We start from the raw sequence: 72,089 nt of genomic DNA, 5'->3' as shown, positions 1-72,089 counted from the left end.
ACTCTCCATTTCCTGAACTTCACCATATTCTATAGCATTTATTTGTATAATTGTTGATTTTCAACCATGTCTCGATTTTAATGAACATAACAGATAATATTTAACATGTGTTCCCCATTGTATGTAAGTTGTAGTTGCTAATATCTTGGTCACGCCTTAGTACATGTTGTCCATAACAATTCAGTATTTCAATACTGTTTGATCATCATTCCCTTTATCTGTGTAGAGCCCAAATATATATTTCATAAATCTCTTGGTCATTGTGCTTACTTGTTTTCATTTCCAACAAATGTGACCATAGTTTTTGGCCTTAGTTATACTATTCTATCCAGTTGTACTGCTCTTGTTCTCTTCTTTTTTAGATGGGCTTGAATTTTCAATAGTCAACATGTATCACATCAGTAGTGACTGCTAGAGTTCTGTGTTAGGAAGGATTCTGAAGTTATCTCTGGCCTCAGCAGGAAAGACTACTACAATGGATCAGCAATTTTTCCTCTGGTGTTGAGGTGGGAAGTGGCACCATAATTATCATCTTTATACTAGGCTGTGGCCTTCAGTGTTCTATTGCCCCTAACATATGGCACTGTCTAGAGGGCAGTGAGATAAAGTACAGAGGGCTTTGGACTTGCAATCATAGAACCTGGCTTGGTTAGAGTATTGGCTCTACCACTGCCATTGTGTGACAACTTGTTCGAAGTGAGGGGGAGTATTTTGAGGGGTATTAATGGCAATGTGCCTTTTATTGTAATTTTTTAAATTTATTTAAACATTCACCATATTGTTTGATCACCATATTGTTTGAACTATATATATATATAGTTTTTCCTCAGGGATCTGGCTGATGAACATTTTCTAGAATACCCCTGAGTCAGAGTGTTATGTGTCAATTTCAGGAACAACCTTCCTGGCCAATGTGCTTCCTTCTCCCTGCTAACATGAGCATGGAACTGAGTGTTGACGTAGAGCTTCCATCATCCTGGATCTCCGAATCACTCTGATGAGTAGAGCCTCTAACTTCCAACCCCAGTCCACAGACCCACACTGAATTTGTGCATGAAAAATAAATAATTTATTTTGCTTTTTTTTTGTTACTATAGCCTATCTCAACTGATAAAAATAACGATAGTAAAGTATTTCCAAATTTTTGCAGAAAACTGGTACCATTATAATAGTAAAACTTACTGTTATACCTACAATTGGCCTGTGCTCCATACTACTCAGCTTCACTGTTGCTCACAATTGTCATGTACAGGAAGAAAATATTTAATTAAATAGCAACTTTTTCTAAAACATCTGTTTCTTTAAGTGAAGCTCACTGGGTTGTTTTTTCCAGTGGTCTCTTTATTTATCTGACTGAAAACAACTTATTTCTTAAATCTAACAAGTAGAGTTTGGAGTACTTATTTTCTTTTTAGTTACAGTTACATAGAAATCTATCTGCTCCTTATAAGCTACTGATTAAGTAGCTTATAACACGATCGCCGTGAAAAAAATTTTCAGAATTCCATCATGATATACATAGTGTTTAGTTAAAATATTCAGAAATATTTAGAAACCCACAACCCTGGGCTATGTTTGTTTTTTCTGCCCCTGATTCATCAGTAAAATATTCTTCAAACTATTCTCTATTTTTCAAAATTTGGTGAAATTCTGTTATCCATTAATGTCTTCTTTCTTTCCTCAAAGTATTATGGATTTACATTTTTGTATTCTTTGCAGTAATTTTAGATAGATTTTCCTTAGAAAAAATAGATAAACAAATGTTCTCAATATACCATTTCTAACTAGAGTCTCTTTTCAAAAATGTTAATGTCAAAAAGGGTTCCTCATGCTTGGAAACATTAGGAATCATTGGTGAAGAAGAAGAGCACTAAGGGAAAATCAGGAGACTTAGATTCTACCATGGCCTCTGTTAGATCCAGCAAGATAATTGTGAACCAGCTATCTCAACTTCCTGTGCCCCAATGTGTGAAACAAACACTAGTGCTACAAGTCACTAGGTCTCCTATTTGGTAGTTCTGTGCTCCATTTCACAAATAGAATAAAGATAGACAGGCCTTCTACCTACATAAGATGCAGTAAAATTGGGGAACAGGAGGAGAGAAAAGACTGGGTGTTAGCGAACCAATGCCTAAGTTAAATGGAGAGACAGAAAACTAGGTGCTAGTAGAAGAAATGAGCCTTGAAGGTGACAGAGTCCGAAGTTGGTGGATAAATACTATAGCAGCTGTGTCAAGATCCAAGGAATATATCTACACGGTCCCTAGCATGAAGGGAAAATTGACGTGGCAGGAATGAACTAAACAGAAAATATGGGAAACAAAGGCCAAGAAGTAGGTAGTTGTGGTAATTAGAACAGGAACTAACTGAAGCCTGGATATGTACCCTGACAAGGGGAGGAAGAGGAGGAGAAATTATCATTAAGTGATTATCACTTAAAGTTCCGTTAACTAGTTTTCTCTAAAATAAACTGGCATTTTTCTGCATAAAGAGAAATCCCATTGTTTCTAATAAGAGAAATTCTAAAACAGTTGTCAAAGATGAGGCTAGAGAATTGCAAAATATGAGTTCTGAATGAATGCAGAGAATCTATAAAAACAAAACCAAAAATAAAAGAAAACTCTGAAAAGGCCAAGCAACATAAACAAAGATTTCAAACTGGCTGGCTTTCTTCCTTGGGTTTGTGAGTCTAGATAAGAAGCTTTGTGGTGGTGGGAAGGCAATGAAGCTTTAATTGCCTATTAACTGGTTCCTTCTGTTTATATTCTTCCTCTACTCTGTTGTTGCCTATCCCCTGAACTGGGCCACTGCCGCCTATGCTAAATGGGTTCTGATCAGCTAAAAATCACACAGTAATTTAAGCTGGAAATTTTAGTTAAATCCAGTCAATTCCCCAACATCTTTTCAAAAGGATGAAGGTTTTAATCACTACAATACAAGCCATGGGGAATATGGGAGAGATCAGGTCAGAATGTGGGTCAGAAAAACTATAGAGGAAGTGCTAATAGGATAAGGACGCCTGAGCTTTTTATCTTATTAGTGCTTCCCATGTCAAATTAGCAAAATGGTTCAGGCACTAAAGTGTTGAGATAAAATGTGCATATGGTATGTGTTTCCCAGAAGGATTCTCTGTGAGCCTCTTCTAAGTAGATTCAACTTTTCTTCTCTTTTCTTCTTTATCTTCGGAGGTAAGCCTATTTATGTAAGCCAGACACATCTACTTTTTATCCCAGTGACCTCTGTAGAAATATAGCTTAATCAGCAAGGCCACTGCATTGCAAAATTCCAGGGGACACCACTGAGAAAGAATATGATGTGAATGGTGCCCCCTAGATTTGTGCAATGCAGTGGCCTTTTATCAGGACAAATGTCCTTGTGACTGTGAAATAAAAAGTATGCAATCCAGAGGCTGCTCCTTGAAAACAGACTCATTACTTAGATCAGCGGTAGGTATTTAAATAGCAGGGGTGCATATCAGTGTATTCTGAGTATCTTTTTCTTTTTTAATGAAGGTATTTCATTGAAGTTATATTGACATATAACATTGTATTAGTTTCAGGTGCATAATGTAATGAGCTGATGTTTGTATATGTTACAAAATGATGACCACAGTAAGTCTAGTTAACAACCTGAGTGTCTTTTTTAATATTCACATGCCAATCTTGTATTTCCAATCTTGTATTTTGCATCACACGGATAAGTAATTAGACTTTTATAGGATGTAAACAGTTATTTTTAAAATTCATTTATTCAATAAATACAGAATTTTCATGTGCCAATCACATTGGTCTACTTCATGTAATAGAAGTAAAACACTTAGAACAGTGTTAGCTGTGAATATTACTATTATTGTTTCTCAAACAAACCAAGCTCTTTCTAGCCCCAAGATCTTTTTTTTCTTTTTGTCTACTATTTCCCTATTTTAGAATATTACTGCCCCTGTCCAAATTCTTAGCCCCATAGCTAAATTTCTATTACCCGTTAGGTCTCAGCTTAAAAATCACTCACTATTTTATGTAAAGTAATTGCTTTTGCCTCTCTCTATTTTTATTTATCTCAGCCCCACATTGGTTTCCCATGTAACACTTATCATCATTTGTCAGGCTTTTATTGATTTATTTGGTTATTTATTGTCTGGCTCACATGATGATGGGTAATCTCCAGGTGGAAAACGGTGAGTGCACATTGTAGGACCTCAAGCAATCTGTGTTAAAAAGAGTAAGTGAATAACGGATAGACCACAGCACCTTAATTTTCCCAAGAAAAATTCAGTGTTCAGTTCACCTGGAAGTCTACTCATTCCTTTTTTCTGTGTTTTTCGAGTCAAATTTTGAAAGTGGTTTTGATGGGATATGGTCAGTAATATGTTTACTGATTTCAAATTTGGGAGAGATTTGAATTTAAAAGACACACATTGGTATGTAAGTGGCTATTTCCTGATACTTCGTGGGAGTAGTAGATTCATAAGACTCTAATGTGCAAGATCACCATGGTATCCAGCAAACACCCTGGAACATTCAATGATGGTACGTGAACATGTTCCTGATTCAATCACACAAGTACAGTTTGTGTAAACTACAATATAAATGCACATGTGTTCTAATTCTTTAGGAAGAGATGGTTTGGGGGTGTTTCACCTACCAATTTTATTAAACTAGGCACTATCAAGTGCAATAAAGACTGTCGTGTCCTGTGAAATATATAGAATATACGCAGAATTGCTTTTTTGCCACAAAGATCAATGACACTTAAACTGGTTTGAAATTTTAATACTGATTGATGTTTAGACCAACTGGACCATCAAGCAGTCAGCTAATTATAACTAAGCAATGCACTGATAATGTCTAGGACATGCTACAGTTGTTTTTTTGCTTGTTGTTTTGTTTTTTCATATTAGTTACCAGAATTCTAAACTATGTCACGTCAAAGGTTGATATTGCTCTCCACAAGTAATATATTTCCAATGAAAAGGTAAATTAACCATTTTTAGGAATGACACGATAAGATTATACAGTTTAATCAAGGCTCTTTAGTGGCAGGGAAAGGAAACTGCCTCAAGTTAGCTCAAAGAAACAATTTACTGGAAAGGCATAGTATCCTCAGAAAAACAAGCTATAACCAAGCTTTTTAAGAACTGGAGCCATCAGGAGCTGAGGCATCTCCTTTCTCCATTTTCCTCATCTCTTCAGTGGCCTATGTGGTCTGTGTTCTCTGGAGCACCTACTCCATTATTTCTACTTCTCTCTAGAGAATGACATTGGTGCACCATTGCTGATAATAGCTGCCCCATGTCTCGCTTTACATGACCTTCATTTTATGTTCTTCCCCACCTCCATTATTTTCTGAGTATATGATTTACTGAAAGCAACTAATTAGTTGATGGCACATGAGTGTATTGGTTCCCCTGGGTCAGATGTTCAACACTAACAATCTGTAGTGGCCATGATGGCAAGTCACATGGTAGACATATGGTTCTCTAATCTAGCCCCCTAGAGGAGGGAACTGGGGAGAGGAACTGATTCCAAGAGAGGGTTGTGTGGGCAGTCATAGACCTCAAAATCAATCTACATTTACCCACACACGCAAAAATGGCTGTGGAAATGAAAATAAGAGCAGAAAATTTGAAGTAGCTTTTACAAAAATATAAAATAATGATATGGGGGAAAATGCATCTTCATGTATATTTTTATCTAAATTCACACTATCTCACTATATATGACTATTTTCATTATGTAACATGACATTCTTTGAATTTATGAGGAGCAATGGTTTTATTCTGAATAATCTCCCTCGTTTTAATTTTTCCACCCACGTATATACATGGGAATGCATTTCTGAGGTAATATAAGGAACATTGTTTTGATTCTGCTCTCTCTTTTCCAGCTTTTACAAGGTCTAAGTCTTCTCAGGCATGATTTCCCTCACTTAAGTTTCACTGGATAACTAAGAGCCATTCTCTCTTTGATACTCGTTGGTCCACAGTCAATATTTTTCTTTTTCTCTCTCTCTTTTTTTTTTCTCTTCCACCTTTTCCTTTTATCTTCTAAAAACCCATTATTATTTTTCTCTAAACAACAATTTTCAGTTTCTTTTGTTGTTATACAACTGTTGTGAATATTAATGGTATCCTTCAAGGGGTATTATTTATAGCAGGAAATATGAGTCTTTGATCAGTGTTTTCTCTTAAATAAAAACCTCATGCATTGTGGGTAGACTATTTCTCTTATCTTATGTTGGGCATTTCGTTGCTTATTTCCATCTTTTCTTATATTGCAGAGTTAGAGGCCATTGGAGACTTTTAAGTTGTTCTTTTTAAAAACCTTTTTTCCCCTTTATTATGTGATCTCTCTAATGCTGTCCCTGTGTATGGTGATGTCTGCCCTGGTTGGAAATCCTTTCGCTACACTCCCTAAAGGCAGCAAGTGATTCAGGGGGGAGTGTGTAATTTGTTTTGTACTGTGGAATTCCTGCCATGCCTATATGTATTTAGACCACAGGCAAACCAATAAAGTTGTCATAGAAACAAACCATTTCATGAATAAATCAATCCATAACAAACTTGTGAACTTCAAGCAACCCACTGTGCCTTAACAACACATCCGTTACATACACAAAATAATCATGTTTGTAATGAGCAACGCACAATATTATTCTTCCCCATACATTTTCCTGTCTGCCATCTTATAAATATTCCTTAATATATTTTTATGCAGCGTGTGGATTCCTACGGAGCTTGAATGAAATAAGTAACTCCAGCTGACATGATAATACTTGAAAAGCAGACTTTTAAAAATGTAGCTCATGGTGAGCCCCAGTTCAAATGGTATGCTTAGAATACCTACTTGGATGGCCAGAGGGATTGAAACCATGGGCTAAGCAAAGTTTCCTCATTTTGAGCAATATATGTATATATACATATACATATATATTCACTTTTCAGTTTTCTATTTAGCTCTTAGTACTCTGTTCTGCATACAATGTTCAGGGAATGTGGTTGACTTGTGGGGATGAATGGGGGGTAATACTAGAAAAGTGGCACTGAGTATTTTTAGAAAGATCAAATGGTTCTGCTACAAACTATCATGACTGAATTGGAGAAAGAGAGTCCTTTTAAGAGAAAAAGAGACTATGATTGTGTAAAACTTAAATTCTTTTGCAAATGGTAAAAAGACAAGGAGAAGACAGACATAGAGAAATAGGTCAGTGTAATACAAGTCCTCTGGGGCTTGCTTTGGCTTCCTGAACACTAGTACTTTTCTTATTTTCATTCTGAGTGAAATTCTCTGTGGCTACACTCAGCTCCCTCCTCACAGAGATGGTAGACACTTTTTCGAGGTATCTTCCTCTATTGCTGTTAGCCCAGTTAAGTTAGGCTTTTGACTGTGCCTTTATTGTGATATCTCAGCCTATCACTCAGATATCACTTCTCTCAAATGCCCATAATCAGAGGAGCCCTCTATCCATATTTCAAGGTATAGATGTGAATATTATTTTCCAGTAACTGACTTTCACTTTACTATGTTAAATCTCACTTTCTGTCCCCCTTAGGATGTCTGGGAAGAGTCCGTAACTTTTAAGCCACTGTCAGTTATTAAAATTTAGTCCAGACTGGTTTACAATCGTAATACCATATTTAATTCAAAACTCTCCCCTCCACTGTTTAAGTGAAGAGAGTGGCTTTAGTCAACTCTCTTTCTTTTCCTCTCCTATTCCAAGGTTTATGTAGATCCTTGGGACATCTTTCCCTAAGGTCTACTGGGTCTGGACAGGAGTATGAACAGGGAAGGCTGCAATTTTCTTAAACTACAGGGCTGACTTTTGCTTATTCTGGTCTGTGGTTTTGGTGACCTCTTTCAAGTGATAGTCTGGCACGGGTGGTGTTTATGTTTCCATGGGTCTTCAGGGCCCATTTATGATGACACCCTCAAAAATTAGATGCAGGAGCTATACTGGGTGGAATAGTGCCCCCCACACACACACTTTATATCCCCGAGAACCTGTGACTGTGACCTTATTAGGAAATAGGGTGTTCTCAAATGTAACCAAGTAAAGATGAAATCAAAATGGATTAGTGTGGATCCTAGTCCAATGACTGGTAACTTTGTAAGAAGAGGTAAATTTGGACACAAAGACATAGGAGAGGAGAAGGGCATGTGAAAATTGAGGCAGAGATTGGAAGTGATGCATCTACAAGCCTAGGAACACCCAAGATTTCTGGCAACCACCAGAAGCTCCGAAAAGGCAGGGAGGATTCTCCCCTAGAGCCTTCAGAGGGGAGCATGTCCTGTCAACACACTGATTGTAGACTTCTAGCCTCAGAGACTATAAAAAGAGGATATTTCTGTTGTTTTAAACCACCCAGTTTGTTGTACTTTGTTACAGCAGGCCTGGGAAACGAATAATGGGGTCCACACCCCAAACTGCCTTTTTAGATGGAAAAATAAAAACAAGTGTCACTTAATATTCTCACAAGCTTCCAGCTCAGTGTGTTCCCAACTGAATTCATTCTCTTGCCCTAAATCCATCTTCCATGTGGGTCCCTAGCGTAGGGCCTGGTGTCTCCACCCTCTATGACTCCAGCCTCACCCTTGAAAATCATTCCACTCCTCCCTTTCTCTTACATCGTCTCCCTGCCCACATTGTTAAGTCTTCATTTCCTTCTGAGTGAAATCAGGCTCTTGAGGTTTATCACATCTTGCTGGCTTTCCCTCTGGCTCCCTTACTAGCTTTATTTGCAGCAACTGCATCCGCAGGAGATACTCCCTGTAGTTTTTCACCCACCCCAGCTAAGGGAATGATCTCTCTGCTCCCTATCCGGGCCCCAGCAGCACCCTGTGGAAGGCAGTCACTGAGTTTCTGCTCTGCCTCTGTCATGTGGGGTCTCCTGTGGGGTCTCCTGCTCCCGCTCCCTACATAAAAACGCAGGACATGGTAAGGCCAAAAAGGAACACCCACGGAGCCATAGATGGGGGAGTCATGCCACTATATTCTCTCTGGCAGCTGGGTTGGAGACACAGGAAGCAGGGGCCACCAACCTGCTGTCCACTTCTCTGCAATCCACAACCCGCACTCCGCCATGCTAACTGCAATCCACTCTTGCTAGCTCAGCCACCATCTTCTTGCTAGCCCCCATTTTGTTGCTAGCGTAGCCACAGCAGTTATATTAGTGGCCAATGGCTCACTGGTTACAGCTGACGGCCAACTAACCACAGCTGATGGCCATCCGATCACAGTTGATGGCCATTTTCTACCCGAGCCAGCACCTTTCCACGTGAGGCCGGGAGCCTGGAAACTGCACTCCTGGCTCTCTCCCCACAGCCTCACTGAACACTGAGGCCATCGGGACAGGCATTTCACCTTTTCTATCTCTGTTTCCCTAATGCTGAGCAGAAAGCCTGCTCTATTTGGAGAAATGAAAGGAGAAATGCACAATCTGAATGGAAGTAGAGACAAGGGGGTAAAACTCAAAAAAAAAAAGGAGATAAACTCAAGAAAGACAGTAGCCTATCATAATGGGTTACTTCAGCCCTCCTGTAATTTCAACTTGTCCACAAATAGTAAAGGGATTTATGGGAGGTATGTAATAAATACATGATAAATGACGGAACAAACGACATCATACACAGATGGCTTACTATGTGTCAGACCTCTGCTAAGCACTTAACCTGCGTCTCTCATTTTATCTACACAACAGCCTCATGAGAAATATGTTTCTCTTTTATTAATGAAGCAAATGGAGCTCTGAGACATTAACTTTCCAAGGTCATATTATTAGTAAATGGTAGAAATGGGATTTGATCCCAGGTGTGTCTGAATCTGAAGATCATGATTTTTAACAACTCAAATTTGTCCTGTTATGTTGCCCCGGTTCTGATCATTATGGAATGTTCTCCTATAGCTGAGAAAGAGCACTTGCAGTTTTTCCCTTATTGGCACAACATCAATCTAAAATCAGTGAGGAATATTTTCATTAAGAAATATTCTGCCCCAGTTTCATACTTCAGTAATTTATTTAATCTTTGCATCATGGAGAAGTGTGGTAAACATTTTTAGGATATTGAAGAGAAGCTTTTAAGCATTTATGATATGTATTTCCTTAAGTATAAAAGAGAGCTATTATTGAGGGCAGCTGTAAGGATTACATGAAATAATGAAAAACATTAATTTTCTTGTTTTTTACCATCTTTCTCTTAAAAAAAAGTTTGAAGAGTTTTAACTATGGCTTGCGTACATTGCCTTATAATTTATTAAAATGCCTTCATATATACTTAATTTCATGTGAGATATAAAAAATTCACGTTGTGATCTAGTATGTATAATTTATGTTATTGGTGGTAATTCATCTGACCAACATATGTGGAAGGCTGGAAAGACATGGCTTCTGAGGAGTCTTCACCATTCGGCTAGGCCGCATATCTCAGGCCAGTGGGTTCTGAGTCACCGGTTCTGTGCAGCCGCGGTGCTGGTGCACCCAAGCCAGCCAGTGATCACTCAGCAGCTGACTGTGGGCCACTGAGCATGTCAGAGCCTCCCCTAATCCTCAGGGATTCCTCATGTGCTGAGGATAGTATAAAAAGACTTGCTCTGGCTTATAGCTGTCCTGGATTTAGGTTTCAAAGAGTCTAAATTAGACTTTAAACTCTGAAAATTCCTTGAGTCAAAAGCAAAATCCATATAGGATTCTTAACCTATGCACTTTTTTTTTTTCTCTGTAGAATATCCATAGAATTCAACAGATTTTCAGAGTGGTTTAACCAATAAGGTTAGGAATTTTTTACTATAGGATCATTCTGGGGATTCTTATCAATTTTTGGGTCCCAAACAGTCTGGCTCAATACACTATGAAAATTAATTCTAAAAACTTTTCAAAGCATTTTTAGGCTTTGTGCAATTGTCTTTATTGTAGTTTTACTACTCTAGATTTATTTTGGTATGATCATTGTGGTTTTGACTCCCGAATGAGGCCACAGGTTTTGAGCAATGCAAAGCAGGCATTTAATAATATGGAAAAATCAGGCTGCTTTGAGGGGCTGTTCACTGAGGCTCTTCCTTCTTGCAATTGCCATGTAGCCATCTTTCCCACTTGAATTTCTATAACACTAAGTTAGAAACAAAATTTACCTGTTGAAGAAGCGGAGTAAATCTTTATTCACTTATTAGTCATCTGGTTTTTGGTTTTGTTTTGTTTCTTTTGGGGGGAGGGTTCATTTTACATATGTAAGACATAATCTTAGTTTGGTCTTTGTAGCCTGAGAGACCGAAGTTCACATTTTGAGTCCCCTATAGACTAGCTGTTTGAATTGGGAGATAAGGATAATGGAGATAATAATATCTACTTCTCAGAATTTCAGTGATGATTAAATAACTCTTTGGAAATATTTAGTGCATAATTTTTGGTTCTAAGCATTGTACTAAGAATTTGCATTAATAACTTAAACTAATCCTCCAAATAACCCATGCTAAAAGTGAGGAAATTAAGTCTCAGGTAAAATAATGGCTTAGGGCCCCAAACATGGTAAGTGATAGAGCTGAAATAATCAATGCCTAATTTGTTACCTTGGAGGCAGCGCATTCTTAACAAACATTAGCCCTTATTCTCTCATCCATTTTCAGGAGAAATAGAAGCCCTGTGGTACAGAGTTTGACTTCTCATTTCTTCTGGCTCCTCCCGACCAGCAGCTAAGCTGTTCCTTGGGGCCTCACCCCATCACTTCCCCTCTTTCCAGCTCTCTATCAGAAAGGCAGATAGCTTACTGAAAGGCAAATGTGGACATTGTCTGGTAATTAGGCTCATTAATTTTATAGGAAATTCTTTAATTTTCCATGGGGCCATGTTCTCGAAACGCATTATCTCCCTTTTATGACTTCACTTGCCTCCTTGTCAGTAGAGATTAAAGGTAACATGCCCTGCTGGGAACAAACATAATTTTCCAGCAGCTGCATTTTGTTTTCCTTAATAATTAACAATTGTTGCTGACTAACCCTTGCAGCCTAAAATGCCCACCTTATCACAAAGGAGTGGGCATTGGTTTGAGGAACTCACAAGGGATATCAGAAAAAAGAAGTGTGATTAAAGCATTAAAGATTTAAAGTTGACATTAGGATGAAAGGTGGAATTACAGTAAATATAACGCTGTTTAACATTAAATGGAATGTGTTGTACTTGAAACAGTTGTTCATTTCAACATTAATTATTAAGGAAACCTGACAACTCATTTTTAATTCGCAACTAAGGACACATTTTCTTAAGGTATAAATATAATAAAGGAGTTCAGAAGATTGTTGCTTCTCTATCATTAACGATTCCATATCTTTTTCTTGATATAATCTATAAACAAATTAGAATGGAATGTGCCTAAATTGTATAAACCAGGTCCAATTTGTGGTGAGCTGATATTTTGCCACTGGACAGACAGGTTAAGAAATAAGTTAGGTTATATTAGAAATTGTTTCATGTATTCCTCATTATTTTGATTTGAGGATTTTCGTGGAGATACACAATTTAAGGAACATTTAAGCAGAACTTTGTGCTCTATCTTTTAAATCAGTTTTCTTCTGGAGGGGAGGCCAAGCATGTTCATCCTGTGCCTTTTAATGAGAGACAAAGAACAGATAATAGTGTGATCAAATATGCATTGCCCAGGTTTCTATGTGAACTTGGTAATAATTCAAATTGGATTTTAAACTCTGTTCTCTAGGATCTGCATGCTGTTTGGTGAGTAAAATTTTGGAGGAAGTTCTTGATGGCCTGGTGGAACTGCACAAATGTACTTGCGTAGAGAGAGGAAAGATGGCCCAATAAAGGAATTTATGGTCAGAGAATTCAAAAGGGCAATGTCAGTTACTCTTTCTAGTAAAATACAATAAAAGCCAATAGTGCTCCTGTGTGATTGTGATTTATTTTTCACCTTAAAGAATGTCTATGGATTGGTATTTGAGGTCTCAGTTTAACAGAGTTTAGATGCCTTTATTCCACAACTGGAAGTTGCAAAATATTTAAGATCATCATTAAAAGTCTTTGAACTTTATCTATTTAAAAATCAATGAAAAATAAAAAGGACCAATGGACAAACATGTAGTTTCCTTAGTGCATTTTTAAAATTTTTACTTTCTTCTTCATTGGATTTCTTTCTTACACTTCTCCATCTGTACAAATTGGTGTACACCTGAAACTAATAAAAAACATTTTTTAAAGCACAAATTGGTTGTTACCCAGTAGTCATGAGGATGTAGAGTACAGCATAAGGAATATAGTCAATAATATTTTAATAACTATGTGTTGCATTAGATGGGTGCTAGTAGATTTATCGGGTAAGAGATGGGTAGGTGGTTGGGGAGCAGGGTGCAAAAGGTGAAGAGATTAAGAAGCACAAATTGGTAGGTACAAAATAGTCAGGGGGATGTAAAGTAAAGCATAGGGAATATAGTCAATAATATGGTAATAACTATGTATAGTGCCAGGTGGGTACTAGCCTAGTCAGGGGAATCACTTCTTAAATTATATAAATGTCTAATCACTATGTTGTATACCTGAAATTAATATTGAGTATCAACGGTAATTGAAAAATTTAAAGAGGGGAAAAAGGTGAAGGGGAATAAGAGCTTCAAATTTCCAGGTATAAAACAAATAAGTCATGGGGATTTTATGTACATAACTAGGAAGCATGGTCAATAATATAGTGTGGTATGGTGTCAGATGGTTGCTGAACTTATCATGGTGATCACTTCTTTAGGTATATGAATGTTGAATACTGTTGTGTACACCTGAAACTAATACAATATTACATGTTAGCTATATTTTAATGAAAATCTTAAAATATTTTATATAGGAGGAAAAACACAAAATTTAAAAATATGTGGTTCTAAAATAGCAAAAAATAATAGTCATGGGGATATAAAGTGTAGCATAAGGAATATAGTTAATAACATTGTAATAACTACGTGCGGTATTAGATGAGTACTAGACTTATCAGGGTGATCAATTCATTAAGTTATATAAATGTAATCACTATGTTGTACATTTGAAACTAATATAATATCATATGTCAACTGTAATTGGAAAATAAATTATTTTAAAAATTAATAGAAATAAGTAAATAAAAGTGCCATGTCCTTCTGCTCAAATTTCATTGGGCAAAGGCAAGTCAGAGATTCAATTCTGATGTTATTAGTGTAGAGGGAAATAATCTACTGTAGAAAGTACAATCAATTTTGGAAACTATAATAAAATTTGCTTCCTTTCCACATGCACATATTATGAAATTTTTCTGATAATCTTAAAAGAAGAATTATCATGCTTATTTTATAGTACGAAAGTATTCAATAAAAATGATTTTTTTTCTTAGAAAAATCAAGCCTCAATCAGTGTGCTAGGGTTGCTGAGAAAATAGAATTCTGTCAACTGACCCTGCCTTCAGGAATATGGATTAGAAAAAATGGGTAGTTCCTATCAATTGTAGACTGTGTTTATACTACCATCCTGAGATGCACATCCCGAATTAGACATGTCTTGTGGCTATAGGTTGAGTGTATTTCCCAGTGTGAGAGTAACATGAAACAGTTACTGCAAAATGCAAAGTCATTACCCTATATGGATAAAGGGGTAACTGCCCCTGAAATTAGTTATAAAACCTTCATTTTACAAAAGAGGAAAATAAAGCATATTTATAATGATATAATGACAGAAAATAATTTTTAGAACATCTCTTGAATTGTGTTGTAGAGTTTGCCAAGGGCTTTTACAAAAATTATCATTTGAAGTATGAAGGGTATATATTATTAGCCTCATTTTCTGTGTAAGAGAATTCAGGTTCAGTGAGGTTAAGTAACTTGCCTAAGGAAATAACAGACCTGGCACTGAAACTCAGGCTTCCAACTCCAGGTCCAATATCTCTCTATCAACATAAACTGCCTCCCAATATACAATGCCATACCCTACTTACTTTCTTCATGGAAAAATAAAAAATGAGGAGAGAATTGGAAAATATGTTGTAATGGAAACAAACATGGACTTGAATTTAGTCCTGGTGTGCTACTTAAGCTAATTTTAAGTTGTGCTACTTAAGTTACATGTTTTGGCGTCACTTCATCTTTCTATGCCTCAGTGTTTTCACCTGGAAAATTAGGGGTTGGATTGTACCTTTTTTCAAAATCTTGTCTTAATATTAATATTTTAAAAATTAAAAATCTTACAGTGTCTTGTCATTTGCCCTGACCATCAGCACCCAGATACCTACCAAATTAGGTAAGGGAGTGGATTTCCCTGGCACACTATCTAAAACCACCCTGACATTGTAGTGACCAGCTTTATTTTGTTGTTTGTTAAATCAGTTAAGCAGAAAAAAGGATGCACTGAGTCATGTAACTGTGAAGTCCAAGGTGATTCATGATTCAGATATGACCAAAAGCAGGGATTTGGAAAATGTCCTCTCCCTCTTTCTTTCTCTTTCTCTTTTCTTCTCTCTCATCTTCTCTCACTCTCATTCTTGCTCTCTCCTCTTCTGTTCATCTCTCCTTTCCTCTCATCCTTATTTGTCTCTGAATAGCTTTAGTGTTTCCCATGGTGGCATTTTTTTTTTTTTTTTTTTTTTTTTTGCTATATGGGGAATGTGGTTACTGGGAGGTCCAGAGATGTAACGTTCCAGCTTCTAGAACATAACATGAAAGACCACTTCCCCTCTTGGTCCAAATCAGAAGAGCTTTGGGAAGGGCTTTGGCCTGGCTTGGATTGCATGCCCTCCACTAGACTAAGCCCTGGCAAGGTGAATGTAAACTGTGATTTACCAGGCCTGTGTCTCTTGCCCAGCCTTGTGTTCATGTACTTTGTACTTGGCCAGCCTGCTAAAATCACACAGGAATGAGGAAAAGCAATTCTCCAAAGTGGATACTGTTATTAGAAGGATGAGAGTGGGGGGTTATAGTTAGAAATGTACAATAAATGTCCACGGCACACAGTAAACATATATCTGAGCTGTCTTACTCACAATCAGATCCCCAAATGAATGGAAGAAAACTTGATAATAAAGCACAAAATTTTAAGCTCCAAAACACAAGAGTAGAAACATCATGCATTAGAACCATCATCATACTGCCCAGTCCCTCCAACAGACTAAAAACATATGGAGATAATCCATTCTTGACAGCATTCTTAACTTTAGGAATTTATTACAACATACTCATACTTCCTTTAGGAATCCATCAAAATTTTCTCATACATATAGATACTCCTAAGAGTGTTTCCCAAAGCCTATTTTATGAACTTCTAGTCTTGGTGTTGTTGTGAGAATAAGAGTTCTGTGGCTGAATTCTGTTGGGAAATGCTTCTTATTATATGCATCCCTGGAGAGTATCTTAGCAAATGTATCTTAGCAAACTTATGTATCGTGATGTATCTTAGCAAATTTAAAGTCACAGTAAAGGGAATTTGTTTACATTTCCCAAACATGTTTGATTACAGAACACCCCAACCACATGCACCCAACAAGGAAAGAGAATAAACAGAACAACTAATGATATCCTGTGGAAGTTATTTGGATTGAATTTTGGAAAACAGTGAACTAAATTGTTATTGCAGCTACATATATTTGTTTTATATCCCCTGTTGGGACAGAAAATTCTTCTAGTACTTCCCTGCTGTTTAGAGTTAACACTTCTTTCAAGTTTCATGAGGAGCAAACCATCTTTAAGCTACTTCTGCATAACAAATATGCCAAAGTTTACCAAATCCATAAACTTTTTGATATCATAAATACAGAGCTTGGGATCTAGAGGCAAAGGTAACTCCAACATAAATTAATTAGTTTGTTAAAAATTTGTTATTGTGAACTTACTGCAATGAAATTATTTCTGTGCCAGGGAATGCGTTGGATGTTTGAAATCTAGAGGTGAACAAAACAGATACAGCCTCCTTTGGATTGTGTAAACATTGTTATGTCTTTCCATATCTCTGAGCTTCACTTTGTTCGCATGTAAAATTGACATAATATTACACGCTTTTCAGAGCTATTTTGAAAATTACATGATAAAATCGTTGTGAAAACTGAACTTAATAATGGTTAAATATGTTTAAATTTACTTCCTTCCTTAGTATCCGTTTTTTTTTAGCCTGAATTTTCAAATCATGAAGATTTATTGAGCATCTACTGAATGCAAGTCACTATTTTAGGTGCTGAAGGTGAGGGAATAAACAACAAAAAAAGAAAAAGAATAAGTGATAATTGTAAATAGAAAAGTGCTTATAAAAATCTTAGAAAACAAAATAACCATTTACATAATAATAAACGATAAAAAGCCACAAGTGGCAAGGAGCAAATTACAGTCCCAGACAATAGTTACTACAGGAGCTCAGGATGGGAGAAATTCCTGCAGGAGCAGAGAGTTCAAACAAGGCTTTATGGAGTCTTTGGACCTTTGAGAGAAGCAAAGAGGAGGAGAGTAAACAGATTAAGAGAGGAAAATGGCCTAAACAATGGCATAGATATGACAAAAATTGGGTATTTTCCACGGACAGTGAATAGATGAATATGAGTGTAGTGGATGAATGGGGCATGCACGTAGGTTAAGACCTGAGGGTGAGATGCTTTGAATGTCAAACTGAAGCATGTGAAGTTTCTCTCATTAAACAGAAGATATTAGAGATTTTTAAAGCAGGAAAGTGGCATAACAGGATTTCCAGTCCAATAATATGGCAGTTGTGTGCAAGAACTTAGGCTCAGAAGGGAAATTTTAACATTGAAAACTTTCTGGCTAATATTTTCTAAAAGTATTCTGAGGAATACATATCTACCAGAAAACCTGATTGTCCCTAGACATTCAGCACTGTCCACATACAGTGCCCAAAAGGGGCTTTTCTGAACTGCTCTTGTCAACTAAACAGATGGGTATACACCACTGGTTTCCCTTTCTGCCTTCTGCACCAAATCTAAGATTCTTTGTAAGAGTGCTCTGACATTCCCCAGACTCCTCTTTTCTTTCCCTTGATAGCATCAGGTTTACATTTTTGAATAAAAAGGACAATACTGCTTGGCATCGTCACAGAAAATGCTTCAGTGTATTTAATGAAATAATCTACCCTTTGAGACACGGCTTATTTTGAAGCACAGACCCCCAAATGCTTCTCCTAGGATCTAATCCTTAAAGTTGGAGAAGACAAGGGTCATGTCATCCCTTCACCTCACGTTACCTCTCCTGGTAGAAGAGATTCTGGTTGCATTGCCAAGACTTGGAAGTGGTGTAAGGACTCCCTTGTAGTCAGATATCATCAGCGGCTGAGAGACTTTCACTAAGCTTATGAGGTTGCAATAGGAAAATAATTAGATTTTAAAATAAAAGACATCTACTAGCCTTTTTTTCCAAAATCCAGAGATGGCTAAAAGCCTGAAAAAACAACCAGTTGAATTTTAGGCCAGTCCAAGGAGTATCCTGATGATAGCTATTTTTGAACTAGTGGTGCATGCAAGGAAAAATCTTCTGTGAATGTGGATGAGTAAACAACTCAGTAAATAGAAATTTGAATTACTAAAGAAACAATTTCTACATATTTCCCTTTTCCTCTTTCCTCCAACAAACATGGTTAAGAAAACAATCTGAATCTGAATACAGGTAAACTCTAAACACATACCAAAAATAAAAATTAAAAATTAAAAAGGAAAATCTTTCTCTACATTAGAAAATTTCATAAGATTAGTTGTTTTTGTTTTGTTTTGTTTATTTTTTGCTTGTTTACTTGTTTTCCTCATGCACCACAAACTTCCTGTTTGGAGAACAACTATTAGATGGTAGCACCACGTAATTACTCCACTCTCCTTTTTGACATAATTTGAAGCAACCAGCCAATCACATAAAGGGAAGTTAATAAACTTGTCTTCCCTCTAGTCTTTGGGACCAGACAGGTCTTGGTCCATCTTTGAGAGATCTGATGTGTTCAGAGAGAGACCGTGGGATCACTTTCTCCCATCTGATGCAAAGTGTTGTGTAAGGCTTTGCAGCTAGAGAAATCTAAATTTAAATCCTAGCTCTGATTCTTATGATCTATGTGAGCTTAGAAAAATTAACTTCCCTGAACCTCAGTTTGATCATGTGCAAAAATGTGACTAATGTGGAGTTATGAAGATTAAAGATTATATATATTAAATAGTCACATCTTGACCCATTAAATGCCCAACAAATGGTACTTGTTTTCTTTTTGAGGATTATTTTTGTTTTTATGAATTATAAGCATCTGTCTGTCTGTCTGCCTGTTCTTCCATCCATCCACCCATCCATCCAGAAAATTAGAGGTATGTCATATTAATGCTGAACCTTTGTCCTGTTACATGTCTCTTAATCACTGTTTGCTATATATGGATCATTAAAATTAAACACATTATTTTTTTCTGGAAGAAAAATACAATTAGGCCTTTCAAAGCTTAGATATAAGCCTTAAGACCACTTAAATGAGTTTTCAAAGCATATTGATAAATAATAGAAAAAAATCACACATGTTAGCTTAAGTGTACTTAAAATTGAATTTATCAAACTTGCAATTCCTATTAAGTCCTTTCTTTTCCTGCTGCAATAATATTTTACATAGGATCATTTGTCTATGCAATATGTCCTTATTAGACTTAATTGACAACTGAGAGAAAAAAATGTGGGTTGCCAAGGGTTAGCACTTAAGTAAATAAGAACCAAATAAAACAAACAAACATAAACTCCAAAACCCTCAATCAAAGTAAGATTATTAAAGTACAGAATGTACTTTGGTTATTTATTTTGACCAGTGCTGTTTAGGTTTAATTATTTATGATAATAGTATACTTACAAATGTACTGTAGGCTGTTTTGTAGAGTAATGAAGTTTTAGTAATATGAGCGGGCAGTGCATTACTCCACTTGCAAATCTTTTCTGAGAAACTAACTGTAATATCTAATTTTTTAAATTGATAATTGTATTTGAGACTTAGTAAGGCTTGAGTGTACAATAGTTTGCCATTTTCATATCTCTCTATGCTGTATTTATTTTAGGCTACCATATTTGTGCGTGTGAATTATGTATAACTAAACAGAATGAATCTCTTCCAAGGTGTACAGACTGTTGTGATCAAAGACCTTACTGGTCCATAGATTCATGTTGATGCTCATGTTCCCTGTTACAGAGTAGCACAGTTTATCACTCTGTGTCCTTGGGAGGAGGTGGAGGGAGTGGACAGCCTCTGATTACTCTTCCTCCCAGGCTCCGTTAGTATCCCGTCATACTTGCATAAAGTACTAGGTATCTGCAGGTATGCATTAAATAGTATTCCTAATATCTTTAGAGAAGCACAACTTCATCTTGGTAATATAACAGTTTGTAATCATTCAACTATCATTAGACAATGTTTACTGATGCTACTATTACTTATATATCATTGATCCTTTATGAACAAATGGCATATTAAACTTCATAGTTTTTGCCCTAATGGAGTTCTCACACCACCCACCTCTTCTACGCCCCCATTCCCACACTCACCAACCCATCAATGTGGATTTCAGTCCTGAGATTTTTGAAGTTTCTGTCAAGTTTAATATTCAGCCTTCCATAGGTGCCATAAGAGGGACTTGAAGTGTTCTCTGGAAATGTGTACACTTGAGGGGTACAGGAAAGCAGGTGAGCCAAAGCCATATTGCTGACCTTTATCCGCCACAGGGAGATAATACCAGAAAGAAAAAATAAATAAATAAGCTAGGGAGTTTTAATGTGCAATGTTATTGAGGAATTCTATGATTTACTGTTCAATATAGCAGGGCTTATCGTGTAACTGAGCTGTGGAACTCCCTGATTTACTGTGAAGCACAGTGGGGCTTATCATGTAACTATTATATGAGAGTCTTGGCAAACACATGGTTAGAGTTTTGCAGAGTCCATTAAGAATGACTGACATGCTTTTCTCAAACGGACCAAAGCAAATTCTGACTAATAAACGCAATTGTTATTTTCAGCATCTGAAATCCCAGTTTTTAAAATTCATTCAGCACAGATGTTAAGGGTAACTTATATGCCTACTTTATCTTTCTCTCATCATTTTACATCTAAACTTCTGTTTTATAGTAAATTGCTATATGGAGTTTACTGCTTTATGATTCTGATATCCATTTTTCAGAATTTAAACTGTTTTTATAAGAGATGTTTTCACTAAAGAAGCTGCACATTAAAGCACATAAAGCATAGGACATTTCCATCTCATGTCATTCCCGGATTTAAGTCCTTCAGTCTCCTTATGCCATTAGGATGACATCAAAACCCCATAGCCAGGGTCACAGGGCACTGCAAGATTAGTCCCTCTCTCCTTCTTGTGATTGGAAGACTACTAAATGGAAATGGAAATATCTTTCAAACCAGGACTATATCCACAAGTATTATAATATACTCATTCTTGCTATTCATGAGAAGCTAGAATTAAACAGGAACAACTGAAAAGGTCTGAAGCAATTTATGCCAAAAGACATCATGTCCCTTCTAAGAGTTACCCATGACTTGATTATGAATTTCTTGAGGATGGGCTGTTCTTTGACTCCCCAGTATTTAGCTCAGTGTATGGCATGTAGCGGCTGCTCAATAAGTTCGAAATATGAATGGAGCTAAACAACTCTGGATTTCTCCAGTTCACTGGGCTTGTTTATGCCTCCATAGCTTTGTTCATACTGTTATCTCTGCCTCTACTTTGTTTCCTCCTCCACCAACTGGCTGACGCCTATCTCTGTTCTAAGACTCGGACTGGAATATTTGCATCTGTCCCTCCTCTCTTTGCCCCCATAGGATCCAGTGCAGATCTTTACCACCTTATCAGACTAAATTCTAATCAAGTTTACATGCCTATCACCCCTTTTCCGTCTTTTGACTAACAAAACCTGGTACCTGATTTAATTTCTGCCACAAATTGGATATTCAGTATTTTTTTTAATTCAATGAGTGAATGAAGTTAATGAATCATAGTCAATGAACCCATCCACTGTGACAATGAATTACAAAAATACTGGAACTCTTTCAAGGAAATGTTTGCTTTAATCAGCAGATAGAAATGGGTCAAAAAATAACATAAAAATGGTCTGGAAATGTCCCGACCCGCGGGACACTACACGAGGGACCCCGAAGCACCTAGAAGGGAGGAAAATGGGAGACACAAAGACCGGAGACAAGACAGGAGTTCTGATCAAGTTCTCTTTATTGCAGCTCAATCATGGGTTATATACATTTTTTTGCTGGGTGGAGGGGCATTAACGTAAGCAGGATTGCCGCAGGCTAACGGTCTTAAGCCATCTGGACATACCCTACAGAATGTGGGTGTTATCTAAAGACCCAAGTAACTTCCTCTATCTCATGCTTCTCAGTCATGTGATGGTGCCTTACAGGCACCCTCCCTCTACATGGAAATGAAATAATGAAAAACCTGAGGATGATGATGTATCAAAGACAGCAGAGCCTGGTAGGTAAAAGTAGTATAAAAGCAGACAAGACCCTGAGCTCAATTCTGATTTCGTACTAGCTATGTGATGTTGGGCACTTTACTAAACCTCTTTGTGACTGAGTTTCTTCATCTGTAAGATGCAGATTATAATCATACCTACTTTGTGGAATTATTATTATGAATATATTAAATAGATATAAAGTGCTAGGAAAAGTGCCTAATACAGAAAATATTATGTATGTACTAGCTATAATAATAACAATAATAATACTCTTCTCATTAGAAAAGTGCCTAACACATAGAAAGCATTATGTAAATGCTAACTATAACACTATTATTATTATTATAAACTTTTCTCAGTCTCTTTTTAAAAATAGATTTTTAGTTAGTAGAGTATCCTTCTTGTGATTTAATATCTACAGTATTTTCCACATGAGCATTACTGGCGTAAAATTCCATTAATTAGAACTATAGAGGAAACTAGAGAGATATGTCATATTTAGGAAGGGAAGGTGAAATTTGATACGTTGAAGTTTTTAGAATGGAATCCACTAAATTTTACAGACAGTGATTATATTCTGTATCTCATCCTGGAAAATCAGTTCTCTTTCTTAATCCAGATTATAGTATCATACAAAATGATCGTGCCATAGTTTCCACCTTGTGAAAATTTGCCAATTTTATGGTTGAAAGTGATGTTGGGAAACTCCCTGTTACTCTATATAAGAATAAATCAACAGTAACTCCGTTGAAAATCATTTGTCAGAACTCTGAACTTCATTAATTCCTTTAACGAAATGGAGTCCAAGAAAATGTATCAATAATTTAATTGTATGTATTTTAGCACTACAGGTTTGCTAAAATTATGCATATAGTTCATTAATTTTTCTTAACAGCAATTGTTCTGATAACTCTTTTCAAGTTTGGGCCTATCATTATGATGTTGGCAACCCTAGTTGACTCTAAGTCCATTTTTCCAGATATGCAAAAAGAGATAGATAAGGCAGTATCTCTTCTTGTGCCCCAACCTGGTAACATTGGTGTACTCCACTGCTTAGTCCTGAGACCTTCTCATTCAACATTCACTCCCTAGTCTCATGGGTGTAAATACCTTCTATAACTTGGAAATTCCCAAATTTAACCTCCAGTTGTTCTCTCCTCAACTTCAGATTTACATTTTCAATTTGTTAGCCTACATCTCCACTTTGATGATTAAGAAGCATCTCAAATTACTACATTCAAAACAGAACTTTTTATATCACCCCCTCAAACCTGATTGAAACATAGCTTCCCCATCCCTCATTGACAATACTGTCCTTCAATTGTTCAGACTAAAAATCTTATAGTCATTTTGACTCTTCTATTTCCTTAATGCCCATATCTAAACTCTCAGTAAATCATTCTGGCTCTATTTTGAAAAAGTATACAAAATCCAGCCACATAGCACCACCTATGCTAGCAACCTGATCTAAGTTACCATTATTGTCTGCCTGAACTATTTTAATAGCCTCCTAACCAACCTACAGGCTTCCACCTTGTCTTGTTTTAGTTTATTTTCAACTCTGCAACCAAGGTGATTTTGTTAAAATGTAAAGCAGAACACACCACTTTTCTGCTTAAAACCTTCAAATGAACTTTTCACTTTAGTGTCAAAGCCAAAGCCCTTATATAGGTATAAGACCTTATGATCTACCCTCCTTCCATTCATGAACTTATCTCCTGGAACCCTCCTTTGTATTTACTCTACTCTCGCCATGTAAGACCTCTTTGCTTCTCAAGTATACCGCCTACACTTCCACCATTACCTGAAATGCCCTTGCCTGGATAGCACATGGCTCTCTTCGTAATTATCCTTAGATCTATTTAAATAGCACCTTTTCAATAGTCCCCCCTGAGCATCCTATTGAACTTACTTCCCAGATTTTCTGCCCCTTCCCCTCTCCCATGTTATTTTTCTTCACGGCACTTACCTCTTTTAATGAATTTAGTATAGATTTTGCTTAGTTTCTGGCCTACCTTAACTAAGAGATAAGCTTCATGAGGATGTGATTTTTGTCTATTTTATTCATTATTGTATCTCCAATGCCTGGAATAGTGTCTAGTCACATAGTAAGCATATAATAAATAAGCCTTTGGTTTAAGCAACCAAGAAAAATCCATCGATAAATAGTAACGTAACATCATACATTTAAGTTCACATTTATCAGATTACACTGGTGTTAATATTTAAGTAGTATTATAGATAGCCAACTATCCACTCGAATCTAGATTCTACGTTATAAGTTGTTGATGAAATGCAGCTGCCCAACCAGAGATCAACCCCCCTTATATCTAGGTATGGCCAAGTGCTGAGTTCTTATCAATAGAATTTATATGTGTCATTTCTAGTCAGGGATTTTGAGAGCCACGTATGCCTTCTCCTCACCCCCTTTCCTCTTTTTCCTCCTCCCTACATAGAAGCACTGCATAGAGTGAGAAATACACTTTTACAACAGTGTTAGGATATTTCCCATTTCAGTACATTATTATTTATGTAGTAGGGGATGGCTATGTACAGAGTGAGGAGCTTTTAGTTTGAAGCTTAGGGACATTTATCTTTTTCTTGAAGGGGTAATGGAAAAGAAATAACCAAAGAAGAGAAATTTTAGAACCAATTATGAGATAATGGGAGGTATGGAATATGACCGCCAAAAGTGGCACCTCTTTTGTGGTTGTGAATTTTTACTCATCTCATGTCTGTCTTAAGAAAATATAGGAAAAAAAGAAGAGAGATAACAAGTGTATGATCTGAAGAGAGGTATCCGTGTGTTAGGTAACCATTGCTGAGAGATAAAAACCAAAAAAATCAATTAGATCTCTAAGCTTTAGAGGAAGGAAAAAAAAAAAGTCTTGTCCAAAGATTTAATATTTCTAACTTTCGCCCCTCGTGCCTTCTTTCTCTTATTGATCTCTGATAGTCTCGGGCTCACTTTCTTTAACAGTCACCCTAGCAACCCTCTATCCCAGCAGATCTAAGAATTCCCTTTATGTTTTACACATAACTTAGTTGGGGAAAACAAGGCATCTGGGATTCCTAACATGAAGAAATTTTCTTTTATAAGGGCTAGTTTCACTCTTTAGAACAAATATATTGGACTTAGGATGGAGGTCAATAAAAACTGTAACCAGCTTGTAAAATTGCTGTACCTCTTTGGGGTTTCCAAACATCTTGCTGTAACTCCCAGGTATTATGAAGTACACCGACAACAACGTTTCTACCATCTTCATCAGATTCTGTCCATTGTGTGTACCATAATATTTATCAAGATTATTATCGATTTTGAGATTCAAGAAATGAGGAAAGGGGAAAGCACGAGTTGGGGTTTAGGGAGTAGGAGAAAGGATTTCAACTAAGTCTGTAATTCATTTTTTAGTAATTTTAAAGTAATATCCAAGAGACTCCAAGCAGAAATTGATCAGGCAGTTGAAATACTCTGGGTAATTATATATTTTATAATAATAAACAACAGAATGAAATGAAATATTATTCCACAGAGCTTAATTTATGAGATGAAAAGTGGAAATACAAGTCAAATGTCTGAAAATGTGAAAGCCTGGACAAGACTAGAAAGAAAGACTGAGTACTAAGTAATTTCTGTACAATTACAATCTTAAGATGATCTATTACCTTTTCATTACCCAGAATTGATAAATGTGTAGGGATTGTGTTGCCCCAGCCATTTCTACTTAATTGATAAGTTTCCTTTTTTGTTACTTTTTTAGTAATTGTGAAGATACAATTTGATGTCTGAATTAAATGTGGGGGCCTTTGTGTCCGTTCATTCTTTATTTCATTTCCCTAGTAAGCTTTACAGTAGGATTTGAGTTAGTGAAAATTAGGACCTGAACATTTTATTCCATAGTTAATCAGGTTATCTTCCTCAAATTAAATCTGTACCATATATCCTGATTGTTTATCTTTTTTGGGGGTGGTGCTTTTGGAGCTGTATAGTGTGACATATATGGATGGAAAGTGTTATTTAAAAAAAGAAATGAAAATAAAGTAAAAATAGAAAATTAGAGAGGTTTGGAGGAAAGGTTTCATTCATATACTTCCAGATCAAACCCACTTTATGAACTGATTGATTTTGGTAAGTTACTTGCCTTATGTAAACCATAATTTGTCATAATGAACTGGATCATAGTATGCTGTGAATATAAAATTATAATGTATGTTAAGTACTTGTTACAGAGCTTTGCAATCAATTGAAACTGTTGCTATTTCCACTATTATTGTGCTAAATAGTAAAATAGAGAAAAATATTTTGCACCATTCATACATAGATGCAGATTATCAAATTCAAAAAGGCAAGAAGCAGAATGTTCTTTCCTTCACACCCTTCTTTCTCCTGTGTTCTCTAAGTTAACACTCCCCCTCCTTTTTCTCTCAAACCTCCAAACACCATGATAACACAGTGAGTCATTGCAGGGTCATTGCAGTTCGTTCCTGCTCTTTGTGCATCCTATAAATTGCCCAAATTGTATTTCATTTTTTAACATACATCTTCTGTATTTTCAAATCCTTAACAAATTCCCAGACTGTTGCTTCTCCTTGATACTATCTTGATTTTGCTCAGTTTAAAATTCCATAGTTGGAATTGCCTTGGGTTCCCTACAGATATGTCATTCCTTTATTCAAAATTATCCAGTGATTCATCATGTGAAGTCAAATCTTCTCAAAAACACTAAGGCTTTCAAAATGTTAGATTTAGTTTTCATATTTTTCTTCTTTCAAGTTCATCTTGATTAATTAGTGTAGTTAGCTTGCTTCCATGGGCGTGGAATCTTAGATTGTTACTTTTCTTTCCTCCCTTAATTACTTTCTTTTCTTCTACTACATTACATCAATCTTATGTGATAATCATGCTTACTGCGACCCCTCTCCTGCCTAGACAGAATCTCTTTTTAATGCTGAATATTCGTAAGACTACTCTTATGAAATCATTTCTTATAACGCATTCCTTGAAGTTAGGTTGAATTTAGATGATGAGTTGAGTTCTTTCTGAAAGCGGAAATGACATAGGTCTAGGGTACTCAGAGGCAGGTCCTAAAAGCCACTTGTTTGGATGGAAGCATCACAAGACACTTGAATCAAAGTCAGCCTGAGTCTCTTAGTGGACCCCTGCCCAACCACCCCCAACCAGAGCTGTTCATATAGCATGAGTGAGAAACATATGCTTTTTGTGTAAAGTGGCTGAGATCTCTGAGTAATTATATTTCCCCAGCATATCCCTGCCCCCTTTGAATAATATCTTTGGCTAATTAGATCAAGTAGTATTTAATTTAATAGGACTAAGCCAGCAATATGTGGTGGCACAGATTAACTGAGTATAGGCCTCCATTTCTCAAATAGTAAAATTGTTTCTAGAAATAATGGCTTTCTTTATAAACAGGGTCAGAAAAACATTAATAAGAGTGATGGTAATTGTACACAACTTTTAGGTATTATATTGCCATGAACAGCACATTGTCGCCAATAAAGTAGTGGTGTTATTGATGGCCTTTGAACATTTGCAATTTAAGGTAAACAATGCCTGCATTGTTTAGTGTCTACCCCTCCTACTTAATATATTAGTATATTTGTATCAGTTTTTTTATATACTTTTTTCACATTTGACCTAAGTTCTAAATAAAAATGTGTGATTTATAGATGCTACTGTACCATTTTCATCTTTTACTGTGCTGCCTACTTTTTACTCCAGAAAAAAAATGAAATTAACTCTCTTTTCTTTGATTTTTCAAGCTTAATTGGAATGGAGCACTCATGCTCAAATTAAGGGGCTTTCACTTAACTATTCTGCCTCATTTAAGAAAAACAGACTTGTTAGCTAAGCTAAGACATGCTATTTGTGAATCCATAAGTAGCAAAGCGTCCATTACACAGCTGCAAAGCAGAATAGGTATTTTTGGTAAAGTTATAACTGTCTTAGGGATCTACAGTGTGACGAGAAAAGAAGATGCAAAAATAGGATCTACTAAATGAAAACCGCCTTCGGTTAACTACACCTTTCCTTTATTCTTACCTTTCAAAAGCACTAATACGCTACTAGAACTTTGGTCAATGTGAAATATCTCAGCAAATATTCAAAACTACAGTCACATTAAATAGTTCTGTCTACTGAATCCACAAAATAGATATGGTTCTCATAGAAACATTTAATTATCATAATAAGGGATATATCTGAAACTCAGAGTAATTGTATGATTTTCAAAAGTAATATCAAAAGTGATTTCAAAAGTAATATATTTGGCTTATTAGATCAAGTAGTATTTAATTTAAGTATTTAGTCTAACAGTATCTCAGGGCAATTTTGCATTGATTTCTATCTTAGTAACACACATTTTGGAAAATTCTTATATTTTTTAAAAGATTTTTATAAAAATACAGCTAATATACAATATTATATTAGTTTAAGATATACATCATAATTATTCAACATTTATATACCTAAAGAAGTGATCACCATGATGAGTCCAGTAATCATCTGACACCGTACCATGTTATCACAATATTAATTGACTGTTATCCTTGTGCTGTAGATTACATCCTCATGACTTATTTGTTCTATACCTGGAAATTTGGAACTCTTATTCACCTTCACCTCCTCCCCCTTTCTAATTTTTAAATTACAGTTGACATACAGTATTATTTATGTTAATTTCAGCATAATTTCAGCAATATTATTTCAGCAAAATAACAATCTAAGATTCCACGCCCATGGTTAGACATTTGTATAATTTAAGAAGTGATATCCCTGACTAGTCTAGTACATACTTGGCACTATACACAGTTATTACCATGTGGACTATATTCCCTATTGTTTACTTTATATCCCCATGACTATTTTGTAACTGCCAATTTGTACCTCTTAATCCCACACCTTTTGCACCCTGACCACCAACACTCCACCCCTCTATCACTCTAATAAATCTAGTACCTATCTGACACCATACAGTTATTACAATATTATTGACTATATTCCTTAATCTATACCCTACATCCCCCATGACTACTGTGTAACAACCACTTTGTACTTCTTAATCCCTTCCCCTCTTCACAAACTCTCCAATCTTCCTCCCAAATGGCAACCATCCAAATGGTCTCTGTATCTATCTATGAGTTTGTTTCTGTTTTCTTTGTTTGTTTGTTTTGTTCTTTAGAATCCAGGTGTAAGCAAAATCACATTGCATCTGTCTTTCTCTGTCTGACATACTTCACTCAGCACAGTACCCTCCAGATCCATCCCTGCCAATGCAGATGGCAAGAACCCATTACCTTTCATGGTCAAACCACATTCCATTTTATATGTGTACCACCTCCTCTCTGTCCATTCCTCCATCAGTGGACATCCAGGCTGCTTACACACCTTGGCCTTTGTAAACAATGTTGCAATGAGGTGAAGAATGCATAGATCCCCTGAAAGTAGTGTTTTGGGTTTCTTCAGATAAATACCCAGAAGTAGGATTACTGGTCCTTCTTTTTCTCCTGTTATAGCTTTTGATTTAAAGTCTATTTTATCTGGTATAAGTATGGATACTCCAGATTTGTTTGTTTGTTTGTTTGTTTCCATTTTCATGAAGTATCTTTTTCTCACCCCTTTACTTTCCATCTGTGTGTGTCTTTCAATCTCAACTGAGTCTCTTGTAATCTTGTAAGCAGCATATGTAAGGATCTTGTTTTCTTAGGCATTCAGCCACCCTGTCTTTTGATTGGAACATTTAATCCATTTACATTTAAAGTAATTATTAGTGGATGTATAGTTATTGCCATTTTATTATTCATTTTTAAAAATTTCTTTTAATCTTAAAGGAATCCCTCTAACATTCTATGTAATACTGGTTTGGTGGTAATAAACTCCTTTAGCTTTTTCTTTTCTAGAAAGCTCTTTATCTGTCCTTTGATTCTAAATGATAGCTTTTCTGGGTAATGATAGCTTTGCTAGAGTAATCTTGGTTGTAATCTTGGTTGTAATCCTTGCTTTTCATAACATTTTATATGTCCTGCCAATCCCTTCTGACCTTCAAAGTTACTGCTGAGAAATCGGCTGACAGTCTTATGGGAGCTCCCTTGTAGGTAACTAACTGCTTTTCTCTTACTGCTTTTAAGATTCTCTCTTTGTCTTTAACCTTTGCCATTTTAATTATAATGTGTCTTGATGTGGGCCTATTTGGGTTTATATTTCGGGGGGACTCTGTGCACTTCCTGGGCTTGTATGTTTATTTCTTTCTTCAGGTTAGGAAAGTTTTCTGGCATTTTTTCAAATAGGTTTTCAATTCTTTGTTCTCTCTCTCTCTCTCTCTCTCTCTCTCTCTCTCTCTCTCTCTCTCTTTCTCATCTCTCTCCTCATTCTGGTATCCCTATGATGCAAATGTTGGCATGGTTAATGTTGTCCCAGAAGCTTCTTAAACCATCCTCAATTTTTGGATTCTTTTTTTTTCTTTATGCTGTTTTATTTGGGTGTTTTCTGCTTCCTTACCTTTTAAATCACCAATTCAATCCTATGCTTCATCTATCTACTGTTGATTTCCTCTAATGTATTCTTTATTTCAGTTATTGTAGTTTTTATTTCTGACTGGTTATTTTTTATGTTTTCTTTCTCCATTTTTATGTTTCCTATCTCTTTGTTGAAGTTCTTTCTGAGATCACTGAGCATCCTCATAACCAGCGTTTGGAACTCTGTGCACAGTAGGTTGCTTATTTCAATTTTCTTTAGTTCTTTTTCTGGAGTTTCATTCTGTTCTTTCATTTGGGACATGTTGTCTCCCCATTTTGGTTGCTTCCCTGTGTTTGTCTCTATGTATTAGGTAGGACTGCTATATCTTTCAGTCTTAGTACAGTGTCCTTATGTAGTAGGTATACTGTGAGGCTCAGTAGCACACTCTTCCTGGTCACTTGAGCCAGGTATTCCAGGTGTCTCCCTTGTGTTGGCTGTGTGTGCCCTTCTGTTGTAGTTGAGATTTGGTTGCTGTTTCCATGTCAATGGAAGGTATTGACCCTCAGGCTGATTGGTTGTGTGGACTGGCTGTGACTATAGTGGAGGAGCTGTTGTACAGGGACTACCCTACAGAGCAGGATTCACTTTAGTAGGGCTCTAGTGCCTGCCCATTCTTCCCGTTGGGTATGCTGTCCTTTGTGGCAGCCAGTGGTGATCCAGCTTGGTATGAAGTTGGCCACTGGGTGACCACCAGTAGGGACCCCATCACAGGCCAACTTCAGCCATAACCTGTGCCCTGCCTTGGGACATGTGTTATGAGCCACAAAGCAATCTGCAGAGAGCAACCACCCATGCTTGACTTGGAAGTACCTCAAAAGACCAAGCTGTGAACTGAGGCCAGCTGTCACTAGGGCCAGGATTAGAGGTACTTAGCCAGAGATACAGCGCATGTCCAAACCAGATGCTGCTTGTTTGGGTTTTGTAAAATCTTTGAGAGATTTTATGAAAGTCCGCAGCGTGAACCAAGATTGGCTGTTTATATGGGAAAACCACTGGAAGTGGGTGGACATGCATGAAAGTTGGGTGGGGTGGGGTCTCAGGGACCCCCACCTGGATGGGACAAATGAATGGTGTTAGCAAGGTAGATGGCAGCCACCTGTGTCTGCATCCGGGATGGGGGAGATCTCTGCAAAGAAACAATGGCTTCCACCAGCTTCTCCATCTGGGAGAAAGCTGTTCCTCCAGCCCTCATTCTGACACCAGACAATTCTGTTTTTCCCCATATGTCCCTAGCACCTTTTGAGCTGCTGCCCCAGTGTTGGAGCTCAGAGCAAGTAGTTCCATGTGTGGGCCCTTTAAGAGGACACCTGCTATCATCGACAAGACAAATAGTAACAAGTGTTGGAGAGGCTGTGAAGAAAAAGGAACCCTCATACACTGTTGGTGGGAATGCAGACTGGTGCAGCCATTATGGAAGGCAGTGTGGAGATTCCTCAAAAAATTACAAGTAGAATTACTGCATGACCCAGCAATCCGGCTCCTGGGCATCTACCCAAAAAATCTGAAAACATTTATCCATAAAGACATGTGCACCAATGTTCATTGCAGCTTTATTTACTGTGGCCAAGACTTGGAAACAACCAAAATGTCCTTCGAGAGATGAATGGATAAAGAAGTTGTGCTATATATACACAGTGGAATACTATTTGGTGGTAAGAAAAGATGAAATAGGACCATTTGTGACAACATGGATGGATCTTGAGATTATAATGCTAAGTAAAATAAGTCAGACAGTAAAAGCAGAGAACCATATGATTTCACTGATATGTGGTATATAAACCAAAAACAACAAAAGAACAAGAGAAACAAATGAGAAAAAAAAACTCATAGATATAGATAATAGTTTAGTGGCTACCAGAGAGTAAGGGTGTGGGGGGAGGAAGATGAGGTTAAAGGGGATCAAATATATTGTGATGGAAGGAGAACTGACTCTGGGTGGTGAACACACAATGGGATTTATAGATGATGTAATACAGAATTGTACACCTGAAATCTATGTAATTTTACTAACAATTGTCACCCCAATAAACTTTAATTAAAAAAAGAAGGACACCTGAGTCTCAGCCACAATCTCTGCTGTTTTGCACAGCCAGAAGTTATAGGGACTTCTCTCCCTAGCACTGGAACCCTGGGCTGGGGAACCTGGTGTGGGACCTTTCTCAGGGGCAACTTCCAGAGCCAAGATATCTCTCCCAATTTTTAATGGTCACATACGGGTGTCGATCAGCCCATTCCATGTCTCTGCCCTTCCTACCGGTCTCAAGGTGACTTCTTCTGTATGTCTTTACTTGTAGGGCTTCGCTTCAGCAAGAATTCAAGTGATTCTCAATAATGTTTTTTTAGGGTTGTTTTTTCTTGTAGTTGTAATTTTGATGTGCTCATGAAAGGAGGCAAGCACACATTTACCTACTTCTCCATCTTGATAGGAAGTCCATTTTGGAAAATTTTTAAAAGAAAATGCTCTGGTTATGATTTTAAAAGGCAGAAATTTAGTTCTTTGGGCCATGTGAGGATACACGGAAGTCAGCAGTCTGCAACCCAGAAACTGACCATGCTGGCAACCTGATCTTGAACTTCCTGCCAACAGAACTATGAGAAATACTTTTATGTTGTTTGTAAGCCACCCAGTCTATTGTATTTTGTTAGACTAGCCTAAGTATATACTAGACTAACTAACTAAGACATCCAATAAATCAAATCTGTAGATATGATAAAAAGAAAAAAGAAAAAAGAAAAAATGTAGATGTTTGTTGGAAACAAGCAGGAGAAAAAGAATCTCTCCTTGTAAATCTGGTCAAGTAGATTACTGAATTATCCCTCTCTAAGTGAATCTTTGTACTGGAGCAGAAATGTTTATGACTAGGTTATAATGGAAAAAGTTTGCATTTGTAAACAGAAGCACCAGCTTTATCACTCTTGGATGGTCACCTTATCCTGATACCTAAATGTCATCCCTGACACCTTGGTCATATACAATCCATTCTATCCCTTGCATACCATTCAAATTTATACACATGTTTCTACTAAAGCCACCAACTTGTCTAACCTGGATTCTGACAAAAGTTCCTTGACTGATAAAAAACATCCATTCTGACTTTCCTCTGATCCACTCTCCAAATTACAGTTGAAACAAATATCATTGCATCACAACCTATTTTTAAACCACTCAATGGCTTTTGATTCCTTTTAGAATAAAGTAAAAAAAAAAAAAAGTAAAAATGCCTTAATAAGCCTAAAAACACAGTCTGACCTTGCTTCTATTCAGTCTTCCTCTCATTCTCTTCACTTCTGCCATAATGACCATTTTAAAGGATGTTCTGCACTCTCCATACTTTCTTATACCTTGTGCATGTTGTTATCTCTGTCTGGAATTCTATGCTCTCTTCCCATTTCTTCCCCTCAACAATCTACAATGTGCACACACTTCCTTTAAGTAATTCTCACTGATGCCTGAGATCCCAGTTCAGTCACTGCTTTTTCATTGCTCACATTGACACTGTTTCTCTCTCATGTGCCACTGATCGCGGTTGCAATTTCACATTTTTTCATATGAATAATTGATTAATATATGTCTCTCATTTAAACTCTGTGTTGCATAAGGATAAATCCTATTTAATTTTTTATTTAGTACTGGCCCATAGTAGGCAGACAATAAATATATGTTGAATGAATGAATGAATCTTTACAATTGGATCTCAGTTTGCCCATCTGTAAACCCCTTAAGTCTGTTGTAAGGATTAAATGATATGCTGTTCTTAAAGTGATTAACACCATTCCTGGAATATGCTATGATTTTAATAAATTATAAGGTACAAAAACAAAAATAAGATGACCACATATAATTTTCACTTCTCTTAAATAGTAGCAAGGAGCCAGTCTAGAGAGAAAATGATTGTTGTTTTCTTTCTTTCTGTTGAATTTTTAGTGAGCTAATAGATCAACTCCCTTTTATCCAATAAATATTCTGAGGTAGACAGAGGGGAAGACAAGTGGAAATAAAATTATCACCTTTACTACAGATAAAGCAGATACTGGAGAATGTAGTTTAATTCCAAGGCAATCATAGACCTTCCAATACTCAGCCTCAGAATGAGGCTGACATCCCCAATTGTCATACTCAGCACCAGGCAACTGCTGGCCTTCCAGCATCTCCAGGAGCAGGGTCTCTACTGCCAAATTTACTGCATGGCACAAGAAGACCAGAGAACATGTAAATGGGCAGATCACACAAAAAATGGGGAAGCAGCTGGGCCACATATGCCCAGTTCCCTCATCCAAATTTACCTGTCAGATAAATCATACCTCTTTCCATGGATATGAATAAGTGACAAAGTTGAAAGAAAGGCACAAATTATAACTCTAATGGAAACACTCCCACATGAAAATCAGACACCAAGAATAGAAACTATTATATTTCTTGCCTTAATGTATTATATTAGATAAATACTGTGTGCTTTCTCGGTGGTCTCTCAATCGCCTCTTGCCCTTTTCTTACTGCTTCACCTACACCAAATTGGCTCTCAACCTCAAAGATAATACAGCTCCTAAGTTCAGGAGAATTAGCTTCCAGTGGGTTAAATCTTGACTATTGAAAAGTGAGAAATGGTCAAGAAATAGGCCGATGTGTTTCTTCCCGTTCTCCCATTTGTGGACTGCTCTGAGATAACATTTCTCCTTGTCAACTCTTTGGAGAAGAAATAATACATGTTGAGCCATTGTGATGCAGCAAATCGCATTGCTTTGACATTTTCCTTGACTCATTTCCCCATTTTTTTCTTCACTCTGAACACCATCAGTCAGTACCTTCCAATCCAAGAATCAGAACTTTAATCCTTGTCCCGGGCTTTACTTTCTGTGGGACCTATTCTGAGACAGGTATGTTATTTGAAATGAAATTTATAATACATTTCTTTTTAAAAGTCTTTATATGCACATGAGACTGCTAGTTGTTTCCCCTTTTTCTATGCTAATTAAGACTTTAGCTGAGCACATTTCCCAGACTTTTAAACTAGCCATATAACAATGTTCTGGCCAATGGAATGTGAACAGAAATGATATTTCTAACTGTTGGTTCCTGTACTTAAACAGACAAGAGTCTCTGTCTTCCCTTTTTTATTTCTCTCCCATTCACTGGAATTTGAATATGGTGACTGAGTTGGGTCAGTTCTCTTAGATCAGAAGGTGGAAGTCCAGTGTGAAGCATGATAGAACAAAACAGAAGTAACCTGTCCCAATTCCAAGGACTGAACCGTCAATCAGACCTAGATTGTTAAAGCTCAGACTTTTAAGTGAAAGAAATAAGTTTCATTTAGCTTAAATCAAATTTTTTTCACATTGGAGCAGCCTAACCTATAGTCAATCCTAGATGTGTACATTATATATTTTTTAAATTGCTTATTTAAAGTAAGGTAATTAGAGATACAAACCTTGCTTCTTTTTTTTAAAAAAGAGTTTAAATCATGGAGCTGAATAGGAGCATTTAGAAGAAGGTCAAGCAAAGTTCTTTCTCAGGAAAGATTTCAAGAAATTGCTCTAAGTTCTTGTTCAACAAACATTTCCAAACCCGAGATCGGACATGTGGGCTAGGTCCTACGAGATCCTGGGATGGTGTAAACTTGTGATTGTAATTCTGTGTAGCTTCATAATTAACACCTGCAATAAGGCTATGAGCTGTGAAAATTAAATGCTGTTTTCACTGTGGAGAAAGCCATTGTCATGGTTTCTTTGGCAATGGTTTAACTGCAAGGGTATGAAGAGTAAATAAGGGAAGAGGAAAATCTCATCCATTAGGATGAAGCAATATGTGCAGGTACTAAATATTGAACAAGCAAGATTCCTAGGGAGTAATCAGAAAAGCACCTTTAATTTTCTCTAACCCTTTAAATGTCCTTAGTGTATGATGTTCTCATCTTCCCACAAGGTAGAAACCGGGGCAAACACAAGTTTTCCAATAATATCCAGGTAACATAAAGCCCATTGCCTCTTTAAGTATAATCTTAATTTAGCAATTATAAAGTGTCTAGTCCAATATATTAATCAACACTTCAATTCTAATCTCCTCCTGCCCTACCTAGAACTGGCTAAGGTAGGTGCAGGTTTTCTGGGAAGAGAGTATGTTCGACCTCGTCACTTGTTCTCACTCTCCTCAGCCTGTCTTACTAGCTGCTCTCTTCTCCAACATGGTTTTGGATGGCGATCAGGAAAACACTTCATTTTTGAAGAGGTAAAATTCTAAGATGACCTCATAGCCTCTGGACTTGGCTGATGTCTAACACTAATCGTTTCTTTTTGGGGAGCTTTTGCAGTTTCACTTTGATTCTTGAGATGACCAGTGCTTCTATGGATGGCAGTCTCCAGTCCACCTTTAGCAACTATCTCTGATATTATACAGGTCAGTTTCTGACTCGTGGGGCCACCTTTTCCTGGAAAGTCACTCTGTAAAGCAGGACACGACCAGTGAGGATAAGTCTCCAGGATTAACCCTAATACAGTAAGGAATGCTTCTTCATCCTTATCTTACTCTAGGGTTAATTATTTTAAATAGAATGTAATAAATTCAGTAGCTGTTTGTTGAGTGAATGAATAAATAGAAGCTGCTTTTTCTAAAATACAATCTTCCTAATAACTAATAATACATTTCTATAATAAACTTCTCATTTTTAGCCATAAATCTTTAAATTTATGAGCCATAAATCTTTAAATTTATGAGCCATAAATTTTTAAGCCAAAATGTGATTTTCAAATTCAATTTTCAAGATGCTTTTTAAAAATACAGAAGTTACCTATGTTAGTAGTTTACTAGCATAATTAATTTACATTTATTTTAGCAAACAAGACTAATGAGAAAAGAAAATTTACAAACAATGCTGTGTATAAAAGGTGTGGAAATCACTGTATTTGCAATAATCCTCACAAGACCCAAGTGAAGGGGCTGCTGTTTTTTCCCAAGAACTCTAATTTTATCTTTTATCAGTTGTCTCGCTCCCTTATTCACACTTCCAACTTTATACTTATTTATTAATGGTATTGCATTTAGGTATGCAAAGAGTAAGAGAAAGAAGAAGGAGAAAGAAAAGGATAAGAGGGGAGGGAGTAGTCACATGGCCACTGCTAATTTAAAAGGAGCTTGTGAAATGTGCTCAGCTAAAGTCTTACTAACACGTAGGAAGGGAGAATAAGAAATGGTGGTGGGAGAGGAGAAAGGAGAAGTGCCTGAGAAAGGACTATATATTTCTATTTGTTGTTTATCAGAATCTAGGTGCAGTGTGTGTGTGTGAATTAAAACTTCCAAAAAAAGAATAAAGTGCTGTTCCTTTTTGGTTTCCACCATCTGTAAACATGCATTGAGTTCATTTTTAAAGAACTTTCAAATGAAAATGGTTGCGTGAAAGCAATTAATTCCCAAAATGTATTCCCTGATCACAATTATGAGACGAACATCATAGAAAATATTTTGCTTGTGTAATTTTCCTTCTTCTCCATTTGAAACAGTAATCACTGTTGCTAAGGCACCTGGAAGTACAACATGCTTTTCTCTTGCCAAGCCAGCCAGTCTCACATTAACATAGTGGCTCTTTTCCTCCCACTAGTTGGGTTCAAAGGAATGGTGACCTGGACAGTGGTCACTTCTCTAGACACATTCGGTGACATTTTTCTTCTCTACTCCTTACATCTTCTACCACAACTTAATATAAGTTAATGTTTTATGCTCCCCTGGAGTTCAAGTAGTCATAACACCTTAAAACATATTTAAAAATTAATAGGGAACATGTTAGAAAAACTTCTCAATATTCCTTTCTAAGAAAAATATAATTTATGTATACCAATTTGTTCCTGTACATTTAGGATCATCATTATTGAGTTATTACATTCAATGCATAAACATAATACAAGTGCATACTCTATGTTAAAGAATTCAGAATGGCGCTAAATTCACTCGTGTCAAACGTTTTAGCATGGGGATGCATTTGACGGATTAGAAGTTTAAGGAGAGACCTATTGCTCTTTGTTCCTTGAAATAACCACAGAAAGTTTTGAAATGTGGCTCAGTGAACAGTTTTGCCAATATTGTCTAAATAATTTCCTGAAGAATAATTTATTTATTATATATTTCTACAAAATACATTAAGGTGACTTTTTTTTTTTTTAAGGAGGGCGCAGCTCACAGTGGCCCATGTGAGAATCGAACCAGCAACCTTGATGTTATTAGCACCAAACTCTACCCAACTGAGCTAACTGGCCACCCTAAGGTGATTTTATAAACTGTTCTTTTAATGCCAACTGAGCAAAGATTTGTTTGATTTTTACCTGAATATTATCTGGTTAGCTTCCCTCACTTCCCATTTTCCACTTTAAATCAAAGACAAGCAACAATTTTCAGAGAACTCTCTGCAAGTCAATGCTGTATTAAGGAACTTTTCTTCAGAGTTAACATTTCCACTCCTATTTTCTGGAAGTATTGAGTCACTCGGGGTTACACAGAAATTAGAGGTAAAGGAAAAAAGAATATACAGTTTTTAATATATTTCTGTTTTTTAATTTATTGGGGTGACAATTGTTAGTGAAATTACATAGATTTCAGGTGTACAATTCTGTATTACATCATCTATAAATCCCATTGTGTGTTCAACCACCCAGAGTCAGTTCTCCTTCCATCACCATATATTTGATCCCCCTTACCCTCATCTCCCGCCCCCCACCCCCTTTACTCTCCGGTAACCACTAAACTATTGTCTGTGTCTACGAGTTTTTGTTTCTCATTTGTTTGTCTGTTCTTTTGTTGTTTTTGGTTTATATACCACGTATCAGTGAAATCATAGGGTTCTCTGCTTTTTCTGTCTGACTTTTTTCGCTTAGCATTATACTCTCAAGATCCATCCATGTTGTCACAAATGTTCCTATATCATCTTTTCTTACCGCCAAATAGTATTCCATTGTGTATATATACCACAACTTCTTTATCCATTCATCTATTCGAAGGACATTTTGGTTGTTTCCATGTCTTGGCCACCGTAAACAAAGCTGCAATGAACATTGGAACACACGTGTCTTTATGTATAAATGTTTTCAAATTTTTTGGGTAGATACCCAGGAGAGCGATTGCTGGGTCATATGGTAATTCTACGCGTAATTTTTTGAGGAACCTCCACACGGCCTTCCATAATGTCTGCACCAGTCTGCATTCCCACCAACAGTGTATGAGGGTACCTTTTTCTCCACAGCCTCTCCAACACTTGTTGCTATTTGTCTTGTTGATGATAGCCATTCTGACTGGGGTGAGGTGACATCTCATTGTGGTTTTTATTTGCATTTCTCTGATGATTAGTGACGTTGAGCATTTTTTCATACGTCTATTTGCCATTTCTATGGCCTCTTTTGAGAAATGTCTCTTCAGGTCCTCTGCCCATTTTTCAATTGGGTTGTTTGTTTTTTGGTTGCTGTTGAGTTTCATGAGTTCCTTGTATATTTTGGATATTAGCCCCTTATAGGAGGCACTGTTTGCAAAAATCTTCTCCCATTCAGTTGGTTGCCTCTTTATTTTGTCGATGGCTTTTTTGCTGTGCAGAAGCATTTAAGTTTCATACAGTCCCATTCTTTTATTTTAGCTTTTACTTCCATTGCCTTTGGAGTCAAATTCATGAAACGCTCTTTGAACCCAAGGTCCATAAGTTTAGTACCTATGTTTTCTATGCAGTTTTTGTGTCAGGTCTTATGCTTAAGTCTTTGATCCATTTTGAATTAATTTTGGTACATGGTGACAGATAGCAGTCCAGTTTCATTCTTTTGCACATGGCTATCCAATTTTCCCAGCATCATTTATTGAAGAGGCTGTCTTTCCTCCATTATATGTTTTTAGCTTCTTTGTCAAAAATTATCTGTCCATATTTATGTGGTTTAATTTCTGGGTTCTGAATTCTATTCCATTGGTCTATGTGTTTGTTTTTCTGCCAATACCAAGCTGTTTTGATTATTGTAGCCCTGTAGTACAAGCTAAAGTCAGGGAGTGCGGTACATCCAGTATTGTTCTTTTTTCTTAAGATTGCTTTGGCTATTCGGGGTCTCTTGTGGTTCCAAATAAATCTGATGATTTTTTTGTTCCATTTCTTTAAAAAATGCCATTGGGATTTTGATGGGGATTGCATTAAATCTGTATATTGCTTTGGGTAATATGGCCATTTTAACTATGTTGATTCTTCCAATCCATGAGCATGGAATGTCTTTCCATTTTTGTGCTTCTTCAATTTCTTTCAAAAATGTCTTATAGTTTTTAGCATGTAGATCCTTCACATCCTTGGTTAAGTGTATTCCTAGGCATTTTATTCTTATTGCTGTAATTGCAAAGGGAATTGTTTTTTGTATTTCTTTTTCTGAGATTTCATTGTTAGTATATAGGAATGCCATGGACTTTTGTACGTTGATTTTGTAGCCAGCAACTTTACTGTATTCGTTGATTGTTTCTAACAGCTTTTTGGTGGAGTCTTTAAGGTTTTCTATATATAGCATCATGTCATCTGCAAAGAGTGATAATTTAACTTCATCATTCCCAATTTGGATGCCTTTTATTTCTTTCTCATGCCTGATGGCTCTGGCAAGGACTTCCAACACTATGTTGAAAAGCAGAGGTGATGGGGGACAGCCCTGTCGCTTTCCTGAACGTAGAGCTAAGGGCTTCAGTTTTTCACCATTAATTATGAGATTGGCTGAGGGCTTGTCATGTATGGCTTTTATTATTATTATTAAGGCATTTTCCTTCTATACCTATTTTATTAAGTGTTTTAATCATAAATGGATGTTGTATCTTGTCAAATGCTTTTTCCGCATCAATTGATATAATCATATGATTTTTGTCCTTTATTTTGTTTATGTGATGTATCACATTGATGGATTTGCAGATGCTGAACCATCCTTGTGCCCGGGGATGAACCCCACTTGGTTGTGATGAATAATCTTTTTAATGCATTGTTGTATTCGATTTGCTAGAATTTCGTTTAGGATTTTTGCATCAGTATTCATCAGACATATAGGTCTGTAGTTTTCTTTTTTTGTGTCGTCCTTAACAGGTTTTGGTATCAAGGTAATGTTGGCCTCATAAAATGAGTTAGGGAGTACTGTCTCTTCTTCAATTTTTTGGAAGAGTTTGAGCAGGATTGGTATTAGATCCTGTTTGAGGTTTGGTATAATTCACCAGTGAATCCATCTGGTCCCGGACTTTTGCTTTTGGGAAGGTTTTGGATGACTGATTCAATTTCTTTACTGGTGATTGGTCTGTTTAGATTTTCCAGTTCTTAATGGTTCAGCCTTGGAAGGCTATGTTTCTAAGAACTTGTCCATTTCTTCTAGGTTATTGAATTTGGTGGCATATAGTCCTTCATAGTATTCTTGCATGATCCTTTGTATTTCTGTGGTGTCCGTGATAACTTCCTCTTTTATATTTCTGATTTTGTTAATTAGTGTCTTCTCTCTTTTTTCTTAGTGAGTATATCCAAGGGTTTGTCAATTTTGTTAATCTTCTCAGAGAACCAGGTCTTTGTCACATAAATTTTTTCTATTGTCTTTTTGTTCTCTATTTCATTTAGTTCTGCTCTGATTTTTGTTATTTCCTTTCTTCTGCTGACCTTCGCTTTCACTTGTTCTTCTAATTCTAGTTTTTTAAAGTGTAACATGAGGCTATTTATTTGGGATTTTTCTGTTTCTTGAGATAGGCCTGTAATGATATAAATTTCCCTCTTAAAACTGCTTTCGCTACATCCCAAAAATTTTGGTAGGATGTATTTTCATTGTCATTTGTTTCTATGTATCTTTTGATCTCTCCCCTAATTTCTTCTTTGACTCAGTCGTTCTTTAAAAGTATGTTGTTTAATCTCCATGTATTTGTGTGTGTTTTTCCTGCTTTCTTTTTGCAGTTGATATCCAACTTCAAAGCCTTGTGATCAGAGAATATGCTTGGTATGATTTCAATCTTCTTAAATTTGCTGAGGCTGATTTTATGTCCAAATATATGGTCTGTCTTTGAGAATGTTCCATGTACACTAGAAAAGAATGTATAGTTCTATGTTTTAGGATGAAGTGCTCTATATATGTCAATTATGTCCATTTCATCTAATATGTCATTTAGGGCTGCTATTTCGTTATTTATTTTCGGTTTGGATGATCTATCCATAGCTGTCAATGATGTTTAAGTCCCCTAGTATAATTGTGTTTTTGTCAATTTCTCCTTTTATTTCTGTTAGTAGTTGCTTGGTATATTTTGGTGCTCCCTGATTGGGGGCATAAATATTGATGACTATTATGTCTTCTTGTTGTATAGTCCCCTTTACCATTATGAAATGTCCATCTTTATCTCTTGTTATCTTTTTCACCCTGAAGTCTGTTTCATCTGATATCATTATGGCTACACCTGATTTTCTCTGGGTACCATTCACTTGGAGTGTCAATTTCCACCCTTTCACATTGAGTTTATGCTTGTCCTTGTAGTTGAGATGTGTCTCTTGGAGACAGCATATAGTTGAGTTTAGTTTCTTGACCCAATCTGCTATTCTGTGCCTTTTTATTGGTGAGTTCAGTCCATTTACATTTAGAGTGATTATTGATACGTGAGGATTTCCTGTCATTCTATCTTTAGTTTTCTGGTAAGGCTGTGTCTCCATTGTTTCTTTGCCTTTTTGTTGTTGTCTATGCCTTTTGTGGTGGTATTCTATGATGTTTCCATCTGTTTCTTCTTTTATTACAGTATGTATTTCAGTTCTGGATTTTTTTTTTTTTTTTTTTTTTTTTTAGTGGTTACCCTTAAGTTTATGTAAAAGAAAGTTTGATATTTAGAGTATTCCATTTTCTTCAGCACGCTTACTTTCTCCATTCTCATATTCCGGTTCAGGCCTTTACTCTCCCCCTTTTTATGTTGCACAAATTTTCCCTGTTGATGGTGGTCGAATAGCCTCCTTTAGTATTTCTTGTAGTGCAGGTCGTGTATTAGAAAATACCCTCAGCTTCTGTATGTCTGCAAAGGTCTTTATTCCTTCTTCATATCTAAAGGATATCTTTGCTGGATATATTATTCTTGGCTCATAATTTGTCTTTTCAATAGTTTGAATATTTGGTTCCATTCCCTCCTAGTTTGTAGAGTTTCTGCTGAAAAATCTGATAATAATCTAATGGGCTTTCCTTTGTAGGTTACCGTCTTCTTTTCCCTGGTGCCTTGAGGATTCTTTCTTTGTCATTGATTTTACACTCCTTCAATACAATGTGCCTTGGAGAAGGCCTGTTAGGATTGAGGTAATTAGGTGTTCTATTTGCTTCTTGGATTCGAGGATCCAGTTCTTTCCAAAAGTTTGTGAAGTTCTCATCAACAAATTTGTTTGAATATATTCTCTGTTCTCTCTCTCTTTCTTCTCTTTCTGGTATGCCCATTATTCTTATATTGCTCTTTCTGATAGAGTCAGAAAGATCTTGTAGAGTTCTTTCATTTCTTTTAAGTCTCAAGTCTCTTTCTTCTTCCATCTGTGTAATTTACAGGTTTCTATCTTCGATGTCACTGATTCTTTTCTCCATCTGGTCAGCTCTACTACCTGAGCTGGTAATTTCATTTTTAGTTTCTTCTATTGAGTTCTTAATCTCGAGAAATTCCATTTGGTTCTTTTTAAAATTTCAGTCTCTTTTGTAAAATGCTCATGTTGTTCTTTGATTGCATTTCTGAGTTCATTAAATTTCCTTTCTGTGTTTTCTTGCATCTCGTTGAGTTTTTTCAGAACTGCAATCTTGAATTCTCTGTCATTTAAGTCACATATTTCTATATCTTTAAGTTGCTTTTCTGGAGACTTTTCACTTTCTTTCTGAGCTGTCTTGTTGTCTTGGTTATTCATGGCAATTACTGATTTATTATTTCTCTTCCTAGACATCTACAGGAGTGACTTCTGCAACAGGTTGATAGGAAGAGGTCTTTGTTTTGTTTTCCAATACTTGTTGGTAGAATGTTTTATTTTTCTCCGACTGCAGCCTATTTTTTCTTCTCTCACACAGTAGTGCTATGTTTTCTCTGCACTATTCCAGCTTCTCACACAATGGGGGGATTCCCTGGGAAATGGGCTTCTCCTCTGTTAACAGTTTGCCTGGGTTATAGGGCGCCAGTCCCTGTGGGGATGCGGAGAGATTTTGAAGTTCCAAAGCTCTTTCTGCACCAGATTCGAATCCGTATGTTTCAGCAGTTCTGTTTACCCCTGCAGGGATCTGCCCAGATAGGTGGGGCCAGGGGAGGGGTGAGTTGTGAGAGGTGTCCCAGAGTAATGGCGGTGACCACCACCACAGCTGGTCCTGCTTCCACAGCTCCCTCCCTTTTGCCCGAACTAGTTGGGCTGCGAATCTGTGTCTGCGGTCCATAGTTCTCAGAACAGCAAATATTCTGTTCTTTTGATCTGACAGTACTACTGTTCTACATCTAGCACAGGGCACGTGGGGGTGGGGCGAGCTCTGGGAAGGTAGGGAGGGGGCAGCTACTCTCAATGCCTAAGGCTTCTGTTCTCTGCTGGGCAGTGAGGGTTTAAACCACCGTTTTCAGCCTTCTTCCCTCAGTCTTTTCTCCGTGGTCTCTGCCGTGATTGTTGGGTTTAGCCCTGTTATATGCTACCCCCTCAGCCCTGTGGGCCATATACGGAGCCCGGGAAGCCTGATTCCTTTCCTCTCCCTCAGCTGCGGTAGTTCCTGGATGCAGCGAGCTCAGAGCACTGAGCTAGGTCTGCGTCAAGCGCCCGTGCTATTCCATCTCCGCACTTCTCCTCTCCCTCCTCCTCCGCTCATGCGATTCTCCCACCTTTAGGTGAATTCAGTAGTGGCCCTCTTCGTCTTGCCTGTCTGCTGTGCAGGGAGTTCTTTGTGGAGTTATTGTGTTTGATTAGTTGTTAATTCCAGGGGAGGTTTACAGAGGCTCACCTCACACTGCCATTTCGATGATCTCTAAATATTTTTCGATCAATTTCTTTTCCAGAAAAAAAGAAAATGTCGTTTTAATTGGAAAGAAGGAGGAGATGGAGAAAACAAGTGGAAAAAGCGGCTTAAGTTTGGAATTTCATTTTCTTTTGTGTTTCTTATGGCTTGAAAGAGTCAGTTTGGCTTGTAAAGGTATAGATTTGATAAAAACACACCCTCCAATGGAACCCCAACTTTCCAACATCTGTATTTGGAAGACAGACACAAAGACGGTGGATATTGAAATACCGGTTCACGTGGATAGAGCAGTAACTACTAACGAGATTTCATCTTCCTTGGCCTTAGTGGCTAGCAAGCAATCTGCTACTTTACTGTAAGTTACTACTACTGTATGCCATATCAGAACCAAGAATATGCTGCTATCACCTTCTGGTGGCATTTCAAGAGGGAAGAAGATGAATTTACATAGTAGAGCACAGTTTCCCTTGAATTCTTTCTGCATAATTTGTTAGGGAAGCATAGGAATGTATAGAGGTAGCTAGGCTCCTCTGTAGAGAATAGCATGAAAAAAATCTTCACCTCTGTATGCCAGTTTCTCCAAATGCCAGATGAAAGTGTCACTGTATCCATTTTTTTCTTCATCATATAGACATGCACTTAGACCGACATGTACACACATACAATTTCCCATATAGTACAGTAAACACCTGGCAATTTCTAACCACTAACTGGGATCTACCAGTTGATATCCTTGGTTGCAGCAGAAGAAACTGATTCTGGCTGACTTAAGCCAAAGGAAATATTCTGAAGGGACACTAAAAGCTCCCAGAGGCTTTGTAAAGGCTAGAAAACAAGCTTGGGAATGGATGGATACTGCAATGTTTTCAGCGCCTATGAATCTGAGATTGTGGGAATATCTCATAGCAAAACTGTACAACCAAGGCCTGCTGCTGGGAGCAGGCATAAAAGGTCTCCACCACTAGTTCTATCTATGTGTCATGTACTCACGTTTCACATTCTAAGCCAGAATCATCTGACTGACCGAGCATGGGTCAAGTGGCTATCCCTAGGTTAAGGCATGATGGATGGGACACCTGATTTCAGCCACACTGCAATCTGTCCAATGGAAACAGGTTATTCCCCATCTAAGAAATGAAAGTGTTGATAGGAAGGGGAAAGGGAAGCCAGGAAACCAAACATCACACAGGCTACGGAGGAAAAGCAGGGAAGGGGGAGAGAGGCTGAATCACCATTAGGAACATCATTCTCCAATGTTGCCATTCCTGCTGCCTGGGCCAGTTGCTCTCCAAGTGGAATGCTTGTGACTTGTACGGACACCATTTATTTGGGGCTCTGGGGTACTGTTAAGCTTCTTGTGCCATTGCTCAGAGCCCTGTAGCTGAGTAGTCTGTATGTTCTAAGGAGGCTTCCTCAGCTATTGTCTCACAGACCAAGGTTTTAGGGTGTGGATGAGGCAGTAGAAACTGATTGTGGAATGCCTTCTCTTCTTCTAAATCTTTACTTGAGCAGATGAAGAAAATTGGGCTCCTCACTGCTGAAATAGTCTAAGACCCTAGTATAAAAAGTGTGGGTAATGGCAAGATGCTATGAAGGATTCATTAAGGTGTGTTTAGGAGAGAGAACAATGTGAATGTACAGCTATTTGAAGAAGGAAAATGAATATAACTGGCACATCTTTAAAAGCAAAAAGGATATCCTCTCAGCAATATTTGTTCTATAATTTATGTTGCAGACATTTTGAGCTGCCTAATTGAACCATTTCAAAATGTCATGTAATCAATGATTTCTAGGTGGTGTAGAGATGCAGAACAAGTGCACACATTTGACAAAACTCGTCAAAGTCTTAACCTGTTTCCGGAGGAAAAATAGGATTTCTGTACTGAAGATCTGAACTTTTTCTACTCCACATCCCACTCTGTGAAATTTACTTTCTGATGTGGAGGATTATAGATTAATGTTTTCAATCCTTATTTCACTTGAGACTTTGGAACTAGTGTTCCTCGCTCTGTGTGGTGATTGTTGTGGCGATCTTGTCCTCAGACTCATCTTCTCTTTAAGTCACATTGTACTTCTTCTAAGCCGGCCAAAAATTGACTTTGTATTTGAGCCTCTATCTTTCTGCTCTTTCTGTTTGCCCATCTCCAGAATCTATCTGAAGTGACTGCTTAAGTGGAATTCTTCACTGATGATTTAGAAGCATTGTATCCTAGAAATTGTGCAGGTGATATATACCTTCCTACTTAGGCCTTACACTTAAACTTCTAGAAGCTAGAAATGCCTAAAGTGCTAAGTCTAGCAGAAGGGAAGAGTTAATTATTAGCCAGAGCTGGACATAACCACATCTCATTAAAATGCCTGGTGATACATTCGGGACATCAATGAAGAAACGAAGAGAAAACATCAGAAGGCTAAAGATGAAAGGAGAATAATATAATAATAACAGAAGGCTTCCAATTTCTCAACAGTCACAATGTTTTTTTCTTTAAAGAACCCACCTCCTTTCTGGTTTTAAGCCAGTTTTGTTGAAGAGCTATTAGTGTACTGAACCGCAAGTCACTCATTGACAACAGCAATCAGAATAGAATCAAGAAACATGATGCCGAACTGGGTCTTAGTCACACTGGTATCTGATTTCCCCAGCACTGGACAAAGAAGTGATATGACTTTAAAGTGGATGAAGAGAAAGGTGCAAACTAGTTGGAATACACATACAAACACACATATACATTCATATACATACATTCACACACACAACGATAAAATGAGCAGGGTAGAGACAACCTCTAGGTTGTTTTTTTTTTCTACAATTTGATTTTTCGAAGTTTCTGCTCTTCCTATGAATATGTAATCTGTTGATGATGAGAGAGGGGATAGAAAGCATATCCTAATAAGGAAAGAACATGCAGAAACCCATAAAGATGAAAGGCGGGACAATATTCAAGGAAAAACAAATTGTCCAGGAAAATTGCAACATAGGAGACTTGCAAGGGACCGTGGGAGAAAGTGAAAGACAATCCTCAGATGAAAAGTGGAATCTATAAAAGAAAAGAATCAAGGAATATCAGGGATAAATTTTTCTCAACCTACTTTATGATGCTGTTGTGAAGATTAAGATGTATATAATTAAAATACCATTATATGTATTAATATGAATCATTTTAAAAAATGAGCCACTCTACAAATATTAGGTAATGTTAGAATTATTAAGTACATAAGCAATAAGGGCCCATCAGAAATTTCTTTAAAATAGGAAATGTTGCAATGAAAGGGAAGGGGTGAAATCATAAGTATTTTAATAAAAGGAGGTGGATCCAATAAGTAGTCGTAGACGGATTTTATCCAGGTCAGGGCAAACTATAGTCCATGGGTCAAATCCATCCACTGCCTATATTTATAAATACATTTTATAGGAACATGACTCTGCACATTTGTTTAGGGATTATCTGTGTCTGCTTTTGCACTACAGTGAAAGAGTCAAGTAATTGCAACAGAGATCATATGGCCTACAAAGCCTAAAATATTTACTATGTTGCCCTTTACAGAAAAGTTTGCTGGTCCTTACTCTAGATGATCAAAATAATAAAATAGGCTAACACTTATGAAACACTTACGATAGGCCCGGCAATATTCTAACATGTTATATACATCGTTTAAGGAAGTTACTGTTATTCTACCGTTTTTAACAGAAGGTTTAAGTGACTTGCCAAGGTTAGATGTTAGTGGCAAAATCTAGGATTGCCATATTTAGTAAATTAAAATATTGGACCCCAAATACTTAGAGATGAAAGGAGACTACGCTTGGGTAGTGATCACACAATAGATTATACAGATGTCATATTATAAAGTTGTACACCTGAAATTTATATGTTGTAACTAACCAATGTTACTCCAATAAATTTAATTTAAAAAAGAGAAAATACAGGACACCTAACTTAATTTGGATTTCATATAAACTATGAATAATTTCTTAGTATAGTATGTCCCGTGCAATATTTTGGGCATACTTACACTAAAAATTACTTACTGTTTATCTAAAACTCAAATTTAACTGGCCATCCTGTGTTTTATCTGGCAACCCCTACCCAATGCAACTGGCCCCAGAATCTACCTTTAACAAATATTATACCACCTCTGTCTTACAAGTACAGTGGGCTTATTTTAATAGGAATGGAGAGTTTCACAGGGCACAGGAGATTTTTTTTGTAGCTAGTGAGTGACAGAGTTGGTCTGTAATTTGAGAGGCAGAATTGGCTTTTTTCCCCTGCCATCTTAAAAATGTAGTTTTACTTTGGGAAGAGAAAATTAAATCAGTTCCGGATTCGTTTTTTGTTTGTTTGTTTGTTTGTTGTTGTTTTTAATAATATTGTCCAAATATAGGGTCTAATATGAGAGTAATTAGGACTAGATATATAGATTGAGTCTGAATGAAAGTGGTAGCAGAAACTAGAAATAAATGCCTTCTCTGAGGAGTTCAAGGGGGGCATTGACTTGAATCAGACCTGACAGATCCTTCCAGACTTCTAATAGTGCTAAGCTACAAGTACTTAGCATAGCTTTCAAAATCCATTCATTTCCATAGTGAAGGCCCATCCAGAATGTACCATAATTTCTCATCAGTACTTAAGAAAAAACTAATAGAAAAGAGAAGCTCAATGCTTTTTCACAGACTCAAGGGTCCCAAAATTTGTAGGCTTGACTATGCTGAAAAATAGCATTTCAGACTAGGAAAGTGCATATCCTTTCTGTTCTTAAAGCTAAAGGCACAGATGTAGGAAGCAAGATATTGAAAAGTACAGTCTATCAGGAGCAATAAAATTCAGGCTGGGCAACAATTCACAGCTGACTAGGGCTGTGCTATGTTACCATTGGATCTGTAAGCATGGATTATTTTGCGCAAACCAGCTTGAACAAGGCAAATGTTAGGTATCATTATTGCAGTTGTTACAAGCAATAGTCCATGAGCCCAATTATATACAAGCAGTGCCCCAGGCACTGATTTTGTTTATTGCTATCCTTCAGACTTGGAATTCAGTTTTATCCCACTTACATATTTTTTTTTCAATGAAAGGAGGAGATTTCTGTAGAAGAGACTGAAATGCTGGCTGCTTTAAGACTTAATTGGTTACATTATAAGCAAATTGTTGATTTTGAGAATATAGCAAATATAAATGAAAAAAGGTAACACCTATGTGAAATTACAGATTCATGCTTCATAACTTGTCTCTATAACCTGTACTCTGTATTCCAGGTAACAATCAATGATTTCTGGCAACTCAGCAAACATTTATTGAGTACCTACTGTGTGCTAGGTATATGTTAGGTAATGGAGACACACAGATGAATAAGACTCACTTCTAACAGTCATTCAGTCTAAAACCAGAGACAGAAATTTACACAAATGTCATTGGATGTGATTCATCCTATAATGGGACCATTGTGGGAGGCCACAATGGCCAATGCTTCTCAAGGAAGTCAAGACATGTTTCATAGAGAGGGTGCTGATCAAGCTGAGACTTAACATTTATAAAGGAAATTATCAGGTAAACAAGGAAGGAAGAACAAGGACAGAAACTCATTGTAAACATTAGGGAAACACATTGAAGGAAAAAAGAAAAATGAGGACAAAAGAGTACAAATAGCATAGACTAGAGCAAGGTTGACAAACTGTTGCTTGAGGGCCAAATCCAGCCTGCTGCCTGTTTTTGTAAATAAAGTTTTATTGGCACCCAGCCCAGTTCCTCTGTTAAGGAGGATGCCAAAAAAATGTATACACATTTTGAGAAAGAAAAAAACTATTAAAATTGTAATAGTCGATATATACCAATAACAAAAGATGCATACAAGTCACGTTTGACTTCTGCAATTACGAGGCACTCAAAGTGGTTACCATCAGCTGACAGACACTTCTGATTACAACACACTACTACTTGAGCAACATTGACCAAAGTTTCCACTTGTATACATTTTTTGGCACCCCATGTATGATGGCTTTTGCAGTGCACTGGGAGAGTTCAGTACTTGCAAGCAGAGACCACATAGCCAACTAATGCTGAAATACTTACTATCTAGCCTTTTACAGAAAAAAGTCTCTGATCCCTGGACTGCAGCATCAGTCCATATTAAAAAACTACTTTGAGGATAAACTAAAATTGTGATGTATTCGCTAAGTCAGTTAAATTTACTGTGTGTCTCCCATGTGCTAGGCAAAATGTTACCATGAATATGAATAAATGCTTTAATCCTAAACCTCAACTAATACCAGTGTAGAAGGAGAGACATACATTAAATAAGTAGCTGCATAATGACCATATTCAAGGAAAATACAAAGAATAGGGACATCACAAAAGAGGAAGAGTTTATCTCTTTCTAGGACCTCTGCTTTAGGAAACAGACCAAGAGCAACACGTGGGCCATGAAAGATGAGTAGGAGTTCTTAACACAGGGAAACAGCATTTGCTCTATTCCTAAAACATAGCTCCAAGTGAAACATAATGATTTTTTTTTACATTAGCACTTATCTAACTCTTTTGAAATATCTTTTGCATTATTGCGATTGCCTGACAATGTGGTACAGAATATGATGTTCTTCTGGCTATGGCCTTTCTCTAGCATATTATTTTGGCTCAGAGTTATATACCACAATCACAGAGAAGTCCACAGTGGGACTTTAGAGATTTGCATATTGCCAGTTTCCTGTAAAGGAGGTCTTTGGTTCCCACTGTTACCAGTCAGAAACAGACTGATAATAATGTGACACATCTGGAACAGTTGGGAGAGTGTAGTTAAACTTGAAGTCTTAGAAGCTTTTAGTGTTATAGCAAGAATTAGTTGTGCTGGTTTCAACTGGAATTTTGTCTAGGAAATACATGCACTCACAGAACTCTGATTTTACTCCTGGAATTTACTTAGCAAAAGATTCTCCAAATGTAAGTGCTAAGGACAAACCGCAAAGGTGGTTGCCCAATACAACATGAAATACCTAAGGCAGAGACTGAAACAATATATAGGATTCTCATTTGTGAATCAATTTCCTCAAGCACTAGACCATGTCTGAATCTCCATAATAAAGAAGTATTTTTCTTTACCAGGTTTTAAGTTTAAACTTTGGCTTCAATTACCATAACAAACTAATGCAGTCTCAGAGAGATATATCCAAAATGCACCAAGTTAGACATCCCAGAGTACAACCACCTTCTAGTAAATACACACACACACACACACACACACACTGCATAATAAAGAGTTTCAGTAAAATAAAAATACTTTAGTATCATATATCCTTATTTATATTGAGAAATTTAAGTTACATATCAGATATGTAACTAAAAAAGCAAATATTTCAAATGTTCATCATAAGGCATATATATGTATGCGTGTGTATATATTATATATATTAAATGTATATAAATGTATATATTAAATATATATATTAAGTATATATATTAAATGTATATATATATTAAATATATATGTATATATTAAGTGATGTTATACAGTTCAATTCATACATACATTGGTTTTTTTTCAGTGAAATAAATATCCAGATCACCTGGGCTGAGAACTTGTGCAGTCTTTAAAAAATGATTTGGGTTAGTAACTTACTTGTAATTCCTTTCACAAATATTATATTTCACTGGTATTTTTTGCTTCCTCAGTACTACTTAAAAGTCATTGATGTGGTTCAAAAAAATGTGATCTTGCTATTTAGATTTTTCTTTTTAAACACCTTATGATCAATGAAATCATAGGATATAGCTCTTACACTACCATGCCTTATAAACTAATGGGGCATTCCCATTTAATAACAGCAGGATGGAACACGTAGGAAGAGGCTAAGAGCTAGCATTTGTTTCACACTTTTGGGAAAATGATAGTTGATACTGACTCTGACCTTTAGCTTCCCTCTGGAGACAGGATTCATTAGACTGCTTGCATCTCTGCTATGCAAAGCACCATCAGCTTTACCTTGGTGCAGACCTGAGCTGGCTCCATTGCTGAGTTCACCTTGGGGAGAATCGAGGTCAACTGATCTTGACATAATAGTTAATTCCTTCAAAAATATTTTTTGACTGCCTGCTCTGTGACAGATGCTGTCCTAGTAATTAGAGAAACAGTGAGAACAAAGTTGCTGCCCTCATGAAGTATAGATTCTAGTTAACTGAAATTTAAATTGCAATATTTGTTTCTCTGTTTAATCATAATGGAAATGTGAGAGTGCAAAATACAAAATGAAGAAATTAGGAAAGGATAGTAATAAATCAAGAGTATCTATTTGGAAGGTGGAAAATGAAAAGGCATGGTTTGTAACATTCTCTCACAATAGCAACCAAACCAGAAAATGTGAACTATAAAAAAGAAGGTTTAGTAAAGCGAGTTTGACTTCAATATCACATAACATCAGCAAATATTTAAAGCCTGAGCCTCTTTCAAAAAAGTAAACATTAGGTAAAGGTACAGGATTGTTTATAAAACAGTATACAGAGGAAATGTAAACATTTACATAAAAAGCTGTATAAGAATCATATATAAATGAAAAAATAAATTTAGTAATATATAGGTAATATTTTACAGTTTATATTATAATATGTTTTATTTTGTTATGTATAAACTGTGCAATACATTATATATTTTTACCTCACAGATTCAGTGTCAGAAGATCAAACATGGTAAAGCATAGACATAACAAATACAATGCAATCAAAAGAATAGGGTGACTTAAAATGAATGACTTTGTATAAGTATTATTTCATTTTGGACACTACTGGACCTCCTTAATACTGTTGCTGTTGTCATATTGTTCCTCCCACTTTGCTTTCAAAACAGGTTTCCCCAGAATAGCCCTCAAAGAAGAGTTCCCCTGCAGGGTTCTTTTGTCTGGAGTTTCCAAGGAATGTTAGAAAGTGGGTATTTCTACTCAAATGGCTGAACCTCTTTCCACTTTCTCAGTATAAGACTTTGAGTGCACTTTCATTTCTTCCCAAGCTCATACACCCCACGTCAACCCTCTGGGTTCAGCCAAATGTCCTACACCAACAGAGATCACCGGGCATCTGTAGTGGGAACTTTGGTAGTTTCTAGATCCTAATCCCATCTTTTCTTTCCATGAGATAAGCACTTTTGTTGAATTCAATTTGGAAAAATGGCGTATTTGCTCTTTAAATTTGTGGTTTGACTTCACTGCCTTTAGCTGAGACTAAGACTTCCAAAAACATCTTAAATTTTGAAGGAGAGTTTTTGTTTGTTTGGGTTTGTTTGTTTGTTTGTTTGTTTGCCATATATTTAACTAGATATAAAGTGTATGGTTATAATAGTTTAAAGAAACTGGAGTTGTGTCTAACAGGCAGAGCCCAAGGTTTCTCAACACTGGAATCACCTCCATTATATGTGGGGTCCTTGGGCCTGGAGATAACAATGGAGAAAGGCAAGCCTGGAGAGTTTAGTTCCTCAGTCCTGAACTGGAAAGGGGTGTTTCAGGAGCAGACAGTAGCTTTTGTCACATAGCACGCCTCATCACAATCACTTTAGGAAACTTATTTTCAGAACTCCAATATTTGTCATTGGTATAGTACCCAAGATTTTGATATATTGATATTAGGAGCTTTAGCTGGATTTGTGGAAAAATTTTTATAATGTCCACATATCATGACTTGAAAAAACAAATTCACTCGAATGCAATCATCTTAAGACCACTGTGTTTGCAAGCAGCACCCCTAGTTCAATGGAATGATTTTTCTCTGTTTATTCCCTTAAAGGTTCACAGAAATAGAAAAACCATGTGAGATTTCTTGGTGCAATTTCTTGAAATATTGAAGTCTCAAATTTAGGAGCCAATATAAAAGGAAGAAAAGGAGGAATATATTGTGCTGATTAGGTAACAAATTGAAAAACCATGGGGCATTTCTGCTTTAGAAAATGAAGCTGTAGCAGTGGGAAATAAAGCCCTATGTAAATCACTGATGAAATTAATACATTTTAAAGGTTACCAGAGCAAAACTGCTGAATCCTATAGTTTGTCATCAGGAAATTAAATGTAAAATCGCTAATTTAATTTGTGTGAATTACCAATTGACTTCTAATGTATGGAATAATAAGAACTAATGCTACTTTATGAGCTGGAGATGAGATTTTTTATTTTCAAAGGCGCAAAAAGACAAGAAATAAAGTCGATTCAGAGCTCAAACAACCTTTTAGTAAGAGTAATTTGTTGACTTCTAGCAAAAATATTCTTTCTGTGTTTTATTTGTTAGTTTTTCATTCAAATCTAACTCAGATGAAATGTAGGTTGGCAATTGACTTCCTCTCAAAACTGGTCTGGTTCTGACTCAAGAGGATTCCACGCCAGGGCAAACCAGGTACACAGCAGTTTACCCAAGAGAACCGTCTGCACTCCAGTTTTTCATCCTTAAATTCAATTGAGAGGAATAAGAGCTGGTTGTTTTTTTCCCATATGTTTTCCATTGAGCATGAAATTCAGAGCTGTATGAAACTGACTTAACAAAAGATACTTTTGTGGTAATATCTGGGACAGTAGAAAAAATTCAAATTCTGGACCTTAGCACCAATCAGAATTATAGAATGTTAGGATAATAAGGAATTTAAGAGATTATTTCTGTCCAATTACTCATTTTGTAAAAAATGAAACAGACTAAGAAAAATGAGACTTATTGGAGGTAGTGTAGCTAGTTAGGAACAAGCCGTGGTTTGAAGCCAGGGCTTCTGACCTTTAATTAATTGCAAATTTAAGCACTCTCCATTGGAAATTGACCCTTTTCTACATATACTTAATTTCCCCTTACACACACACACACAAACACACTCCTAAGTCTGGGGGTTGCTTGGGTATTAATATTTAAAACCATGACCTCATACCTAGAGTAATTGGGAAGAAACTACTGTGTATCAAAACTTGCTTTTTCTTGGAGTCATGTGTTTCCCCCAATGCATCTCTTGAGATAAAATGTTTAGTATCTTCCTTAGCTTGAGAAGGGGTGGGTAGTGGAGGGGTGTTTGCCTTCAGAGAAATGAGCTAACAAGTAACTTCCTTCTGCTTGATCAGACACCTGAAAGATGTGCCTGAGCAGCTCTGGAAAATAACTTTATCTAACTGGCAAAAGAAGTAAAGGGCAAAAATCCAAGAACACCTAACAAAGGATGAACAGTAATTTTATAAACTGTTTTTGTAATGAACTGGTTTAAAAAATGAAGGTGAATTCATTTAAAATAGTGATAAAAAGGGTAATTTGGGTTCCTAGTAGGCGGTCGGCAGCCCTGTATTTCCCTGTTCACTTCTTTGGTGTATGGATTTTTTTTTTTCATATTTTGCAAATAGATTTTTGGCTGTCAGAAACATACAATGATTCCCTTTCCCATTGAACTTATAAAGCTGAGTTTGACACATGTGGTAAAATTAACAAAATATGAGTCAGAAGGGACCATAGTGAACATCAGAATTAAGCACCCCCCTTTTCATAGTTAGGGAAATTGAGTCCCAGTGACCAAGACAAGGTTCTCTAGCTTGATAAAAACAAGCAGTGATTAGAATCCAGTTTTCCTGATAGCTATGAGGTCAGACAATTAAGTTCGTGAACTTGTTGCAATGATGTTGCTAACCTGTTTTGATATCAAAGGGATTAGTCATTATGAATTTGTGCCAACTGGACAGTTAACCAAGTATACTATTTGGAAGTGCTGAAAAGACTGTGTGAAAAAGTTAATGACCTGAAAGTTTCGCCAATAATGCATGGCTCTTGCATCACGACAATGCACCAGATCACATGACACTGTCTATCAGGGAGTTTTAGCCAGTAAAAAAAACAAAAAACAAACAAACAAAAAAAACTCTATTGGAACATCCTCCCTACTCACCTGATCTTGCCCCTAATGATTTCTTTCTTTACCTGAAGAAAGAGGAAATATTGAAAGGAAGACATTTGACGACATTCAGGACATCAAAGGTAATACGACGACAGCTCTAATGACCATTCCAGAAAGAGTTCCAAAATTGCTTTGAATGGTAGACTAGGTGCTGGCACCAGTGCATAGCTTCCCAAGGGGAGCACTTCAAAGGTGACTGTAGTGATATTCAGCAATGAGGTGTAACACTTTTTCTAGAATGAGTTCATGAACTTAATTGTCTGACCTCGTATATTGAACTTAATTGTCTGACTGCATATATTTCCTTTTGCTTTAAACCAATTATCTGGCTGCAGGAAGGTGTGTTGAGTATTGTGCAGGTTCTGTGATGAAATCTCAGCTCTAACTCATATATTTTATCCTGCTGAAGTTACTTTTTCTGTGCTGTGTAGTTTATGTCCTCACCTGTATCATAGGAATAAAATAGCCTCTATCCCATCAGGTTGTTGTGAGCATTAATAGGCTTAGCTTAGTGCCTGAGTCAACACAGTAAGAGCACAATAAATGTTAGCTCTTAGAAGGAAGAAGTCCTGGAACAGCAGCACAGAGTACTGGAAAGGAAATCTCTAGTCAAGACTCACCTACCTATAAAAATTCCTTAGATTTCCATAATCTTCTAATATGATAATAAAAACAATGAATTGAGTAACTTGATCTCTCTAACCCTAAAATTCATTATATGAATAAATTATCTGGGTAATTTATTAATTCAGCAAACTTTCATTAAAACATCTACATGCCACTCTACGTTGGGTACCAGAGAACCAAAAACACCATAATCTATGGTGTCTCTTTTCTCAAAACTACAGTCTTGCAGGAAAATAAGTCCCAAAGCAAAAAAAAAAGGGGGGGGGAAGAAAGATCACAATAGTGTGTGACAAATACAAGGTTAGGATGTAATGAGAGCAAACAGTAAGCGAGCTGAGTTTGTATTGCTGGAAGAGGACTGGAGGAGGTTATGTTTCTTGGGAAAGATGATCCAGGTCTTACAGCATGAGTAGGCATAAGCCAGGAGAAGTCAGGGGAGAGGAGTATTCCAGGCAGTGAAAAGAGCATGTGCAGAGGAAGAATGGTATAACATGATACTACACATTGAGGAAAGTACAGGTAATACAATGAGGCTAAAATTCAAGGTTTTGAAGGAGGAATGGAGCAAGGTATAACAAGTGGAAGTCAAATCTAGATCACGAAGGGCCTTGAATGTTATGCTAAGGACTTCTAATTTTGCCCTGAAGGCATTGATACATCATTGAAGGACTTGTATGCAAAAGGATTACTTGATCAGATACTTATTTAGGAAAGGTAATTCTGGATGTTGAGTGAAGAATTAATTGGAAAGAGTGATACCTAGAAAAATGGAGAAAAGGTAAGAGAAAATCAAAACCAAATAAAGGCAGTAATGATGAAAATGAAAGAGGGATTGGAGTCAGGTGACCTCAAGATGTCAAGAATCAGTTGGTGGTCAGACAGAGAGAGGAGTCAAGGATGATTATTAATTTTCTGATTGGGGCTTGTTAGGTTTATGAAGGTCCTACCCACAAAAAAATGAAATCCTATACGAGGACCTGATGTTGGGAGTAGAAGACTGGAAAAGATGTTGAATATAATGTTGCATATGATGAATTTAAAGAGTAAAGGAGACATTTGCATTAAAATGTCCTATAGATACTTTGGAACCCAGAAGAGGGACTGAATGGTAAGTATACATTTGGGAGTTGTCAGGATTTGGATAGAGAGCCAATCACATCCTATGAACCTCTGTGGATTGGTAAGGCTATGGTTTTCTGTGCAGGCCTTCTGATGACCCTCCTAGAAAAATCATGTGGTGTCAACCACTACAGGGAGAGGGTTCCATGAATTTCATAGAGATTATTCATCTTCACATGTTATTATGAAGGCTAGTTCATCATGGTTATGGTAGCATTGTGTCTGACCAAATAGCTGGGTCCACTAGGGAGGCTGCGTCCACAGGAAGGAATGACAGTGTCACAACTCATCTAGTGCACTTCTTTCTTCTCCTCTGCTCTGTTCCCAATTTGCCTCAGGAGAACAAGACACTGCAGGACTGGAATGGCCCAGGCTCTCCTGCTCTGGCCCCTGGGACTAGTGTGGCCCAGGCTCACCTGCCCTGGGCCCTGGGACTGGCATGGCCCAGGCTCACCTGCTGTTTTCTGGACGCTGCCTCTAAATCTTGGGATTTGGCTTTCCTAACTTGATAAGCAGAGTAATATCTCTTCCCTAAAGAGGTTTATGTCCTCACCCCCAGGACTGTGACTTTGTCACCTTGTTTGGCAAAAGGGGAATTGAGATTGCCAATTATCCTGAACTCTCTGATTGAGACCAAGATAATCACAAGATTCTCTACAAGCAGAAGAAGGAAGCAGAAGAGGAAGTCAGAGTGGTGCCATCTGAGAAGAACCCAAACCACTGTTTCTGGCTTTGAAGATGGAGGGAGGGATCAAACACACCAATGAATGTGGGCAGCTTCCAGAGGCCGGAAAAGGCCAGAAAATGGATTCTCCTTAGGCGCCTCCAGAAATAAATATAGCCCTGATGACACAAAAATTTTAACCAGTGGGAGCCATGTTAGGCTTCTAACTTACACTGTAAGATTCTAAACTTGTATTTTTTAAGCCACTGTTTGTAATAACTTGTTACAGCAGTCATAGAAAACTAATACACCTGACAACACCCAAAAAGGCTAGATGGTACAACTCCGTGTGGAGGTGTTGATGCCCCATGGGGAGGATTTGGGCCAGTGTGGAAGAGGAGCCACTGGGTAAATGCTCCTTCCTGCTCTGCAGAGTCTGTTGTGACACACCATGTGTTATATCATCTTTGTGAAGCAAATTGTGCAACAGAGAAATCAGCTGTGTTTTACACAAAGTTGCAGCCAGCTGTACTCTTGTATTTGTTCTTACTGCTTACTCCCTTACTCCTTTCTTGCTTTCATGCTTCTTTGAGATTGTGCTTACTAAGGAAGTAGTAGTGTATAAGGGTCTGTGTTGCTCAGGCTGCTTTCTAAAGAAACTGGGAGGGTAGTGATGGCTACCATGCAGTTGGGTGGACCCAGCCAGAAAATGCATGCAGAATGATCAACAGAAGATCTAGGGATGGGTTCCTAAGGAACCAGCATTTAAGAGCCAGATGGCACACAAGGAGCATCAAGGAAGCCAAGGATGGAGCAGAGAGGGAGAAAAAGAACTAGGTGCAATTGATGTTTTAAACCCAAGAGAAGAGAAAATCTATGGCAAGAGGAGTGGTCAACGGAATTAAAGATGTGGCAGTGGTCAGTGAGTTCAAATAAGGGAAGAACTGACCTTGTAAAATTAACACCAGGGAGGTCATCGCCGACCTTGGCCCAAGGTGGAGCCAAAGCCAGATTATAGGGATTTAGGAATGAATCGAAAGTGATGGATATAGGCAGCAGGTGTGGACATCTCTTTTAACCGTGTTCATTATGAAAGTAAGAAGAGAACGTGGCAGCTAGAAAATGACACCAGGTGGGAGGCAGGGTTATGGATTTCTATTTCTATTTCCCTTTTTTTTTCCTGAAGATTGGAAAAACCTGAGTGTGTTTATATCTTAAAGGAAATGAGCCAGCAGGGAGGAGGGCTTAAAGATTCACACAAAAATAACAGGGAAGCCGTACAGACATACATCTACCAACACAATACAGCATTCTTCTGTTACTTCTCTTGAACACTGTTGCAAATATAAAAATGTGTTTCCATCCTCAAACCTAGCATCAGAAATTTGGCCACAGCATCTGTTTGAGGAGGCTGGCAGCTCTGTTTCTAAGTGAGTCAGACAGGGTAGTATTCTGAATTGGGCCTCTGTGGACTCTTCTGGAGAGCATCATATAGTCAGCGGACTTGATCCTTTAGCTTCTGGCTTGAAATTAAGTTAGATCTCAGCACCTAACACAGTGAGTTAAAACCAGCGGAAGTCAAGGCGCACCCTTGTTTCTAGAATGGAAATGGGTTTTTGTCTGTGAATTGTCAAGAATTCTCCTGTGGGTTCTCCCAGAAGAATGCATTCACAAATGGTGATGAATACTAGGCTAAGACAACTCAGGAGCCTTCTTTCCAATAATACTCTGAAACTTACAGAGAGAGAGAGAGAGAGAGAGAGAGAGAGAGAGAGAGAGAGAGAAAGAGAGAGAGAGAGAGAGAATCAATAAAAAGGTTGTACAACTCTCACTTTTTAGGAATCACAGATTGTTAGTGCTTGGAGGAATTTTATAGAATTCTTTAGTTCAATACTCTCATTTTACAGTTGAAGAAACTGAGACATGATAAAAAACAATGACAGCATAATGATAATAAATTACAGTGGTCCTCCCTTATCCACAGAGGATACATTCTAAGACCCCCAGTAGATGCCTGAAACCTCGAATAGTACCAAACCCTGTATATACATTGTTTTTTCCTATACATACGTACCTTGTTACTTAAAGGAATCCCTTCATGACTTCATCCCTTCAGGACTTTGGCATATCCTGCTTCTCTTTGCCAACATCAATGCTCTTGTGCTTTAAGGTCATTATTAAGTAGAATGAGGTTTATTTGAACACAAGCACTCAGTACCACGACAATCTATCTGCTCACCAAGATGGCTAAGTGACTAACAAGCAGGGAGCGTGTATAGCACGGATACTCTGGACCAACAGATGAGTCACATCCAGGGTGATGGAGCTGCTCAACACGAGATTTCATCACACTACTCAGAATGGCTTGAAATTTAAAATGTATGAATTATCTATTTCTGGAATTTTCTATTTAATATTTTCGGACTGGGGTTGACCACAGGTAACTAAAACTACAGAAAGTGAAACCTCAGATAATGGGGTACTACTGTATAGTTATAATATGCTCTCACATAAATGAACTCATTTGATCCTCAGAAAGACTTTGGAAGAAAGGGAACAAAACCAAACCAAAACAGAATGAATTGAATTTGTACCTTAAATGTATTCTGTTTTTTCATTCTCACATGTCTGTAAAATAGGAGTATTTGTCTCCATCTTCTTCCTGCTGCAGGTTGAATGTATTGTTTCCATTTCACAGGTAGGGAAATAAGGGTATGGAAGGTAAAAGTATATGCTTGATGCCAAACAAATATCGTGGGTCTAAAACTCATGTCAGAATCTACAGTAGACCTCAGGATTCTTTGATTTCAGATATTTTTTTCTCATTTCTTTTTCATTTTATATTTTTCTAACATTATATGCTTATCAAGGTAGTTTCACTTACATGGTTTAATTAATCATTATGACACAGTCTGTATGATGGATTAAACCACAAAGAAATTGGAAGATGAAGGACTTGTTAGAAGTCTCATAAGTATTAACAATGTGCTAGTACTAAAGCAACAATAGGGCTCCAATGTTTCTTTCCCCCTGACCAGCTGTGCTCAAGACTACCTTCAAATTGGAAATATTTGAGGAGCTTTAAAAAAAAAAAAAAATACTGGTGCCCGGGCAAAAAATACTGGTGCCCGGGCCCCACCCAGACTAATTGAATCAGCATCTCCAGTGGCTGGGTCCTGAGTGTCTGTATATTTTTGAAGTTTTCCAAGTGATTGTGAAAGCCTATCTTGAGAATCACTGCAATATATCATGCATTTAAAGTTCTTAATCTTTGTTCCACACCGTCTGATTTCCTTTTCTGCAAGAATAGCTAACATTCTGGTAGCATTCTGGAAAGGATGTGGGATTCATTGCATTTTAGCTCTCCTCCACTAAACAGAAACAGTGTTCCTGTGTATACAAACATCTTCAAAATCCTATTGAATTGCCTATTCTAATTGCAACAACAACAACAAAATTCTTCAACCTTATGCTACTCTACGGCAGCCAAAACTTTCTCTATTCATATGGTACAGGATGGCTAACATCACATTACATGGGTAAAATATAGAGGAATAACTACTAGAAACAGAATACTTGTGTGTTATTGCTGACGATGGTGGCCATAGTGTGAGCAGAAACTCCGTTTCAGGATGAGACTCGGAACACGAAGAGCCCAGAGCTTGCTGTCTCTTATGCGGGAGCCCCCTGTGTATTATTGCTGGTGCCCATGTGTAACAGATAGTATTGTGCACTGAGCTGGAAGATAATAAATAGATGTGAGATGATGATTTACAGAAGGGTGCTTAGAATTCCTTGAACCAGCAGGAGAAGGAAATGGTACTGGTACAAGGTTGTACTGTCAAACTCAAAATCCTTTTTTTCCTTTCTCTCCAGAGAGCAATTTCTCCAAGACATAACTTGCTTTCTGCCTTATCATCTGGAAATTCAGTGGTTAATTACTAAAATGCCTGAGCCACAAATTTCTAACTGTCATGTTTTTTTCTTCCTTTTAGTTGCCTTTTTTTAAAAAAAATCTCATTTTTAATGAAATAACTCATTAAAATTGCCTCTACTTTAGAAGATTTTGTACAACTATTTCTACTTCCTTTTAAAATCCTCTCTCATTTAAGCTACTGTGGCTTAGTGAAATTGTTTGTCTAACTAAAATCTGTATGATTTGAAATCTTAACAAAGGTAATAGCAACAAAAAAACTTGAAATAGAAACTTAAAATGCCAGTGAATTCTTTGCATGATTTCTTATGACACAATTTTTTTTTATTTCATGTTTCTCTTTGACAGAGAAAGAAACAATTCTAGAGAAAATGATGGTGATAGATATATTAAAGTGATTAATGGTATTGTTAGCTTGATGGCTCATCTGTACCAAATGAAAAATAGATTGCTTATTTATCCAAGACTATGCTTTTTTTCATTCTAATATTAAATATAATCACGAAGTGAAAGCACTAACAAACATTGCCAAAAATGGAAAGTGATTTATTTCAGGGCTCGTTTTATACCAGATGTTCCTTAGAAAAATGAGTTGTTGTTGAAGGTGAGTTCTATACGTAGGCCAAGTAAACTAGCCCTCACCTTTATATCACGGGCCTGCCAGTTTAACAAAATGATTAAGCACACTGCCTTTGGAGTCTCACTAGTGAGTACAAATCTCAGCTCCACCACTGGCAACTGTGTGACCTTGGGCAAGTTATGAAACTCCATCATGCCTCAGTTTCCTCATTTGTACAAATGAGGATGAAAACAGTGCATAGTTCACAGAGTTGTCTTGAAGCTTCAACTGACTAACACTCAATATATGCTCCATAAGTGTAAGCTATTACTGTGATCATCCATCTGGTGTGTTCCCTTGTCAGTTATTTTGTATTCCGATGGCTTTTCATAAGATATATACCTTCATGGGAAAACATGAGCACGATCTACCTGATTCATTTCTCTGATAATTCAGTCAATTCGTCATCCAGAATAGGAGATACCTGGGTAGAGAAAAAGTGAGTTGAAGCAAGAGTATGAGTCAGTCTCTGCATGGTCTCTGCTATACAGAAGGGAATGTGATGCAAAAGAGAGCCTGGGGGTCAGGCCCACATGCATTTGAGAATAAGCTGTGCCTCTTGCAGTGAGATATTCAACAAATTATTTAATCTCTCTAATTCTCAGTTCACTCTAAAGTAAAAAGTTCTGAATACTTAAATGTGATGATGTGTGAAATAATTAACCACAATTAGTCTCACTTATTATTACTGTTATTATTAATGCTTTTAATCTGGAGAGAGAACATAGAGTAGGGAGAGTGGGCAGCTGGGGTAGAAAGAGTTCAGGAGCCATACTCTTAGACAGATTTGGGACAGTTTACAAAGAGGGAAGTAGTCAAGGTCTTCAGCACCAGCTGGGCCCTCTCTGTTATCCGTCCTTCTCAGTTGACCAACCACTGCCATATTCATTCATTCATTCATTCATTCATTCATTCATTCAGTAAACGAGTGTTAGTGAGTCTTTGCAATGGACTAGGCACTTTTCTAGGTGCCAGCTTTAAGGCGGTGAACCTGATAGGCACAGTCCTTCTCTTAGGGAGCTTATATTCTTTGCGGACCCTACAATAAACAAGTACACAAATGAGAAAGGTAGGTAATTTCAGATTGTGAAAAGACAATAGATTAGACAGAGAATGGATGGGAGAGGACACCTGAGCTAGAGGCTAAAAAAGGCCAGCTCAAGAGGAAAACTGACTGGGCTGGAAGAGGAACCAACCACATAAAGATCTCGGAGAAGAGGATCCTGCAGAACAGCTTGAACTGGAAATGATCTTGGCCTTTTCCCAGGCCAGCGTGACTGTTTTACATGTTACATCATACTGGAAAGAGCAGTAGAGCCCAGATTGTGGAGAGGCTTGTCGGCCAAGCAGAGAGCCTAGATACCCAGTGCTGTGTGAAGCTGTGGAAGGCTTCCCCAGGAAGCAGAGCAAAGAAGTGATGGATTTATCACTCAGATTCTTGCCTTGAACTCAAAAAATCATCAACATGAAGTAATGTACAGTTTACATGACTCATCCCCCCTTTCATCTGTTCATGACAACAACGAGTGAGGTGATTGAATTGGAGATTTTCCTCTCCCAATTTTAGAAATGAGAAAATGAAAGTTCAGAATGCCCAAGTCCCTTCAGTAGATGCCTCATCAAAGCAGAGTAAAATCAGTCCGTGGCAGAGCCCTGAGGTACAGTCTAGGTTTTGGGATTCCAATCCTCAGCTCTATCTCTCACAAGGAATTGAGATCACACTTGGATTAGCAGTCAGATTTATTCTATTAAATATATTTTTTAAGTTTTGATTATTTTCATCCTTTTTCTTTTTCACACATTATGATTTCTATTTCACTTCCCCTTAGGTCCTGCCAATTAAGGGTAAACTTCTTGGATGTATGTGTTAGGCTTCTGTGAATGGTAATGACCCCAGTGCTCTAAGAATCACCAAACGCATCAATATGACATGACTCCCTTCTCATCATTCCGTGTCAGTACGGGCTGAGCATAACGAGAAGCATAGCGAGGAGTTCAGATGAGCCATGTAGACAGAACCAGTTCATTGACATCTACTAAGGCTTCACAGGCCCTTCCAGACCATTCTCAAAAACTGTGCCTCTCATTAAAATAGTACGCACAATAATTTGTACTATATGCTAATTACAGTATTTGTGATTTAATATTTGAAGTAATTACAGTTTTCCACATTACAAGACAAAAATGCACGTGGCCCAGAATGACAGCAGTCAAAGACCGTTTTACATTTATGCTCTGACCAGGAAAATAAATTTCTTAGAATTTAATGAGAAGCAGAAATAAACATGACTTCTTTTAAAACAGTAGGATCCACAATATCAGTGATGGCACTTGTAGTCAGTTAGTCACAGATCGTAGATATATTTGGCCTACTGGTAAAGAGTTAGGAAAATTGAGCTGTATTAGTCAAACAGAGTAAAGAAAATTTTCATTAACTGTATAGTTTGTAAGCACCACATTTTTTTACTGTTAGGAAGATGGAGGCATGCACTGGAAACACTAATTCTAATTATTACTGTAAGTGGGAGTTTTTGGCACAAGGTCAAGAAATAATAGGAGAATGTGTGAATCTCGCTATTGAGCTGCAGTAAGCCCAATCATTTGAATAAAGTCAGTTGTTTTTTCTTGGACTGTCTCTGGGCTGTTCAGTGTTCTGGATGAATCTAACACAATCAGGCTGTTCTCTGGTGTATAACCACTTCCTGCTGACTCAGGGCAACTTGCTTTCTCTGCCGTTTATTAAAATGAAACATTCATATTAAAACCCCATTTTTAGTGATGACCAAATATACATTAGTAATGACATTATTAAAACGATTTTGTTTAAAATGAACTTTCACACCAGCATGTTGCAAAAGCAGCACAAACAAATCTATCTAATTTTGCTGTTTTTAAAAAGCTTGCAGATCTTTCTGGCTCTATTACAAAAGGGATTTGATGTGTGTTTCATGAGACAATCTAAGTTTTTATAGCCATAAAAAATGAATACTGTTTCCACTACTCCACACAGCAAATAATGTATAATTCATGATTTTTCATTAACATGCAAATGGGAAATAGTATCTTCTATGTTTGCATCTACTAATAATCTATTAAATATTTAGAAGCATAGTAAAGAATACTAAAAATATTTGATCTGGGTACTGTCTAAGTAGTTTTTCCCTTCATTTTTTATTTGTTGATATATTTACACATGTAAAAATGCAGGAGCAACAGACAAGCAAATAATCAATTCAGTAGCTGGCATTTGTAAAGACAATAACCCAAATGTCCATATAGTTGTTGGTACTTTTAATAGCATTTTCACATAGAGTACCTCAGGCAACCATGGCAACAACCACATGAAGCTCACATTATCCCCATTTCATAGATAAAAACACCAAGACAGTGATTTACTAGGGGCTGTGTTAATATTTGATTACCCAGCCAGGACAACATCCAAAGTGTATTGATTTAGAATTTGTTGCCCTTCAGGAACACAGTAGAATCTCAGGTATAAGACCATAGAGTGCCAATTGTTTGTTAAATATATGTAGCTAAGCCTGTTACATACAGCTTACACTGGCTGAAAGATCTGAAATTTTCAGTACTCTTTCTAGGGTGCCAATATTCTTCATTGGTTTCTTCTACAAATATTCATTGAGCAAAATACTATGCTTCTATGTCCTCGGCATTATTCCAGGGGGCTGATGGGAACTAGAGGTGAATCAGACACAAGACATGCCATCAAGGGTACAATTGTAGAGTCCAGAAGATAAGCTATGAAAGGCAATTGCTGTAATAAAAGGAATATTGCATCACTATGCCATTAGAGGAGTCCAGAAATGTATCTCTCTGGGCAAAAAGGATCTGGGCAGACTTCATGGAGGAGTTATCGATCTAGGATGCAGTGGTTGAAAGAAGCCATTAAAGATCTAAAGCCCAATCAAGTGGTGCTTTAAGTTTAATCTTGGAGGCCATGTGAAAAACTAGAGGAAAGGAGGATGATTAGATGGCTATTAAAGTATTTCAGAAAAAGAGAATAAATTCTCAAAGCAAAGAGTAATTGAAATAAATATAAAAGAAAAGAAAAAACTTCTAATCCAACATTCTGGAAAGATTCTTAGAATCAAACACTGGCTGTTTAAATGAGGCGTCAATGGGGTGGCGATAGTCAGAGGTCAGTCAAGAGAGATGGCAGAATATTCATTTCTTCTCTCTCCTTAGTGTGTTCTGCATTGTAAAATTCCTCTACAGTCACAAATTTATTACCATTGTCTTTAGTATTAATTGTATGAAATCAGCCTGACTGCATTAAGACATTTGGAAGACATAAATTTTCTTTAAAAACAAAATTATTTTTACAGTTCATATTAATGACTCGATACAGTCCATGCCTTCCGGGAATTTGTCTTCAGTCACGATACCAGGATCTCCATTTTGGAGAAGTGAAACTGTCAGGGTTACCTTGGAGCTCTATCACTTCTCTGTACACAAATCTGGTCAATCAGTCCTTCAGAAATCCCAGAGACTAACTTCTGTCATAAATTTTAAGCATATTAGAAACAATCTATCAAACTGAAGTTTTAATGAAGGAATAGAGAAATAGCTACAAAGATTATAGAAACAGAAACAATTACAATGGTTTAGAGTTCTCCTACACTATATCATGGATATGCTTTAAAGATAGAATACTGCAGCAAGGTTGGAAACCACGAGCACCATACCTATAATCCTTGCTACTAAGATGGTATTGCTCCAGCAGGTCCGCTGCCCTATCTCCTGTTGTTGGGGTCCTCTTTAGTAGAACTCTGCCTTTAAGGATGTCATTTCCCCTTTGCTGGGTACTAATTCTTTTCCCTCAGTACATTTTTGCTGACTACATTTAATCGCTTACCTTCTATTATGATTTTGTTTTGGTCAAGCAGGGAATCATTTTTAGGCCCTGAGGAGTCTCTTTAAAAAATTAACAGATCTCCATTTGTCTGGCATTATTGTATTTTACGTAGAATCTGCTGTAATTACCAGTCACTGTTGAATTATCACTTTCCTCATCTATACCTACTGATGGATGTCTCTTATTTATCCTTGGAAGTACTAGTTGTCACATGTGTGCTTCCACAACTAAGATTCTCTAGTGCAAAAGAGAAGAGAATGAGCTGCAGGAATTCAGGTATTCACAGTTCCTTCTGTGAGTCTACACTGTGTGCAGAATCCAGGAGTAGAGAGAGTGGGCAGAGCTAAGGCTATTCCAAAACAGCATCAAGGCTTCAGAAAGCTGAGAAAGCCAGAACATATAGCCCAAAAGGACTTAGAACAGTACAATAAAGTATGAATATCAGAAAATAGTGTATTAAAGAGTCTCAGGTGTAGGGAATGGGACAAGAGATTACTCTGCCTAATAGCGTTGAGCTACCTTATTGTTATGATACATAGCTTTCTGTATTTAATTCCATTATATAGCGCTGTGCTACTAAGTGTACTTCCAAAAGGGTGGGAAAAAGACACTGCATGGTTCTGGGTGTAGCTCTAGTTAGTTAAATATTAAGAGGGGTGATGTCCATACGAGTTGCAATCTTAGTCCTTTGTGTCAGTGTAATGATCACAGTGATTGTATGAGAATTACTAATGACCATTAAGACATGGGGATACCAGATACTAAAAACTATTTCATTGCAAGACTTTCTCAGATAAAGTGAACAACTTAGTAGGTAAATTGAAAAAAATATTTCTATTTTCTCTCTAGGCTTTCTTGTCCTGCATCTCTATGATAACCTACGTAATAGCTATGAACACCAATAGTACAGCATTGACGCTTGGAGTCAAAATGTTGTTTTAATTTTTACTTTCAAAGAGCATAATTTATGCCAAGCCTATCATGACCTGATTTTCTATAAGGTGTCAGTTCATGAGCTCCTGCTGGTTTACATATCTCTACTAGCTGAATCACATCTCTTCCTTAAGTCCAATTTTCAAGTTCTGAGCATTGGTACTATGACCACAAAGATCTGTTATCTGAGGCTTTATTTGGTTTTTGTGTGTTTGTTTTAATGGAAGAGTAGAAAGGAAGGGAAAAGGGAGGGGAATATTTGATTTGCTGTCTAGCCAACACAATTCTAAAAAGCATTAAATTGAAATTGCTACAAGAGTTTATTTTCTAACTCTTTCTTGTATAATGGGAACAGTCAAGATCTGAACATGAGTCAATATCAGGTTTGTGGTTTTATGATAAGCATATCAACTAGTGGATAGAATAAACCCCAGTGACAGCTGTGATGGTTCTTGGAATCAGACATCCTTCAAAAACATGTTCCTCCATAGCTTATAGACACTGTTGTCGAGTAGGGTCAGGGCTTATGGCAGACTCTTAATATCTCTGAGCTATGTGAAATTTCTCTCTGTGGATCTATGCCTAACAATCATTACATCAAACCACAGGTACAATGAAACGTATTTCCCTCTTTGACATGATACTGTTGTTACTCTAGAGGCAAAGTTTTATGCTATTGCTCACTGAAAAAGACATGTCTAAAAGCTGAAAAAGTATAAACACAGAATTGGGAACAGTTGGGCTATTTCAGCCATCAGAATATAAAGCAATGATTTTATCCAGCACAAACCACATAGCACATTACAATATGGTGTCTTGGAATGAGGATACCTAAAATATCGATGGCACACAGACACACACACATACACTAATAAATGTGGAAATATCTGAAATGTTAGCATGCTTCATAGATATGATTCTACCCAATTCTGATCTTTATTATAACAGCAAATACTTATCCTTTTCATAGAAAAAACCTTGCTGCCTTATTAATTGATTCATTGAATGAAATCTTGTCATTGAGCTACCAGGCCAAGATTTACTATAAGTGCCTGATAAAAGAAAGTTAGGAAGCCTGTAAATAGTGTGGGTCAGAGGGCATCCAAATATCTGTTAATTTCCATAATACCTGTTGAACTACTTATAATTCACCAAGAATTACTAGGTGACTAGAAATTCTTCAGGTACTATGGAGAAAGTTAAAGGAAGAAAAAGTCAACTTTCTGTATACTCACTAGGTATTCTTGGAGACACTATATTTTAAGAATAGTAACAGGAGGGGCGGCCAGATGGCTCAGTTGGTTAGAGCACCACTCTTAACAACAAGGTTGCTGGTTCAATTCCCACATGGGATGGTGGGCTGCGCCCCCTGCAACTAGATTGAAAACAGCTACTGCACTTGGAGCTGAGCTGCGCCCTCCACAACTATATTGAAAGACAACAACTTGGAGCTCATGGGCCCTGGAGAAACACACTATCCCCAATATTCCCCAATAAAAAATAAAAAATAAAAATAAAAAAAAATAGTAATAGGAAAAATGCAAGA

The sequence above is a fragment of the Rhinolophus hipposideros genome (genome assembly GCF_964194185.1).
Source record: "Rhinolophus hipposideros genome assembly, chromosome: 19".
Lineage (NCBI taxonomy): Eukaryota > Metazoa > Chordata > Mammalia > Chiroptera > Rhinolophidae > Rhinolophus > Rhinolophus hipposideros.
Note: the sequence above shows the minus strand (reverse complement) of the source record.